General features: G+C 39.9%; 2 protein-coding genes across 4 annotated transcripts; both read left to right on the forward strand.

The window, feature by feature from the left end:
* The first annotated feature begins 19,621 nt into the window (after positions 1-19,621).
* Positions 19,622-36,655, forward strand: Prdx4 (peroxiredoxin 4). Of its 3 annotated transcripts, none has more exons than XM_048440733.3 (7): positions 19,622-19,959; positions 25,216-25,333; positions 27,697-27,813; positions 29,282-29,404; positions 31,057-31,187; positions 34,255-34,289; positions 36,545-36,655. In XM_048440733.3, exons 1-7 carry the CDS (start codon positions 19,758-19,760, stop codon positions 36,593-36,595), a joined length of 777 nt encoding a protein of 258 aa, XP_048296690.1. In that variant the 5' UTR covers positions 19,622-19,757; the 3' UTR covers positions 36,596-36,655. The 3 variants fall into 3 exon arrangements, with proteins under 3 accessions (XP_048296690.1, XP_048296691.1, XP_048296689.1); XM_048440732.2 differs by lacking the exon at positions 19,622-19,959 and adding an exon at positions 21,728-22,069; XM_048440734.3 differs by lacking the exons at positions 19,622-19,959; positions 34,255-34,289 and adding an exon at positions 21,727-22,069.
* An 18,086-nt stretch (positions 36,656-54,741) lies between these two features.
* On the forward strand, positions 54,742-57,839 carry LOC125404618 (E3 ubiquitin-protein ligase RNF168-like). Its single transcript, XM_048440615.3, has 2 exons — positions 54,742-56,183; positions 56,534-57,839. Exon 1 carries the CDS (start codon positions 54,813-54,815, stop codon positions 56,178-56,180), a length of 1,368 nt encoding a protein of 455 aa, XP_048296572.2. The 5' UTR covers positions 54,742-54,812; the 3' UTR covers positions 56,181-56,183; positions 56,534-57,839.
* Positions 57,840-61,902: the final 4,063 nt, after the last annotated feature.

Consider the following 61,902-nt stretch of genomic DNA (forward strand, 5'->3'; position numbering starts at 1 on the left):
TATACACATCCTCATCCCCCCAAAATGCTTGCAGTGTCTGCTTTCATTTTACTGATATTTTATAATACTGTTTTGTGAAAAGAAGCTGACAATATTTTTAACAGAGAGAAATTTGAGAAGCCTGAAAGTTTTCTAGAGATATAGAGTTTTAAACAGAGCAAGAGCAAGGTCAAGATTTGGTGGGGCATGCCTGTAATTCTTGCATTTAGGAGACAGAGTCAGAAGAATTACAAGCTCAAGGCCAATGTAGAAATGTACATGCCAACCTATGCCACATAACAAGACCTTACCCAACTACACACAAAAGGAGGAAAATGAAACAATTCACAAGATGTTTGCTTGCATGTATATAGAAATATATGCATATGTGTGTATAGGTGTGTGTGTGTGTGTGTTAGTATCTAACTCTGAAGAGGGCCAGGAATGGTGGTGAATGCCTTTGATTCCAGTACTTGGAAGGCAATGGTATACAGACACATGTGAGTTCAAGGCTATATTGGCTACATAGTGAATTTCAAACCAACCAAGATTACACAGTGAGACCCTGTTGTCGAAAACCAAAGAATGTTGAATAAATTTAATATGGAACAAGCTCTTAAAATGTTGCAATATAAGGCAAACTAAGCTAAGTGTGGTGGCTCGCACCTGTAATCTTATTACTTGGGAGGCTAAGGCCAGAGAATCATCAGGAGTTCCAAACTAGTGTGGGCTACAGAGGGACTTAAAAAAAAACAAAAATCACAAAAAGAAAAAGATAAGCCAGGGATGACAATATGGCTCAGCAGATAAAAGCACTTGCCGCTAAGCCTGATGAGCTGAGTTTGATCCTGGAAGATGGTAAAGAAGAAAACCAATTCCCCCAAATTTTTCAGCTAACCTTCATACATAATGCTATATAATGTGGCCCATGCACATAAACACATAAAATAAATAAATGTAATAAAAGATTTAAGGAGAACCCAATTTTACAATGGGCAAACGTAAAGAGGCATTTCTCCCAGAAAAAATTTATCATAACCAAAATCACTCAAAGAATACTTTACAATATTCCTAGTTATTAGGCAAGCAAATCAAGATCATAATGAGTTCCCTGTGTCACACCTAATAGGATGACTGTGGCCAGAAACAAAAACAATATTAACTGTTGGCAAAGATTAGGAGAAATGAAAGCTCTCAAATGTTTACAGGATTCAACAGGTATAACTGTGGAAAGCACTTCTGCAGACCCTCAAGAAGCCAGACATGACTAAAAGCCCAGCAATGCAAGAAAAAAATAACGTATCAGAGACCTGAAACATAAGTTCATGCAATTATCCTTGAGTGTTTGTGACAATATTATTCATGAGATTCAGAAAGTGGAAACAATGCAAATGTCCATCAGTTGATGAATTTGCAAACAAAATTGGAAATATATTTATAATAGAATAACATTCACCTTTTTAAAGACTGAAGTATTGGGCGTTGTGGTTACAACTCATTTGGTAAAACACTTACCAGGCAAGCAGGAAGAAGTCTTGAGTTCTATCCATAGCATAACATAAAACAGGCTCCCCATGCCTGTAATGCTACCCCTCTGAAGATGGAGGCTGAAGGGTAGGAAATTCAAGACTATTCTTGGCTATATAGAAAGTTCAAAGCCACCCTGGGATAAAGAGACCCTGTATTTAAAAAGCACTATATACATATATAAAAACATTTATGTATGCACACAGATATATAGTTGGCTAGTTACTTAGTTACCCGGAGAAAGTCTGTCAAAAAAAAAAAAGAAACAAAGAAAAGAAACTGAGTTAGTCAGGGATTGGCTGAGAGCCTCTAAGGATGAGCTCTTGCCCATCTCTGCTTACTGACTTGTTTTGAAGGTCATGTCCGGCTGCCTTTCTTATACAGCCTAGGCCCACCTGTTGGGAAATAGTGCTGTTCACAAAGGGTTGGGCCTTCCTACATTAATTAGCAACCGAGAAAATGTCCCATAGATAGATCAATCTTCTAGAGGCCTCAATTAAGGCTCCCCCTTACCATGTGTGCCAAATTGACAACTAAGATTAGCCATTACAACTAGTCTTGTGGAAGATGCCACATACTTAAGATGCAAGCAACCAGGACAGTCTCTTAACTACTGACTAGCATTCAAAATGCTGGAGGGTACTGCAGGAGGAGAAAATGCGTCATTAGTTGTGGTATTGAATGAAAATGGCCTCTAAAGGCTCATAGGAGCATGACTGAACGAGCATGTGATCCAACCAGATTCTCTGAATGTGGCCGGATTTTCTGAATGTGGCTGGCCTGCAGTCTTTCTGAAAAGCCATTGACAATGACACTGGGACTGGTTTCCTCTGCATATACTGGATTTTTGGGATCCAGTCTGTTTGGATGCTCACCTTCCTGGACCTGGAGGGAGGGGGGAGGAACTTGGACTTCCCACAGGGCAGGAGACCCTGACTGCCCTTGGGGACAAAGAGGGAGGAGGAGAGGGAGGGGGGAGTGGGAGGGCGTTGGGAGGAGGGGTGTAAATGGAAACTTTTTATAATTTAATAAAATTACTTTCAAAAAATGCATATGTCTGCAGGCCAGAAGAGGGCACCAAATCCCATTACAGATGATTAAACTCAGGACCTCTGGGAAAAAGCCAGTGCTCTTAATCACTGAGCCATCTCTCAAAGTGAAGTGTCAGACTTTGTTGATTCCCCATGAGAAGCCTTAGCTTTTCTGAGGAGTGGATGGGACGGGGCGGGGGGGGGGGGGAGAGCAGGAGGAGATGAGGGAGTGGGATTAGGGATAGCTATGTAAAATGAGGAAAAGATTGTATTTTTAAAAATCTTAATTAAAAAAGAAATTCATATACTTATTGGACCACATTATTTTGATGATTTATGAACACTGGAAGCAAAACTAATTCTCACATGCCACATTTAACTCCCATTTTCCAAAGGATTCAACATTTTATTATATATAGCCTTGGAAATGTATAAAACGGGACTCAAATTTGGGTCTTACTTCGGTCAGTAGTTCATCTGAATACCACCGATTTCTTTTATTGGTAAAGTTATTTTTGCCTCTGTTTAAAATTGGAGGCAGTAAAATACTATTTTTCTCTATCATCCTTTATACTAGTGCTTCCAACCTGTTGGTGGTGACTCTGGGGTGGTAGAATGGCTCTTTCACATGGGGTCACCCAAGACAATTGGAAAACACAGATATTTACACTGTTTTATAACAGTAGCAGAATTACAGTTATGAAGCAGCAACAATTTTTTTGTTGCTGTTTTTAGAGACAGGACTTCTCTGTGTGGAACTATATTAAAGGGTTTCAGCATTAGGAAGGCTGAAAATCACTGCTTTATACCATGCTTCACTTCCGATATGATTAACTAACCAGGAAAGAATATCACCAACAAAAAAAAATAGTGTGTATTAGTAAGTTCCTGGGGCCTTAAACAAACTTCATGTGAGTGGCAATAGCATTTCACCTCTGAACTTTGAGCCTGCTGGGCCTTGTATTTAACAGTTGGGAGGTTTGGGGATTTGTTTGTTTGGTTGGTTGGTTGATGTTTTGTTTTGCTTTGCTTTTGGTCATTTTGTCTTTTCTGAATTTGATTGGGTTATATTTGGAGAAGACTTATCAATGAAGGATTTAGGCCCTTATCTCTCCCCTTCCTCTCACCTCACAAAGCAAAGGTGAGTCTTAAGTACCCGAGTTTTAGTTGCTTTTCCAACCTGAATAAAAACTTTCAAACACAACTGGGAATTAGGCTTAATAAAAAATTTTTTTTGAATGTTGAAAGAGAAGAACTCTGATGAGTCCTTCCTTAGGAAGCTTTGACCTCATTTAGGATGTAGATTCCAAATTTCATTAAGAAACACATTATCCTTTGAAATCAAATGATTTTAAGTTGATAATTATTAAACTCATTTCAGAGTACAAGATATTTTCTACTTCTGCAAGATTCTCATATTTTAAGCTCTCTATCCCTTCCTTAACTCCAAAATTCTGTTTCAAACTGACCACATACTTTCAAAAGTAATGTATCACATAACAAATTATGTGCTTATTCTTTGATTATTATTATTTTCTTCCTTTTAAAAATATAACTCTTTGGCTGGGCAGTGGTGGTGCACAGCTTTAATCCCAGCATTTAGGAGGCAGAGGCAAGTGGATCTCTGTGCATCCAAGAACAACCTGACCTACAGATTGAATGCCTTGATAGCCAAGACTACACAGAAAAAAAAACCTCTCTTGAAAAAAAGAAGAAAAAAGAAAAAGAAAAAGTAGCTAATTCTTTGATAATGTCATATATATAATTTATCTCAATCATTGCTGTCTTCCCTGCAACTCCTCTTGGCATCCAAGACATCTCCCTTCCAACTTTATGTCTTCCTTTTTATGATTCCCCGAGTCGTATTAGTGCTACTCATGTCTGCAAAGGTGTTAAACCATCCAATGGGGCATGGGCAACCTATCAGTGGGTCACACCCCTGCAGAAAAGTGACTCTAAAGTGACTCCCTCCTCCAACAGTCATTAACTGCCCATTTTCCTCATCTAGAGGTCTGCTGTCAGTAGCCCCATCACTCCCACAGACTTCATGATTCTGAATGCTAAATATTAACATTTGTATTACCTACTGTCAAGCAAAGGGTTTTTCTACAACCTAGTCCTCATTTTTGCTGCTACCTGAAAGGGAAAAATTAAAGCTTACAGTTGGTAGGAAGGCTAGGCCTTTGATAGTAGAAGCAGAGCACATCAGTCTCGGTCTAGTTCTAGATAAAATAAATAATTTCTTACCATAAATCTTCTTTTCCTGTTTATTTTCTAATGTATGGTACATAAGTAAAAATACAATATGAATCTGAAGCTTATCTGCTTCTCTGAGTACTTTCTCCTGTAGGTTTTTGTATTTTAAAAATGCTAATTTAAAGGGAATATTTAGATGTAATATTATATAAATGATCAGAATAAGAAAAAATATATGTATTCCACAAAAATCATGAATAATGAAACATGTACATGAAAAACACCATTCTGAATTAAGTGTGGTGACTCTTGCCTGTTGTTCCATCACTTAGCAGAAGCAGGATTAGCTATGTTGTGGAGCGATGGTTCAGTGGTTAAGAGCACTTACTGCTCTTCCAGGGGACCCGGGTTCAATTTACAGCACAAACGTGTTAAGTTTAAATTCCTGGTTAATGGGAAACTGCTGCCACTGATGCAATAAGCCAATCAAACTGAATTAATAAATTCAGGTTTGTTCTGAGCACTACATTCCTGGGTGGCCCCAGGGGAAGTTGAGGAGACCTTGAGGTTAAACCATGAGGTAGAGGCTTTTAATTCCCTCAGGGGTGGAACTGCTGATTGCAGGCTTTCTCTGGGGCAGAGTCTGAACTGAGGAAATTTCAAGGGAGGGAATTTGGGGTGAAGCCACCACCCGAACATTCCAAATTTAGGTATATGGATGCCAGGGCTGGACTGACTTCTACCCAAACAACATGGAAGTTTAGAACAGCCTGTAACTCCAATTCCCGAGGATCTGGCACCCTCTTCTGGCTTCTTTGGGCACTAACCACATGTAGTACAAGACATACACACAGGCAAATCACCTATACACATAAAAATAAGCACTTTTTTAAATTAAAAAAATAGAAGATTAACATGAATTCAAGGCAATCCTGAGCTACATGCCATGTACCAGACCAAACAAAGCTACATAAAAAGACTCTTAAAAAGAAACCATTCTGAAAAGACCAGCTAGCATAAGGTTCTATCTCTAGGGAATATCTACAATAAGCAATTCTATACCATCAGTTGGTAGATTAGTGGTTGTTAGATTATAGAGAATAGGAGTCACTGAGATTGTTTGCTAAGTGGTAGGAAATGTCATTTTGAAGTGATGAAAATGTTCCCAATCAAGAATGTAATCATTAAGTAACAAAGAAAATAAAATCACTGAACTATACATTTTAAAACTTCAAAATATATGCATGTGTATACATATATATTGAATGAAGGAAGAACAAATCTGCTGCTTCCTCAAAGTGGTCACTTTTATGCACACACACACACACACACACACACACACACACACACACACACAGTATTTCAAAAAAAAACCTGCAATATAAAATAATGGTATAAATATTCCAAACTCCGTTTGTATAGACCACCAAATCAGAAATGGCTTAAGTGGTAACTATCTCATGAGGTTGCTATTGTTCTTTAAAAGGCGGGTGTGTTCCCTGGCAGGCTCGCAGAGCAGCCGCTAGTCCAACAAGGACAGCTGTGGGTCCCTGTCAGATCTCCAGGGTGGCAGGCTGATCCCGCCATGTGGCAGGCGAGTCACGTGGGTGGGTACAGTGGATAAAAGGCTCACAGGACATAGTATTATTTAAAGAAGAGGGAGACATTTATTACTTAAAGAAGAGGGAAACAGAGAGACATGGAGAGAAACATAGGGAGAGACAGAGACATGTATGCACACGCCAAGAGATGGGGGACACAAGAGAGAGAGTTAAGATGGCGGCGAGGGAGGTCAGAAGTGGCTGGGAGTGGGCATGGTTAGTCCTTAAAGGGACCAGAGCATAAGGAATAACATTCCCGGATCCTTTTTATAATTAAAAGTAGAAGGTTAGACATTACAGTGTGAAGGAATTGGGGCGGCGAATTCTCAAGACTGCTTTCGGCTGATTTGTGGGCGTCGTCTTTGAGGGGTGGGATCCGAGAGAAGGTTGGGTGCTGGTCACATTTTGGCACAGCTGGTCTCTGCTCCCGACAGGTGTCTGTGGCATGGAAATGTTTCGTGTCCCTTGTAACTGGTTAGGGTATTGGCAGAACAGAGGACAAAGTTAAATTAAGAAAAAAAAAATTTAGAACCAGGGAATTGAGGGGTTATGTAGCTGACCTGTTTATGGTGGGTTCTTTAATTTGGCTCCCTGGAACTCATAAGAAACATAGAAGTTTTAGACATGTATATTATATAATGGCTGTGACATATTTTTGTATAATGAAAGTATTTTTATTTGGTGAGGCAACCTGGCAAAACCTCTCAGCTATCAAACTTTCAGAGATCTTTGAGAAGGATAAGGTTTTACTTGAGTTACTGATTAAAAAATGACAGAGAACTTACTTGGTTGGCACCCAGAGCTACTCTTTTGGGTCCTCCCTGGTCGCTGAAGGTTGCATTTGACCTTTGCTGTTTAGTGCAGAGCCTGTCAGGCTTTAGAAGACCCTGTGGGCTAAGAAATCTGTAGGAAGACAGGCCTACCTTACCCTGGGCAGCTAAGCTGTCGATTCCAGTGATTCTGTCCACGTCTGGAGGTCTCCAGTTTAGGTAAAAGGCAGTTTTTGCCCAATGGTCAGCGCTTGGCAGTTGAAGCGAACTGCAGATGGATGTTGTTCTGTGACCGTTTGTCTTCTGTCTTCTTGGAGGAAACAGAGTGCTTGTTAGGAGCCAACCTGTCTCTTTTTGATATGAAAAGTTTTTTAAATAATTAAATACTTAAATATCACATTCCCCAGATCTTTGAGCAGTTGAGGCTGTTTATAAGGTATAGCTGCAGTATAGAATCTGTCTGGAAGGTTGGGTTTGAGGTTGACTGTACTGGCTCTTAACAGATAAGATCCACATTTGTAAAATGACAGAAAGAAAGAAAACAAAACTGTTTGTAACATTAAGATTAGTGGCAGAACTGACAGTGGTAGAGAATAGCTTAATTTTAAATATAAGAGAGGTAAAAGTACATACCAGTTTAAAATACAAGACTTATAATTTTGTAGTCTGAAACGAGATGAAATGAACAATCATTATAGATAGAAAGATTGAACAGGAATTAGGCAAAGTACACGCTTCTGATGGGCCCTATCAGAAGCGCATCACTATGCAAAACGCCTGTAATCAGAGTTAATGAGAGGATTTCAGTGAACACCGAGGAGCGGGAGGGGAAAGCAGGACATACATAAGAATGAGAGAGCTTGGTCGCGTGATCTGGCTCTCAGTGAATCTAGCAATAAAGTCACCTGACCCCAATGAACATGGTGGCGACCACGTGTTGCGGGGGGAAAAGTTACAATTTTTGAGTTGTAAGGATTTTAAGCTTAATAAAGAGTGACCTAAAGGCGTGATCTGCCCTGTTGCTGAGCCGCCATGCCAAACCATAAGCCACAGAGGGGAGCAAAAGGCTGGAACCGAACAAACTGCACCATTTCAAGGCAGGCAGGAATTTTAAAAGCCGGGGGCCGCCTGCCGTGAGCGGTTGTTATTTAGAATGTGAATCATGAAAACCCGCATAAACAGACAATTTAAAGACGGATAGGTGTGGAGGATTTTAAGTAAGGCATATTTAGGCTGGAACGACATGCTTTTCCAGGTCAAGACTGTAAAAAACCGGCAAAAACCGTGGCATCTCGAGCCTACAAGGAACGACTCCCCGTTTAGGTGAGATGCAAATGAATTGACCGCCCAGGACACGTGGGTGAGTGTCCCCAATCCACGTGTGGGGTGCTATAGGCCGAACCAGATCAACCCTTCCGTCCGTGAGAAAGATGAGAAAGAAGAAAAGAATGAAATAAGAGAGGAAGAAGACTGGAGGCTTCGGGCCCCAAGGTGCAGGAATGCTGGGGGCTGGCCAGGCCAGCTGTCCCAGGCACAGGCTTAACAGGATGCAAACCATAAGGAACGCCAGCAAAGGAGTGGAGAAGTACCCCCCAAGCCTAGAAATACCGGGAGGACCGGTCAATCCCGGGTTAAAAAGGCTCAGTTAAGCTGGCTGGAGTGGGGAAACTCACAATTAGAAGCCGGTGTTGTTTGTAGGAATGAGTCCAGGCAGTTGGAATACGTGGATCGGTGTTGAGAAGGCCCTAGGTCCCCATTCAATCCCGGAAATTGGGGCGGGTGAATCTCTCAAGTCCACGGCACCAATATTGTTCTTTAAAAGGCGGGTGTGTTCCCTGGCAGGCTTGCAGAGCAGCCGCTAGTCCAACAAGGATGGCTGTGGGTCCCTGTAAGATCTCCAGGGTGGCAGGCTGGTCCCGCCATGTGGCGGGCGAGTCACGCGGGCAGGTACAGCGGATAAAAGGCTCACAAAACATATTATTATTTAAAGAAGAGGGAGACATTTATTACTTAAAGAAGAGGGAAACAGAAAGACATGGAGAGAAACATAGGGAGAAACAGAGACATGTGTACACACGCCAAGAGACGGGGGACATAAGAGAGAGAGTTAAGATGGCGGCGAGGGAGGTCAGAAATGGCTGGGAGTGGGCGTGGTTAGTCCGTAAAGGGACCAGAGCATAAGGAATAACAGTTGCAGTCAAAATGCCATCTGCTGCCTAATGGCATGAGAATCAACTAGAGCTTGGATATCTGCTTTCAAAGTCACAAAGATAGAAAGGTGAAGAGTATAGTTCAATAGAGGTCTCCATTACTTCTTCTTTCTACATGTCCCTTTCCAGAAGATTCTGCAATATTTTTCCAACTCTGGAATGAAGGGAGAACAAACCTTCTGCTTCCTCAAAGTGGTCAATTAAATCAAAAAGAGAAAAAGCAACTTGAAAAAATCCAGTCATTTAAAAGGCCTTTGCTTAAAGGGTGGGAAAAGACTGTTAATGGAAGCCACACTTATGGTGAGTTCTGAATGCACCTAACATCTCAGAGAAGGATGGAATGAAAGGTGTCCTGATTGGTTTTGTTTGGTTGGTTGTGGGTTTTGTTGTTTTGTTTAATTTTGTTTTGTTTGTGAACTTGATAGAAGAAAGAGTTATTTGGCTAGAGGAAGCTCAGTTGAGAAAAGCCTCTATCAAATTGCCTTTAGGCAGGCCTGTAAAGCATTTTCTTAATTAGTAATCAATGGGGGAGGTCCCAGCCCATTGTGATTAGTACTACCCTGAGCCCGGTTGTTCTGGGTTCTGTAAGAAAGCAGGCTGAGCAAGCTAGTAAGCAGCACTTATCCATGGCCTCTACTTCAGCTCCTGCTTTATCTTCACCTAATGATGGAAGGTAACCTTTAGGTCAAATAAACCATTTCCTCCCCAGCTTGTTCTTGGCAATTGATTTTATTACATCAATAAAAAGCAAACCAAAACAGAGGGATTTCAAATTTTCCTTCTTTCTATTGCTGCTCACTCTCTAGCTCTCTGCCCAAGCATTCCTTTTCTCCCATTTTTCATTTTTTGTTTTGTTTTTTGTTTTTTGAGACAGGGTTTCTCTGCAGCTTTGAAGCCTGTCCTGGAACTAGCTCTTGTAGACCAGGCTGGCCTCGAACTCACAGAGATCTGCCTGCTTCTGCCTCCCAAGTGCTGGGATTAAAGGCCTGCACCACCACCGCCTGGCTCCCATTTTTCTTGATATCTTTCTGTATCTTTAGTTGTGCTCTCCAGCCTTGCCCTTCGTCTCCTCCTGCTCTTCCTCCTTCCTTTGCTCATCCTAGTCAACGTCTGTTGCATAAATAATAAAAACTCAGAGACAGATATTGGGTTCAACTTGAAAGATCAGAGAAGCAAAACAGCCAATCACTAGAGAGCTCTTACTTCTACAAAATCTTCAGACTGAAAAGAGAACTAATTCCTGTCTCATCCTGCCCTATATTCCTTTCTAGGGCTGATATTAAAAGCATGCACGACACCAGCCTCTATGGCTGACTAGTGTGGCTGCTGGGACTAAAGGTGTGTGCCACCACTGCCTGGCCTGTATGACTAACTAATGTGGCTAGTGTTGCAATCTGATCACCAGGCAAGCTTTATTAGTTAGATCATAAACAAAATAGCACTATACACTTTCTTCACCTCCTCCTTTTTCTTCTCTTCCTATTTTTCCACCTCTTTCTCCTCCTCTTTTATGATATGATGTTATGCTCTTTGGACTCTTTTGAGGGACCTTACACCCAGCTCCCACATAAATTACACATGGAGACTTATTCTTAGTTATGAATGCCCTGCTTTAGCTTGTCTTGTTGCTAGCCAACTGCTCTTAAATCACATTATCCCATCTACCTTTTCTCTCTGGGATTTTATCTTTCTTACTTTTATGTATCTTACTTTCTTTCTTATTCCGTGTCTGGCTGGGTAGCTGGCTAGCTGGTCCCTAGAGTCTTCTTCTGGTTCTCTTGCTGTTCCTCATTCTCTATTTATACTGTCTGCTAGTCCCACCTATCCTTGCTCCTGCCTCACTACTGGCCAATCATCTCATTATTAGGACCATCAGGTGTTTTAGACAGGCTTCTAAACTTTAACACATCTTCACAGAGTTAAACAAATGTAGTGGAAACAAAAGTCACACACCTGAAAATAATATTCTTCAACTTTTTCCGATTTTCTTTCTAAACAAAAACTAAAAGTTTTAACTTTAACATTGTAAGACTGTACACAATAAGAACAATTATCAAATAAATATTACATTCACAATGTACTGAATTCCAACTCATTTGTTTCTGGTAAATTTAAAGAAAATATTTCATAATCAATCCTATCTTATTAATTCCAAAATTTTGTACCTAACTTACTTGGTATCATATCTAAGAAAAACTGAAACTATAACTATCTAGTCTTCAACTCCATCAAAGGCACTCCATCAAAGTATAATGATATAATACTATTTAAGTAAACAAAAAGTGCATTGCAAATGACTTCTAAAAACCTCTAGAAATGACAGAGACATCTGACTGTCTTGACAGTCACTCAAAGTTCCTTTGCATAATTGGTGCATCCATCCTCAGCCTACAGGCCCATAGTATCTGGTAGAGATTTTAATGAAGCAGGATATTTGAAAAACTGTTGTGCCTATATTGTCTGTTTGTCAATCACTTCTGAAGAATGTCTGATGGGTTTGTTTGGTTTTTTTGTTTGTTTGCTTTTTGTTGTTGTTGTTTTTGTGAAGCAGGAACGCTGAAGGATCTTTTTCAATCAGGTTAAGTTCACTGTTCACTTCTCTGTGGGTCCTGCATGTCCAGTTTATACACCATACTGTCAAGCAGTTCAAGCAAGAGCAGCTTCTTGCCCAAATGACTTATCTTGCCACAATGGTAGCAAACTCCTTAAGACGTTTCTTCACTGTCCATCATCTCAGAAGTAAATTGGCACTGTCAGCAGTAGATGTATCTCATTGTCATGAAAACCTTTAAATTAACAAAACATTTAAAATGCCATATTCTATTGGTCTTTGAAGTATCTGAAGACCATCTATCTAAAATATATCTATTTAATATAGAAAGTATACCTAACATATCTACAAGTTTGTTTCTTGATTTTCCTTAATAGTACATAATAATAGTTCTCAAAAACTACAATTTTACCTTACATTTTTAAATGAACTGTATAGGTACAATACCTTAAACAGAAGCAAACACACACACACACACACACACACACACATATATATATATATGTAATAAAAATAACCTTAAATTAATATCAATATACAAAACATACAAAATCTTTTAAATAAGAGTAAAAACATTTATACAGTGTGTTATAACAAAAATTACCTTAAATTTGTATTAATATACACAAGTCCTTTAACAAGAGTAAAAACATATATACAGTATAACAAAATTGACTTTGAATTTGCAACCATATACTATGCCAATGAAAAATATCAGAGATTAATAGTTGTCTTTTTATCCCATATTCCTATATTTTCCTTTAGATAACAAACATCCATGACCCACAAAATAACCAAAGACTGTTGCGAGGGAGAGGGCTGCTTGTTTATCCTGGCCACCCAGCTAGCTTACACCTGAAATAACCACAGAATAAATTAATAACTGTATTAATTAAAACACTGCTTGACCATTAGCTCTAACTTCTTATTGGCTAACTCTTACATATTAGTTTAACCCATCTCCATTAATCTGTGTATCGTCATGTGGGAGTGACTTACTGGAGATTCTCACCGGAGTCCATCTCAGGCGGAGGATTCATGGTTTCTCTTGACTCTGCTTTCTTCCTTCCAGCATTCAATTCTGTTTTCTGTCTACCTTAGTTCCGCCCTATCAACTAGGCCAAGGCAGTTTCTTTATTCATTAACTAATGAAAGCAACACACAAACAGAAGAACTCCTACACCAAAAGACCACCTACACGCCCCCCCATTTTGGGAATGTGGATGTTGTATTCTCTAGACTGCTTTTTGCTGAATGTGGGTAAGGTATTTTTAGGGTCCCAGAGAGAAAATTTGAGATAACAGTGAAGTCCTGGAAAAAAACAGTTATAACCTTTGTTGATAACACCTGTCTAGTTTCAGAAGTTCTCCCCTGATGAAACCAGATTCAAATCAACCTGGAATGAATTCATAGTCTCTTGTAGAGAGAAAATTTGAGATAATGGCCAAGTCCTGAGAAAACCAGTTATAACCTTTGTGGAAGATATCACCTGTCAACTTTCAGGAGGTTTCCCCAGATCAAATCAGATGTGTTTTCCATCTTTACATGACTGTTTTTTCTTACATTGCTTTTACTGTCTCTTTAAAGACTTTATTATTGTTAATCAATTTCTTTCTTTCAATGACTACCTATACCTATTTTTCTTTCTTAAGCGTACATACATTGTAAAACACACTGGAACCTATTTAGAGGTTTTTTTTTATCTGAACTTCTTTTACTGCATATATATATATATATATATATATATATATATATATGAATGTAGAAGCAAACTTTAGACTGTTAAGATACTCATGGATCCTCCATGTGCTCTAGCAGCTGACTCTGCCCACTCTCGGGTTGGGTTGTGAAAGCCAAGTCCAAAGCTTTCCCCTTGGTAGCCAAGAACTACAGTAAATCTGCATTAAAAGTGCATTAAACCTGTGGAAGCCAGTACTTGCATTGTTACAAGAGGTTTTTACTTAGCCTGCCATTTCTAGTTTCTATTTAGTGCAGCCTTCTCAACATTAGCACCTCTTAAAGGAGCCGTATACCTTTTTAATTTTATTTTCCATATTTATCAGGCTCTAGATGGATATTCAAGCCTCATGCTGGAATGCCAAACTACTGTGTGATGTTTTATTCTTTGAACTCTTGAGGGGCCCTCCACCCAGCTCCCAAATAAGTTACACACAGATACTTATTCTTAGTTATGAATGTCCAGTTTAGCTTGGCTTGTTGCTAGTCTGCTTTTCTTCATTTATATTACCCCATCTACATTTTCTCTCTGGGCTTTTATCTTCTGTGTATCTTGCTTTCCTAGCTGGGTGACTGGTCCCTAGTGTCCTCTTCTCCTTGTTCTCTCCCTGCTCCTTATTTTCTCCCGTTTATACTCTCGATTTGTTAGCCCTACCTGTCCTTTCTCCAGCCTTGCTATTGACCATTCATCTCTTTATTCGAATCATCGGGTGTTTTAGACCAGCACAGTAACAGCTTCACAAAGTTAAACAAATGCAGCATAAATAAAAGTCACACACCTGAAAATAATATTTCCAAACACGTCTCCTTTTTCTTCTCAATTATTTTCTCAAGAAATACCTGGGAGGAATACAGTGGTTCTCTGATAAAAGTTGGGACTCCAGTGGCATAATGAGTCTTTCTTAGGAAAAACTTGGTTTTATAAGGTAATGTTGTCATTTACTTTTCTGCCTTCAGCCTTCTTAATTATGCTTTCATACAATTCATATACCTGTAAATGATCTAGGCCTCAACAATACACTCCTACCTGAGACCTTGTGGCCAGTTTCTTACCATTCCTAATAATAATTTATTGAAAATAAAAGATGGGACAAAACATGATTATTGCTAGAAATGATATTATAAAAAACATACATGTTTTAAATTTATTGCTTGATGGATATTTACCCCATAATCACAGGAACTGATAATACTGTTGAAATAGGACCCACTTGTTCTTCCAGCCACTTGGCTAGCTTAGACCCCACAAAATCACACAGAAAATGTATTAACTAAAACACTGCTTGGCCCATTAGCTCTAGCTTCTTATTGGCTAACTCCTACATCTTAATTTAACCCATCTCCATTAATCTGTGCATCACCACGAGGTCACGGCCTACCAGCAAAGTTCTCTGGCAGCTCCATGGCATCTCTCTCTCTCTCTCTCTCTCTCTCTCTCTCTCTCTCTCTCTCTCTCTCTCTGCCTTCCTTCTTCCAGCATTCAGTTCCATCTTCCCCACCTACCTAAGTTCTGTCCTATCAATAGGCCAAGGCAGATTCTTTATTCATTAACCAATAAAACAACACATAGACAGAAGGACTTCTCACATCATAATACTTCAAAGGAAAAAGACAGCCAAAACTGATTAAGTATTCAGGTCCATGAAGCTCCACATCTCCCAGAGTGACTATTGGCAATTAACAGTTGTTACCGAAGAGAATGTCATTTTTTAAATATTGGAGCCAGGGCAACATATCTGTGACTTTAAACAGCCTCCTACCCTAGCTCCAGCAAGTGGCTTTTATTACATTCAGTAAAACCACATCCAAAAAGGAGGCCAGAAAGTAGGAAAAGTAGGAGGGAGACTCAGTGAAAAGAAGTGTTCTAATGGGAGAGAGAGGAGTAAGAGGGTGGCATAGAAGCGTACAAATATCTAAACTTCATTGCATCAGCATATGAAGCTGGCAAAGGTTAAAACAACTAGACATTCACATTTTACCAAAGAAAAACAAATCCAATAAGGAATTGGAGGCTGAACATCTAAACTTCAAATCAACCTCTACCTGTTTCTCGCTCAATACCCTTTTCAGGGCTCAAGTTGTCTTCTCCCTGTTATCAAGAGTGTAATTCATGTTTTCCAGTCCTTTGACCTCACCCAGATGCTGAAGACCAGTTTAATCTTGTCAGGGTTAAGGCTTCTATCATATTGTCTGAACATCCGCTATATTCATCTTTTTTAAATCAGCCTACTCTACTCAGGACATGTCTTCACCTACTTATTCTCCCTCATGTTCAGGGGCCCAAGTATCACTTCTCAAGGAAGGATTTCCCTGATAGCCTACCCACTCTGGGTCACCCCAGCCCAACTCTCACATGTTACGCTATAGGTCTTCAGAAGTTTGAGCTTTCTGTCATTTTACTTATTAGTTCATATTGAAACATTTATGTACCACTGGCTCCACCTCTGTACCACTGGGCTTTTAGCTTGAATATTGCTGAGGTATGTCCATTTGTTTTATTATCTTTGCCTCCCAATCACAGTATCTAACATATAACAGATACTTAAAAAGAATTTCTGAAATAAGGTAATCTAGGGCATGTTTTAAAATTGACATCTCTGTGAGTTTGTACTATGAAATGATGATGCCTCAATCTGAGAACAAATAGAACCTTCAACCAGCAACTGATGGAGGCAGATACAGAGATCTACAGTGAAGCTCTGAGCTGAGCTGCCTGAGACCAGTCCAAGAGAGAGAGGAGTTATAATATGAGCAATTGGGTCAAGACCATGATGGTGATACCCACAGAAACAGCTAACCTGAGCTAGTGAGAGCTCACTGACTATGGACTGATAGCGGGTGAACCTACATAGGACCAAATTAGGCCCACTGAATGTGAGGGGTAGTTGCATGGCTTGAACAGTCTGTGGGGCCACAGGCAGTGGGACTAGGCTTTATCCCTAGTGCTCGAATTGGTATCTAGGAGCATATTCTTTTTGGAGGGATACCTTGCTCAGTCTAGATATAAGCAGGGGGTGGAGGGGTGGGAAGCTTGGTCTTTCCTAGAAGTGAAGTGTCAGATTTTGTTGACTTCCCATGAGAAGCTTTACCCTTTCTGAGGAGTGGATGGAAAAGAGGGATTGGGGGAAGGTAGAGGAAGCAGGACGGGGTGGGGGAACCATGAACAGGGATAGCTATGTAGAATGAGAAAAGATTGTATTAAAAAGAGAAATAACAAAAAGAAAAAAAAATTAATTAAGGTGAAAATCATGTTTGAAACTGGCCTTTCTCGTATCCTATCCCACTAATAAGCCTTGCCTGCCTGTACAAAAGATGAGCGTCAGAATTTGACCCTATTGGTCAAGGGACTGCTTTCAATGTGGTAATGGTGTAAGACAAAGAGCTGTGATTTCCTGCTCTATGAGCCTTTGCTGATGGCCTTATGCTATCCTCGCTGACTTGACCTCTTTTTAAACTTGTGTGCCTGCAAGCACGTGTATGTGTATGCATGTGTGTGTGTGTGTGTGTGTATGCATGTATGTGTGTATGCGTGTGTGTGTGTGTGAAGATCATAAACATGTGGAGATCAGAAAATAACTTCAGGAATTATTTCTTCACCTTCTATCTTGAGATAGGATAACTCTTGTCTTTACTGTGTACTTCAGGCTACCTGGCCTCCCATCTCGCTCTAAGAGCACTGTGTCACTGTAATTTGATTTTTTAATGTTGTTTCTGGGATGTGCTGTTTAGGTTTCTGTAAACTTGACACAAACTAGGGTCATCTGGTAACAGAAAACCTAAAAAAAAAAAAGAAAGAAAGAAAGAAAGAAAGAAACAGAAAAAAATGCTTCCCTCAGATGATCTGTAGTTCATTCTGTGTGTCATTTTCTTAATTAAGGATTGATGTGAGATGGCCTAAACAGCTGTGGGCAATACCACCTCCAGACCTGTGGTACTGTGCTCTATAAGTAAGCAGGCTGGGCAAGCCATGGGGAGTGATCCAGTAAGCAGTATTCTTACATGGTCTCTACTTCACTCCCTGCCTCCAGGTTCCTGCCTCCAGGTTAGGTTCCTACCCTGACTTCCCGTTATAGTGGACTATGATTAGACTGTGTAGGCCAAATGAACATTTCTTCCTCAAACTACTTTTGATTATGGTGTTTTACCACAGAAATAGAAAGCAAAATAGGACACAGGATCAGACTCGGTTGTTGGGTTAGCATAGAAAGCACCCTTACCCACTGAAACAACTCTCTGGCCCTTGAATGTTTCCTTTTTTAAACGGACTCTGATATTATTCAACATGAATATGAAGACTAGCAATACAGGAATCATATTGAGGCTTTGTTCTTTTAGTCTAAAACAGTAAAAAAATATTCATGAAACTCAGTTTATATGGGTCATAAATTCCAGGGACAGGTAAATTGCAGAGATTCTTGCCTAAGGTGTTTCGTGTGGCTGCAGTCGAGATGTCAAACAAGACTGCAGTCACCAGAATCAAACACGGTTATAACTGCTTTCAAGACTGTATGTTCACAAGGCTGGCAAGATGGTCATGGTACTGCAGGGGAGACCTTGGTTTCTTCCTCCATGGCCCTTTCAGATTTGTTGGGATGTGTTTAGGATGGTGTGGCCATAGACTACAAGGACCTTTCAAAAAGCTATCTCAGCATCCTCGCAACTGCTGTCTCAGCATGCTCACTACTTGGTAAATGCCTTCTAGAATGAGAGAGGGACAAATGCAACTTCCCTGATTTCCCCGACTTCCCCCTTGGTTAGGTCCCAAAGAAACCAGGAACACAATGAGGTTTCTATGAACATATCAAGACTTGCCACCAGGTTCTCTCAACATCACAAGGACCTGTTTCAGAGCCCTACCTCCTCTTAGCACTTCTTACCCACTCCCTACCCTAAACCTCTCCAACCCAAGGTTTGCTTCTCTTCCCCCATCTTCTGATCCTTATATAATACAACCATTTGGCCACATGCTATCTTGACCTCCTGGTTTTCTTGATTTTCTGCTCTCTTCTGGTCCTCTCTTGCTCCTCTCTGGCTCTTCCCCTGTCTCTCTTCTCTCATGACTAGTTCAGCCTGGACCCTTCCAAACACCTCTGACTTTTCTCTACCTCGTAGCTACAACAAAAAACTTCAACTCAACCATGCCATGGAGTGGACATGTCCTCGTTTTCATTCACCCATTAACTCCACAAAATGACAAAAAAAATTCACAAAGCATGGCCTCTGTTATCTATAAGCTAAGTATTACAGGAACGGGTATCTGACTACTAAAATCTAGAGGCTAAGGATGAAGCTCCCAACTATAAAGAACAATAAAATTTACAATTAAAGGGCAGCTGTGGGCACAACCTGAGCCACCAGCAAACAACAACAGTAACAACAAAACAATCGGTGTTTCCAGAAACAGAATTAAAAGGACTCCAGCACAGGTGTAGGCCACTAAAGGCCTGGTACAGTAACAGAGTATTTAAGTTACCAGGCAGAGGGAAGAAACCGGATATGATTAGAATCTGTACTCTGAGATCCATAGTGGAACCTGCAAAGGTCCCCATGACTATCAGATATGAATTCCACCAGGATATATTGCATCTTTGCCAATCATACAAGGGTGTATGCTTTTCTCACAGCATCTGTACTATGTAGGGACCTGTGAGAAGTAAAAAAGCTATGTGCAGGCCAATCAAGCTAATATATAGATACTTAGGTGACCTCTGATTAATATCTGTGATATCTAGGAACACCCCCTCATGTGTGATGTATTACACTTTTAGTGAGTAACTGACTCTAGCTGGATGGTGGGTGCCTTGAGGGCAAGGACCCCTCTTCAAGGTTCATGGTGGATGCTACTATGACAGCATAATGTCTGCTCAAATGTCATTGGCTGAACGGCCTCAGAGCAAGTGACACTCAGAATGCCAGCTAACAAGAGATTTCAGAGCAGCTGAGGGACAGAGTAGGTGCCAGGGAGGTGGCCAACCTGGTCACTCTCCCCAGTGGGCAAGGGGTTCACTGGGGCCCAGCTGGTGACCAGTCCCTGCTACCAACTGGGGCACCTCAGCTCAGTCTAGGGCAAAGCTGTGTAGGGATATATCACTCTCTCCCAACTCAGGGCCTAGAATTCACGAAGGCTAGTGACTGTTTCACAGTCGCCAGTCATCATGGATCACCGCAGCCGCCCGCGAGGGGGCATAAGCCTTAGTCGAGTCTCTGGGACTGAAATACGAGCCGCTAGGGTCTCACTTCCCTTCCACGTTGATCAGGAGGCTAGGGAAGGAGAAGAATGGGAACGAGAGCTACCACGTCCGAGGCCTGTCATCGATGAACCTTCAGAAAATGAAGAGCTACGGGAAAACGTTATGAGTAAGTATATTCTCCTCTCAGCGGGGACATGGAGGTGCTGGGAGCAAGTGGGGGGAGCCTTAGGGAAAGGGGGAGCAGGGAGCGGGACATGGTGAGCTGTGACGTTTCTGAGAACTGAACCCAGAATCTCCTGGACATGTGCTTTAAGATTGAGCTCTGCTGCACCCCTTACCCTGGTACCACATTTAATTTTAAAATATAATCACTTGGGACACACTTAAATCACCAAACTGTCTTTTTGCCCTCTAATTCCTGTTCGAAGAGAAAGGCTAGTCAGAACATATTGCTTTTTAGATTAGACCCTTTTATCTCTGAGTTTTAACCAAACTGGTGGGAAAAAAAGGCTAGGTCTAAAGAGGGAAATCATGGAACTACATTAATAGATCGCACTACAGGGAAAAGATTACTGGACTAATAGAGTGATATAATGCATGTCAATTGTGCTTTGGGAAAGTATGGTTTGAAGATTACTGGGTCAAACATGGGTAGAGGAACGGAGACCAGGCACAATAATGGCCCATATTCAAAATTTTTATATTAAAGATGGAATTAGAGGGCTGGAGAGATGGCAGTAGTTAAAAGCTCTGGCTGCTCTCCCAGAGGACAAGGGTTTCATTCCCAGCACCCTCATAGCAGCTCACAATTGTAACTCCAGTTCCAGGGGATCTTTCAATGCTGTCTTCTAGCTTCTATGAACCCCAGGCACACAAGCAATGCACAGACACCCCAGACAAAACACCCATTAAAATAAAATGTCAGGCGGATCTCTGTAAGTTCGATGTCAGCCTAGTCTATAGACTGAGTTTCAGGACAAGCCACAAGTCTGTTAAACAGAGAAACCCTCTCTCAAAAAAAATTATCATTAATAATAATAATTTTTTAAAAGATGTGAATAGAAGATGGTCAGGGTCTAAAATAGAGCTGTGGTTAGGAGTGCATGAAAGCAGCTCTGGGGCATGAGGGAGCTGACAGGTGATGTCACAATTCAGTCCTTGACAAGCTGACAGGTGACGTCACAATTCAGTCCTTGACAAGCTAAAACGGAGGGACTGCCTCTAGGCGCTGGGGCAGTCACTAAATGGTGGCAGGGCATGCAGCAGTGTGTCATGGGTAGAGGCAACGCAACAATGGATAAAGGGGTAAATTGCGCTTTTGTACCGAGCTAGGAGGGGTTTCAGGTCTTGACTGGAAAATAAGGAAGTGACTACATTCCACACTGTATTGTTCACACTGTCCCCAAGTGCACACAAGCATGATCTCTCAAAACCAAAACCAACAAAATGTATGAAGGTGACTTTAACTAGAAGTATTAATTGCAGCCAGGCCGTGGTGGTCCACACCTTTAATCCCAGCACCCAGGAGGTAGAGGCAGGCAGAGCTCTGTGAGTTCGAGGCCAGCCTGATATACAGTGAGTTCCAGGACAGCCATGGACACACAGAGAAACTGTGTCTTGAAATAACGAAAAGTATATATTGCCAGTCCTTCACAAGCATATAGGTTACTTTGAACTTCTGAAGAGATGGAGTGAGGGGTAGGGAAGCTCTGTTATAGTGATGGACATTGGAAGCACACGTGCAGGCACTTGGGTCGCCACCCACCCCCACCCTGGAAGACACCTTTGATAAGTTCGGAAAACACTTCAGCTTGGTTCGTCCAAGCTTGTTTGGCGCAGGCGCAGAAGCCCGCTGGGGGGGGCGGGGCGGGGCCTGCGCCCACGTGGCAGGGGGCGGAGTGGGGCGGAGCAAGTCTCGCGAGGCCGCGCCCTGGTTCGCGCGGTCTCTAGCGCGCCGTTTTAGCCGCTTGGCGGCGGGGGACCTCCGAGCTTTAGCAGAGGGACGTGTTTTCGCGCTCGCTCGGTCATGGAGGCGCGGTCCAAGCTGCTGGACACTACTACTCCGTCCCGTCGCTGGATCCGAAAGGTGGTGCTGATCCTGCCGCTGCTGCTGCTGTTTCTGTTGCGGACCCAAGCTCTGCAGGGCTCGGAGTCTGAGGAGCGGTTCCGGACCCGCGAAAATGAGTGCCACTTCTACGCTGGTGGACAAGTGTACCCCGGAGAGGTGTCCCGGGTTTCGGTCGCAGATCACTCCCTGCATCTAAGCAAAGCCAAGAGTAGGTGATGCCCTGCGGAGGTTGGGTGAATGGGAAAAAACTCGGGAATACTTAGACCCTTTTTGTGGATGCTACGGAAGGGTGGGGCTGGAGTTGGGCCGCTCCCCCAAGGCTGCCTCAGAGCTCTGGGTCCACCCCGTTGCCTTTGTGGGTGTGAGGATGGGTTCCTGGTGTGAAGAAAGATGGTTTCCTCTGATCAGATTTCGGGAGAGGTAGCGGTTACCCCTAAAGCCACAAATGGGGGTGTTCCTAGTCCCGGGCTTGCAGGCGTGGAGGATGTTGTGCAAACTAAAAGACTTTCTTAAATGTCCGAAAATGCCTGCAGCAGCCCTGTCTCTTCCAGGGAAGAGAGTTCATTGAGAAGTTGAATAATGATTCACAGAGAATTTGATTAAGCAGAGAAGTGGCTAAACAAAATGTTCAGAAGGTCAAACTTTTTTTGTAACATACAAAGACTCTTATTGAAAGTCATCTCCCCAAAATTTGTAGAATTAGTGGATATTGATATTTCTAAAAAAATGAAGACATTATTATAGGGTATTTTGGAGAGACACTGGGGTTGGGAGTGGAAGTGGCCCAATTGGGTTTACTGGGTTGATGGTACTGCCAACTGGGCTTTTCATTATTTGTCTTTCTGTCCAGTGTTTGAAGCTAGTGGCCACTCTCAGAAAAGACACGTCAGACTAAGTAGACACTGAGAAAATCGAGGCCTGCTGCATCTGGATATTAAGATTGCCAAAAAGAAGTGACCAGCGCATCCAGACAAAGCCCGTGTCTTACTGGCTTTTCCCTAACCCTCTTCTAGGGATTATTTGACATTCTGTAGGTGTATGTTTGAATTTTGGTTGTTGCAGCACATTATGTCCTAGTGTTCAGTGGAAAAAATAGTTAGACTTGACAGTCTGTGGCCTGCTTTTTGAGCATAGGATCCTGACAGATCTGACAGAATGGCTTCAAACTCCTGCTTCATTGCAGAGAGCCGGGTTTACAGATGTGCCCACTACACCTGGCTATTTCACAGTTCTGAACCTCCAGAGCTAATGCCATGTTACTACCACATACAATGAATGAGAAAGGCTGTTTTACCTCCTTCAACATTTGTAGTTTCATAGTAGAACTTCTTTGGGACTGTTTTAGAAAGCAAGTTTTTGCTTTAAAACAATAATATTCCCAAGTCCCATTGATTTCACTTGCCTGAGGAAGATATTCTGAAATGTGTTTACTCAAGTATGCTTCCTGTTGGAAACAAAGCCATTCCAAAGCTGTATTTGGAAGTAAAGAAGAAAAAAAACTAGTAGTTATAATAGCTTTCTGTTTACCAAAAATCTTTCAAATTTTTATGTAATTGTTGGATACCTGTGTCATATAGAGGCTGATCTAAAATTGGAGAAAATGAGAATTTTTATTCATAAAAGGGGATATTATAGAGCAATTAAGGCTATTCAATATTTCAAATATTTTAATAACATAAAAATGTCATAATTTACATTTTCAGTGAGAGGAAAAGATGTGCACCGTGACCCAGATTTCTGTTTGGAAAGTGGGAAAGATCAAAATGTTAACAGTAGTTAAACTGATAATAGACAGGGGATTTTAAATTGTCTTCGTTACACTGTTTACCAGAGTCATTATGCTAAGGCATTTAAGACATTGCTGTTTGTTTGGTTGAGACAGGATCTCTCTACATAGCCCTGCCTGTCCTGGAACTCATTTAGTAGACCAGGCTGGCTTCGAACTCAGAGACCCACCTGCCTATGCCTCCTGAATGCTGGGGTTAAAGATGTGCATCACTGTGGTTTTTGTTTTGTTTTTTAATAGGTAAAGAAGGCTGCTTTTGGAATTTTATTTAAAAATCTTACCAAAATAACTGCAGTTACTCAATCAAAGCCAAACATTTGCAAACATCAGTTTTCAAAGCAAGATTTATTTTCCTGACATGATTTTATGTCTGTGTAAAATCCTTAAGGAATGTTATAACAGGTCCTTACAATTATTATAACCTCTTTCTTAGTTAAGCATTTGAAGTAATGAATATAAAATATACAAACTTTAGCAGATTTCTGGTTATCTCTTCGGGCTTTTTTTAGTAAGACCAGGATTATTTATATTATGTAGTTCTGACTCAAGATAAGAAATCACATGTTATATATTAACTTCACAAAGAAATTCATTTTCATTTTGTCTCTGTGGAACAACTATTAATGCTGGCTTTTATACAGAATTATAAGGCTTGATTCTAAAAACTATAGTTCAACTTGGAAACAAGTATTGATCTCAGTATATATAATGGTTTTAAAAGTGTTATTTGAATGTGTCAACAGCCTGAAGGTACATATTATCAAAGGGTACTAGCTAGAGTGTCAGCATGCCCTTACACGTAGTACAGCAGCACTATTGAATTTGCATCAGGTCTCTTGAAACCTGTTCAAAGGGGTGAGGAGTGTCTCCTTTTTGAAAACTTTCTAGGAAAACTATCCCTCCCATGATCTGGGATAACTTGGAGGGGCTATAATTGAAATAGCCAGCAGGGTTTAGTACAAGGATAAAATGTAAGGCTTTGTGGTCATGGGCAGAAACATTTTTCTAATTTCATTCAGGGAATGTGTGTTAATAATTATAGTAACCAGGAAAAATTCTATATATACAAGTATTTTTTTTTCACTAGCATCCAGCTGAAACTTAGCATTTCCTCCTATCACAGTTATGGGTGACAACTCACTCTCACTCCTGAGGAAGTACTTGCTAGTACCTGTTGCTCGCTGGGACACAGAGACTTTCTCATGCTGTGTGATAGCTATTGCAGGAATAATCCCATCAAAAGTTATCTTACAGAATTATGGGCTCACCCCCACATCTTGCACCTTGAAGGTGTTGGGAATGAACACACAGCTGTTACAACATCACTAGCTTTTTAAATGCATATATGTTGCATTTCAGGGAAGTTGGTTTCCTTTATAATTCTATGCATCTTATATTGTCTAACAGTAAGTTATTGTTCCAAGTTCTCAGAAGTCTATGAGCTTCCAGACTGCCAGTGAAGTCTAAAGCTTTAGAAGCCTCAATCAATTTTCAGTGTTTTTCTAAAGCTGTCCTTTGCCATTCCAACAACTTTCTATGTTATAGAAGATTATGTTTTTCTTTCTTAGTTTCCAAGCCAGCACCTTATTGGGAAGGAACAGCTGTGATAAATGGAGAATTCAAGGAGCTCAAACTGACTGACTATCGTGGGAAATACTTGGTTTTTTTCTTCTACCCACTTGATTTGTAAGTAATACATGCAAGTAATCACTAGTTAAATGCCAGTCTTTGTCATTTGTTATCCAAAGACAACAAACAGAATTTGTTTTTTAACTGATGGTTCTTAAGGCAAGCTGAGAGAAAAAAGGTAATATCTACCACATATTTGAGTCACAAAGGCAAGAAAATAGACTGATAATATTTTAGCAAGTAGCTAATGCAAGAGTTATTACATAATTCTGTTTTCTTTAAAGGCTTTGCTATTTTTTATTTGCTGTATTATTTTCCTGAGATTTGTACATTGTAATATCTATTTAATATATATAGTAATACTTTTTGATTGTGGCAGTTCTGACAACATTTTTGGATGACCATAAAGTCAGTCATAAATTGTCTTGTAGCTATGCACATCAAAGAGTTTATTTTGAAACATACAATTCTGAGACTGCCTTATTCATGAAAAGAGTAAGAAGAAAGCAATAAAAAAGAATTAGTTATATCAACCTCTTATTTTTTTTCTATTTCAATTTTTTGGAGGTGTTACAAAAAACAGCTAAAAGATCCCTTTACATATGTCATTGTACCTTTCTTTGTCCAGTAAGATGAATCTAGAACGATATAGGTGAGAATTAAATTCATTTCTAAACACTATAAGCCAGGAGTTCGCATTTTCTCTATAGAACAAAGAAGAGTAAGAGATTTTAATCTTGTTATCTCTGTGCTGATGTCTCATATTCCTATAGGTAAAGTTTACATGCATGATTTTTGCTGTAGAGAAATTTTACCATTAAAGGGCGTAATATGACCAGTAGAACAAAGTTTGCCAATCTTTCAGTACTAAGCCAAGTGGGAAGAATTCTAATAAAATTAGGGCATTAAACCCAAAAGAAGTTATCTCTCTAATAAGCCTATGCTCTGGCTCTATTAACTAAAAGAATAAGTTGATTTCTAATGGAATTCAGAAGTAGATTTCTTGAGCTAATAAGAAAGAAGGTAGAGTCTACCATTAACCTTTTTAGAAAATACTGGATGAAAGTATGATTCGTCACCCAGTTCATCAGGGACAGTTAGAACTATTGGTTTGCACATGGCAGTGCTGTGTTTCAACAACTGAATTATTTTTAAATCCACTATTAGACTCAAGTAGAAACTTGTTCCCTAGATCTATGTTTTTCAAACTTTTGGGCCATAACCCATACATTAAGAATTACATATTTCATTGCCACCCAATACACATGACTATGTACACAGGGTAACATTCATTCTCAGCTCAAGCTCAGCTATGCTTGATGTCAAAGTACGGAAAAACTTCCGTACAAAGTGGTAAATAACCACTTTCCCAAATTCTTCTCCAATTTGGCTCTCCCAAGTGGTACCTTTCTGAAAATTCAAGCTAAACCTAGCTTCAAGTTAAGATTGAATATCACTACTGAAGAGAGACATGTGCACATATATATATATATATATATATATATATATATATATATATATATATATATACACAGATGTTTAATAACTATCCTCATTATGTATAATGTATTGGCATTTTTGTATTTTAACATTAGTTCTAGCTCACTAAATTAGTTTAACCATGGTTTGAAAAATTACTCTCCAGTTGGGCTGGAGAGATGGCTTAGCAGTCAAGAGCATGGGCTGCTCTTCAGATGATCCATGCTTAATTCCCAGCACCCACATAGCCTCTTACAACCCTCTGTAACTTCAGTTCCATGGGACCTCATACTCTCTTTTGACCTCTTCAGGTACCAAGCACATACATGTTACACAGACATACATGCAGGCAAGACACTCATAAAATGATAAGAAAACTTTTAAAAGAAATACAGCCTGGAATAATGTCTTCTCAATTGTTCTGCTAAAATTTTATATTATCCCAGGTGTATTTTACATGGGGCTGGAACACAAGGTGAAAGAGAAACTATCCAGAAGCAGGAGATAGGACTAAAGAGCATTGCCTTATCTGTAAATTACATGTAGAGGAGGCTAGTTCATAGGAATAAGAAAAACAAGCAAAATGATATAGACATTGCTTAGATCCCTTGAAATCTGTAACACACTAAACTACAAAATATTGAAAGCTTATGAAATGGGGATGCTGCTGGGAGGAATAAGGAAGCATTGCTCACACACTGATCAATTAAAATATAAAAAGAAAATTGGTTGGAAAGCAATTGAGAACTCAAAATGTGTTTAGAATACTTAATTAAATACTGTCTTAGAATTTCAGTTGGAGAAAACTCATTTATCTGCTGTCTCCTTAAGGTGTGTTTTTATATACTCAAAAGTGTTTATAATAAACAAACTCTGGTTTGAAAATACAGGTGTATGCTTATTTTGAGAATACTCACTTGTTTTCTTTTTTCAACTTTCAGCACCTTTGTATGTCCAACTGAAATCATCGCTTTTGGTGACCGAATTGAAGAATTCAGATCTATAAATACTGAAGTGGTGGCATGTTCTGTCGACTCTCAGTTTACCCACCTGGCCTGGTCAGTGTTCTGCTTTAAGTCTGGGATAAAATGAGTAGATTTATTTCTTAGTCATGTGCAGATGCTCTTAATATGTTAGTTATAATAATTTGGGTATCCTTAGTGTGAAGAAAATTCAAACACTTCTGTTACATAGTTACCAGTGTGTTAGCTCAGTCATTAGTTTTTATAGTTTTCAAAAAGCAGTCATTTTTGAAAATTAATTTTAGACTAATGTGGCTGAAAGAGAAGGATCTCTGAGATCAAGGTCAGTGCAGGCTACAAAGTAAAATCCTGTCTCAAAATCCAAAAACAAAAAATTAGTGCTGAAAGTAACTTGTAAAAATGTATTAGCATGAGAAGATATTTTACCTAACAAACTGTAAAGAACTGCTAATTAAAGTGACAAGACATGCCATTTCAACTTGTCTCATTGGCCTAGATTGAAAAAAAAAAAACCTCAGTGTGAAGAAATGGCACTCAGACATAGTTTAAGGTTCAGCATTCCTGGAGAGCAGCTGAGCAACATGTCTCAAAATCTGAAAAGTGTATGGATATATGAGTTTTGAATAATGTCAGTAGTGTTGGGCTGAAAATTTTTCACATGGTGAAGATTATTGAGAATTCTTTTGATTTTAAAATGTAATATTCAATTCATTGAACTCATAAATACATGCACAAGTGTTTTTCCTCACTGGCAATTTTTATAGACACATTAGAATGTTAAAGTATACAGGACAAAGTTCAATTGGTTGGAGAACTATAATTGTAAGTATCAAATATATCCTGATTACTAATAGAAGGATATTAAATCTTCTTGTTCATTTGCTTTATTATTTTTGTAATGATTTTGAATCTTTCTAAGATTAAAATGCATGTAAACTAAGGGAAAACTTCCAAATAATTTGGGTGTTTTTCTTTTTTTTTTAAGATTTATTTATTTATATGTGCATGCTCTATGTGCACATACACCTGCATGCCAGAAGAGGGTATCAGATCTCATTATAGGTGATTGTGAGCCAATATGTGGGTTCTGGGAATTAAACTAAGGACCTCTGGAAGAGCAAATAGTGCTCTTAACCACCAAGCCATTTTTCCAGGCCTCCAGTGTTGTTTTCTCTGGGAAATTGGGGCTCTGTTTTTAAACAGATTAGTTTTATACTAATACCAGCGAAGGTTTCTACAGACATGTCAGAACGAGTGAAGCAGACCTAAAGAAAAATACAGTCAGTTTTATGTCTGTCAATAGGGATCTATAAGACATGGTATTTCATACATTAAAAATGCTATGTGTATCAACATTTATTACTTAAAGGATGTGGATATACTACCCAGTGGAAAAAAAGGCCTGAAAATAGAAAGTACAGTAGCCTGTTATTTGTTACAAAGGGGGAATATGTATATACTTGTATTTATGTACTTTCATGTGTGGAAAGAGTTGATTTTTAATGTCATTTATATCTGAGGGCTGATGTTCTGTCTGTTGCAGGATTAATACTCCTCGAAGACAGGGAGGGCTGGGGCCAATAAGGATTCCACTTCTTTCGGACCTGAACCATCAGATCTCAAAGGACTACGGTGTATACCTCGAGGACTCAGGCCACACTCTTAGGTACCTGTGGTTAACATTTTGAAAAAACTCCAAGAACATTTATCATCTTCCAAGAAATAAGTGATACTTCAGAATTAAAAGATAGATACTTTGATCAAAAATATCTTTCCTCTATTTTCAGGAATGTTGTAAATAGTCTTTAAACGTCGATGCCCTATTTAAACTAGAATTGAACACTGTTAGAGCTAGAGGGCTTCAACAACCTCTCTGTTTCCAAATAAAAGAAGCAGATGTGTGGATGACTATAAATTGAGTCACAGTTAGAAAATAAGTGAATAACAGCAACCAGACTTGTATCTGGGTCTCCTGATCCCGTTATTCTTCCTGTTTTCCTTTTGTCTGAACCGGCTCTAGTAATGTTTTTCTAAGGAATACTTAGTACTTTGCACACCTCTATCTTTGGAAAGACTAAGGCAGTATCACACCTAGCAGCCTTTTCAGCTTTCTGAGTTTTGATTTTTGACATAGTGTAGTTCTGGCTATCCTGGAACTCACTCTATAAACCAGGCTGGTAGCTTTTACATAAACTAGTAAGTACAAATTGAATTCTTTGATAAAGGGGCAATTTGAGCATTAAAAAGTTAAAAGTTGTTGAACACTAAGTAATATTACCTAACACTGAATTTGCCCTTTGATTTTGACAGATAGCTTTTTTTGAGACAAGGTCTTATCCCAGGCTGGCCTTGTTTTGAACTACATAGTTAAGGATGACCTTGAACTCCTAATCTTCCTGCCTCTGCTCCCCCAAGAATTGGAATTATTTAAAGTCAGATTAAGTTGTGTTTTTTCCCTTAAAAAGGAGGGATTGTTTGTTTTTTGAAACAGACTTATGTAGCCTTGGCTAGCCTGTAATTGGCTGACTTCCAACTTACAAAGATCTATTTGCCTTTGCTTCCCCAGTCCTGGGAACAAAGATATGGGCTACCAGATAAAGATTTTTTAAAACATACATTAATAATATATATACATAATACTGTATTTCATTATAATATTTTTATACATGTAGATAGTGACAGTATCTTGATCATACTCAAGTCCCCATTATATTCTTTTGTCCCATTCCTGCTGATCCTCTCCTAATCATCCATCCATCTTCATGTCTTTATTGACATGTGTGTGTTCCAATGAATTTGAATAGGGTGGTTTATAGGACCATGGACACCTTACCAGTGGCAGAAAAAAACAACCATTAACTGCCTAGAGACTCACAAGGAAGGATTAAGCACCTCCATTACCTGCTTATAAATCTTAAAAAAGATGGAAGGAACCCCTCATCCAAAAACAGATTTTTAAAATTAATGTATGTATGTATGTCTCTGTATAGGTATGTACCTTCAGAGAAAGTTATCCGATACCTGAAAGTGGAGTTGAAGGCAGTTATGAGCACCCTAAGGAGGGGGTTGGGAATTACACTTGGGTCTTCTGTAAGACCAGTATATTCTTTTAACTGCTGAGCTATCTCTCCAGTTCCTCAACACTGAAATTTCAAACTATGATTTAACAATGATAATCCAAAAGTGTCTACTATGGGGGACAGGAGTGTATGTGGCAATAGAGTGGTACTGCTGACTCTGTATAGCACAATACTTACCTTACCTTCTAACAATACTGAGAAGAAATGGCATCACCTTTACCATCCCTGTATTTTACAGAGGCCTCTTTATTATTGATGATAAAGGAGTCCTAAGGCAGATTACTCTGAATGACCTTCCTGTGGGTAGATCAGTGGACGAGACACTGCGTTTGGTTCAAGCCTTCCAGTACACTGACAAGCATGGAGAAGGTACCTTTCTAGTCGAAAACCTTATATCTTATTTGACAGTATCTTGCATGTTTATAGTGAATTTTGGTCTTTTTTCACCCCCTCATTACCCTATTATCCACTTCTCCCACCAAAACTCTTCTCCTTTCTACCAAAATGCCTCCTAAGTTTGGGTTTTTGTTTGTCATCCATGGAGTTAATTAGGGTTGTTTGCATGAGTATGAGTAGAGGTGGGGTTATTTTCTGGACCACAGGCAACTGATGTAGTAGCTATACCACTGAAGAAATTGATACTCCCTCCCCCATCAAATGCCCCAGTGAGGAGTGGGGCCTATGTTGCCCTCCCCTTACCCCTGCTAGAATGTCGATAGGCCAGTCTTGTGCAGGTAAACCCAACTGCTGGAATCATGAGTACAAGTGCATGTCCAGAAGACATAGTTTCCTAACATCCCTCCTCATCCTCTGGCTCTTAACACTGTTTCTTTCCGTCTTCCAACATGTTCCCTGATTCTTGGAGATACATGTCTTCTTTAGGGCTCAGTCCTTAACAGTCACTTATTCTCAGCACTTTGACAAGTTATGAATCTATGCATTAACTGCATCAACTATAAAAAGTAGTTTTCAGATGAAGACTGAGAGCAGCACTACCTATGTGTGTAAACATGAGACATTGTTAGAAGGCAGTTTGACATCGTGTCCATGGAGCAAAGCAACAGTAATAGGGCCCCTAGTAGGGCCTACAACTTCCTGCGCAACTTTTTTTTTTTTAATTTTTATGTGTGCTTGTGTGTAATGGGCAGAGGCATAATTTAATTTCTTATCCTTAATATAATTTGAATGTTTTTCACATACTCTGATTATGGTTTTCAATTTAGTAGATTTCTTTGACCAAGCAAAATTGTTAATTTAAATGATATATCCAAATATCACTACTATCTTCTGCTAACTATAACGAGATACAAATAAATACCTTATTTGCATAGTCCCTTTAGGTAAACGTAAAAGAATTTCTCCTAGAATTTTAAAAATTATAGGTAATTAAAATGTAGTACCAATCTGACAATAGTTAATAATGTAGATTTTATTATATATTTCATTCTTATATTTAGCTACTTAGTTGTTTTATTATTGTTTTGTAATGAACTCACTTGAGAAAGTGCCTCCATCATGTTGACCTGTAGGTGAGTCTGTGGGATATTGTCTTGATTAATGATTGGTGTGGGAGGACCCAAGCAAATGTTAGCAGTGGCGCCCTTGAGCAGGTAGTCCTGGGTGCTGTTTTAAAAGGCAAGTTGAGCAAGCCATAGGAACAAGCCAGTGCAGCACTCCTCCATGGCCGCTGCTTTCGTTCCTGCCTTGACTTCTTCAAAGATGGACTGTGATGTGAAAGAGGAAGTGGAAAAATCCCTTCCTTCCCAAGTTGCTTATGATCATGCCATTTCTTTTTGTCTTCCTTTTAATTATATTTATTGATTTTTTTATTGAGCACTACATTTTTCTGTGGTCCCCTCCCTTCCTCTGTCCTCCCCTTCAACCTCTTCCCATTGTCCCCATGCTCCCAATTTACTCAGGAGTTCTTGTCTTTTTCTACTTCCCATGCAGATTTAATCCATATATGTCTCTCTTAGGGTCCTCATTGTTGTCTAGGTTCTCTGGGATTGTGATTTGTAGGCTGGTTTTCTTTACTTTATGTGTAAAAGCCACTTATGAGTGAGTACATGTGATAATTGTCTTTCTGATCTGGGTTACCTCACTCAATATGATGTTTTCTAGCTCCATCCATTTGCCTGCAAAATTCAAGATGTCATTGTTTTTTTCTGCTGTGTAGTACTCCACTGTGTAAATGTACCACATTTTCCTTACCCATTCTTCAGTTGAGGGGCATTTAGGTTGTTTCCAGGTTCTGGCTATGACAAACAAAGCTACTATTCTGATTTAGCTCAATAAATTAATGTAATCCTTGGGATTATTCAGCATCACACCAATAATCTATCAGTCTATCCTTCACAAGTTTCAGCAGTAACTAAATAGAAAACAAGTCATGTTTTGCTAAAATAAAGCATGTTGTATATACTTTTAAAATGTGATTGCTGAGCTGAGTGTGGTGGGTCTCACTTTTACCCCAACACACAGAAGGCAGAGATAGGTGGATCTCTGTAAACACAAGACCAGTCAGACTTACATGGTGAGTTCCAAGCCAGTGACAACTACACAGTGAGATACTGTCTTAGAAAAAAAATGTAAAACTGAAATTGCTGAGAGTAGATCTTTTTAAAATATGCATTTGTGTCAGTATATGTCTCTGTGAGTGTATGTCCAGATGCCTGCAGAGGCCAGAAATTACATCTCCTGACGTCAAAGTTATAGGTGGTTGTGAACCACCTGGTATTAGATGCTGGGAACCAAACTCAGATTCTCTGATGAGCAGTGTGCACTCAGCTACTGGGACAGCTCTCCAGCAACAGAGAGAAGATTTTAAGTGACCTTACTTTAAAAACAATGAGTTATGTGAGGTGAGAGACAGGTTAATTAGTTTGATCTAATAATCCCACAATGTGTGCATACATCAACCTTACCCTGAACCCAGAAATGTATAATTTGACTAAATTTGGGAGTATAGAAAATATAGCTAAGTCCATGACTCAGCACATACTAAAGTCTGTTGATAAACAGCACACATTGGCAGGAGCATACAATATAATGGGGTATAAACCAGATAATCTTATTGGTCGCATATATAAACTCAAGAGGATCCCTCACCTAGGCTTTCTAGTTCAGCAGATTCCATGATCTTCCAATTTTAGTACACGTATGTAGTTTGATTTTCATATTTTAACTGCAAATGCATAAAATTCGTAAAATTATATTAATTAAAATTTATATATATTCTATATATAGATAAGCTGTCTGCTAATAAAGTCCGTGAATAAAATTCTTTAGTACTAGCAGACAAGCTAACAGGAGCCAAGAGCTTGGTAGCCTGGACATATTTAATATAATTTTTCTTTCATATAGAAACAGGTTCAGGAGTTGTTAAAGGAAATTAAACTGTTTTTAACTGTCTCTTTCTTATTTTTATTCCTTGTAGTCTGCCCTGCTGGCTGGAAACCTGGTAGTGAAACAGTAAGTCATGGTGATTTTGTTGTTGTTAAAGGCTTGGCCAGAGTCAAAAATGTATGCCAGCTTTAATGTAATCTGTCCTTATATTCGGACTGTCTTGATTCCCAAAACGAAGTTATCATGGTTAGGCACAAATGATGCTGCAGACATACCCTGGGCTGGTGGGAGAGCAGATAACGTAGAGAAGTCATAATATGGATTATATGGTGACTTTTAAGGCTAACTGTCCAGAGAAGTACACTGTTTTAAAAATGGAGAAACCCAAAGGGCAATGTAGATATGTAGGAGAAAAAACTTAGAGATGCATATGGAATTTCTTGCTATATTGTGAGCCAAGGAAACTATCCCAAGCAAACCTCTGCATAGGAGAAACGTTTGAAGAAAATCTGGTTTTAATGAACACTGATGCTAATGGTGTTAAAGAAAAGATTCAAACACATACACTTCCTCTCTTAGAGATACTGGTACACCTTATGAACAGTCCTTGAAGTAACCTTTGACTAGAATGACTTGGAAACTTGCATGTACCTTTTCTTAAATAATATCTAAAATCTTTCAGATTTTTATCTTCTGAGAATCAAACGGTAGTTAGGAAACGAATATTAGAGGAAGGAAGGAAGAAATTTTCTCAAAAGTACCATTTGCCAGAGAAAGTCTTCAGATGTACTCTTCTCTTTTTTTAACGTGCATCATGCCTTAGGACTTTGCATGTTAAGGGCTTTTCCCCACTGAGCCATTTTGCCAACCCCTTTGATGCTCTTTCTGTATTGGCCTCTGTGTAGTTGACTGGCTCTTCCTCTTCACTCATATTTCAGCCAGATGTCATCTTCAGAGGCTTTGCACTGTGCTCCATACCAGCCCTGTTCACTATCCATTCCATCAACCTGTTTTTCAGAACCCTAACAGTCTAAAATGCCAGAATACACAGAGTCTTAAGACAAGGGACATTAGATACCTAGTTCATTTATGCATACTGTCTGAAATTGTTTAAATAATTGTCATAAAGCAGGTGCTCAGTAAGTGCCTGTTGAAAGAAGGAACAAACCCAGAAATATGGAATTATTTTTGTCAATTAAAATTAAATACAGTATATGCTATCACATGCACATTTTTCCTGGAAATCCACGGTTTCCACCAAATTCTTAAAGAAATTTATGGTCTCTAAAAGTTAATATCATAGATAGCATATTTTCTGAAATGTATAATATTTATCCTATCATACTTCTAGTGGATCTGTTTTTGGGAGCTTTTGCTGATCATTTAGGAGCTGAATACTCAGAATGTACCTGCAATGTTATTTTTGTCACAGGTGGTTTGCTATACACCTGCATACAAAATTGCCTACTATCTTAAAGGAGAAATGCTTTTTAAACCAGGAGCTTCTGATTCATAGTTATATGTGTAAGCCTGTACAATCAACCAAATATAAAGTACCTTATGCAAATTTATCATTTAATATATCTAGTGCTCAAGGTAGCATGAATGTACATCATCTTAAGATTCTTTTTTGTAGGAATTTCTTTTCCTTTCAGAGTGTTCATTCACTGAATTATTTACAATCTTGTCTGTGCTGGTATCTTTTGTTCCACTTTGCAGTTTGAGATTATAAAACATTGCATTCTGATCCAGGCTCTGTGATATAAAACTGTAATCCCAGCTACTTTGGAGGCTAAGGGAGGAGGAGCAGACATTCATGAGTTTAAAACTAAGATAGGAAAATACAGTAAGGTCCTATCTCAAAAAAGCAAAACTTTAAACAGAGCTTTAGATACAGCTCAGTGATAATGTTCTTGTTTAACAGTTGAAGGGCCTAGGATAAACCCCCAGTACTCGAAATACCTCTAAAAGTTCATTTGATAAACCCTTAGTGTACGTACTGCCCCGTTTTCAGGTTATTTTATAATATCATCTAATAACCAAAGACATTTTAAAGTACATCCCCTGTGGCTATGCTTTCAGTGTGTTTAATTTGATCAGGCTCAAATGCACCATGAATGTTTGGCTGCCAAAAGAAGAGCTTTAAGCAAAATTTGGGTTGCTTGGGTACAGATACTGTTACTTCATAGAGAGATATTTTATTTGTTTCTGAGATTGTACACAGGACAAGTCTGGTTTTCATAAACATAATATATAATCTGATTTGGAATACAAAATGAATGGTTACATCTTCTTTAGTCAAGAGGAGGGTAATTAAGGTCAAACTATTTATAATGTACTTTGGCTTTTTTAAATGAATGATTTCCTTTTTTTTTAAACAGATAATCCCAGATCCAGCTGGAAAACTGAAGTATTTCGACAAACAGAACTGAAAAATACTTCAGTTGTGATGTTTGGACCTTCTCAATAAAGGTCACTGTGTTGTTACCGTGTTGGCTTGCCATTGTAATTTCTTAGTTACTATGAAAATCTATGTCATAGTCCAATTTTATTTATTGTTGAATGTAGACATTAAACATAAAAAAAGCATTCCCTTTCCTTCTTTTGGTTTTTCAAGACAGGGTTTCTCTGTAGCTTTGGAGCCTGTCCTGGAACTAGCTCTTGTAGACCAGGCTGGTCTCAAACTCACAGATCCACCTGCTTCTGCCTCCAGAGTGCTGGAATTAAAGGTGTGCCCCACTGCTGTCAGGCTAACATTTCCTTTCAAAAGTAAGAAATAATGAATTGAGCAAAAATCATAATCAATGTAACTGCCATTTATGATGTCCATACCATGTGGCAGGCATTGAATTAAGTAGCCTGACACATTTTCATTTTATTATCACAACTGTTTATTGTAAGATGAAGAAAGAAACTTGGGTAAATTATCCAATGTTAACATATCTAGCTAGCATAGGTAGCATCAGACTTGAACCCAGAACAGTTAGACCTAACTTCTTCATCAGTAGTTTCTGTGAAATTTTACACATTCTTGTTCGTTTTAGGTCGGAAACAGCATTTTTTGAATCTATTCAACAAAGCTAGTTATTAATGTACATGTCAACATTTAACAACTTTTGATCATCAAAACACCTGGCATAAAAATGACCAGATGACAAATTTCTGCTTTGTAGGAGTCTAGTATCTGATTACTGAAGCAGAGTTGATCCAAATAAAAATAGTTATGCTCATGAATTTTCATAGAAACTGATACAAATATCCTATTAATTAAATATGATTCCCTTTCTTGTCCGTTCTAAACTAATTAGTGTAAGTCCACAGGCCCATATGACACACTAAACAAAACCCAGGGAGAAAGTGATTCAAAAGGATGGTCATTGCTGTACTGGAAAGGACAGACCCTGGACACTGTCCAGAGACTGTTTCCAGGAGATGCTAACCTCCCATCACCTCGAGAAGGGCTGCTTAGTGAAGTGAGGGTGGTGTTTCACCCTCGGTCACAGCAGTGACTTAGAGACACTTTTTAAAGCTAAAATGTGCTTGGTCTGCTTCTCAAATGATTTCAGGATTGCCTTGTCAGAGAACTGTTAACAGGAGCATAAAGGGTCCATAAAGAGAACGATTTTGCCATTTAGCTAAAAATGGAACCTAAGCAAAAGAAGAGGTGTGTTGGAGGGATTGTAGAGAGGAAATGGAAGGGGAATATAATGTCATATGAAAAACCAAGAGAAAGTATACTTATAAAAGAAATGAAACCCATCTCCAGGTAAAATTGTGTCATTGACTCCTCATAAATTAATCTAAGGGGCTGGAGAGATGGTTCAGGAGTTAGAAACATTTACTGTTCTTGCAGAGGACCAGACTTCATTTCCCAGGACGCATGTCAAGTGGCTCAACCACCTGTAACTCCAGCTGCAGGAGACATAATGCATTTGACCCCTGATGCACCTGTGCTTATGTGTACACACACGTGCACAATCAGAATCACAAAAAAAAATTCTTTAAACACTCCAGTTTGGCAGGCCAGTTACCTGGCCAAAGAAATACCCAACAGAACGGCTGCCTCACCTTAAGCGATGCTACTGAAATGGGAGGAATAATTAGCCCTTTAATGAGTCACTGGACTTCTTCCAGAATTCCTGCCCCCTAGAACAGTCCCTAACAGCCATCTGAGGTTCTTCTGTTGGAGCTTCTCACCTTGCTAAAGACAGGTACAACGTTTTCCACTGTGGTTTCTCTCGGGTAGTGGCCAGAGCTTCACCGTCCTTTCTGTAGTGCTTCAGGGTTTGGCACACTTTTTATACAGCTCCTCTTCTCTGCCTGGTCACCGTTTGTTCATCCTGTGGTAGGCATGGCTTCTTGTCGTTTTCTGTCTCCTTTGGGCAGGTACTAAGATTTTTCTGCCCAGAGATTATTCTTTGAAATCCTAAGAATTGTCCTTGAGTTTAAAAACTAATTGGGGAAGAGCTGGGTCGCAGAAGGCTGAGGTGTAGAACACATTCTTAGAATGCATGGAGCCCTGCATTCAATCCCCAGCACCCATAAAGAAGAGCTGTTAGCATCAAGTGGATAGAAGCCAGGGATGCCGCTAAACATCCTGCCAAGGAAGCAACATGACCTACCCCTCCATGAGCACAGTAAACAGGTGCTTTCGGGGAGTAGCTCATGAGCCCCCTCCCTAAATAGCTCTAGGTAGTTAATGATTGCCAGGGAGGTGCGGTGGAGACAATTTATGTCAACAGGCTTTCAGGTTATGATATCCTTTCTCAAACACATTCACCACTCTTTTCTGAAAGATTGTTTTCTATCTTAACCCCAACTCTGCAACACAGAGGGCATCAATGTTTTGTTAACCTGTAAAATTTATGACTATTTCTCTAAAATGTCTTTTTTTAAACAGTGCTTGTGTTTAAACTCAGGACCGCGTACATGCCACCATGATTTTTGTACCACTGAGTCTTATGCTCAGTCCTCCAGGCCTATAAAATGTCCTTGCATACAGTGTTTTTAACACATAAAATATAAAAAATTTAAAAATAAAATATATCAAGATACAGTCTTTAGGAGATGGGGCCAAAATAGTGTCTTTGTGAAAGAACACATGAAGCACAATTAATAAAATCTCAGTGAAAGAAATTGAGGTTCAACCTGAAGATCCAAAAAGCAAAGCAGCCAGCCACTGGCTCTTACTAGACCTCAGTTCAAAATGGCAATCCTGCCTCCAGGAACCTCAGAATGGGAATGATACTGAGAACTATTTCCTCCCGTTTTATAATCCTCTTTAAACCTGGGATTAAAGGTTTGTACTGCCCAGTTTCTATGGCAACTAGAGTGGCTACTTGGATTAAAGGTGCATGTTGCCACTGCCTCATCTCTCAGACTGAGCAGTGGGACAGTTCTACTCTCTTCCTTAGGCAAGTTTTATTAAATACAAGTGAGATGCCACTGCGATACACACATACTCATATATGTGTGCATGCATATATGTATATATTTATGTTTCATACATTTATATATAGAAACACTTGTGTAAACTCAAGTTGCTTATCCAGCTTTTAAAAAAGAAAAAGCAATAACTATGCTTACTCTGTCTGTGCATGGATGTGAATGTCTATAACTACAGCACTAGAAATGCTGAGGCAGGAGGATCACAGTATGAGGCCATTCTGATGAATATAGCAAAACCCTTTCCCACTAAACATCAATGGCCAAGATGAGTAGCTCAGTAGTACAAAGCTTACCTAACATGTCCATGGTCCTGACCGCCACTGCCAGATCTGAGCAATAAAGGAAATGGAAGAGAGAAAAGGAGGGAAGGAAGGGCAAGAGGGGAGAAGCGAGGGAGGAGAATTCCCAAGTTTTCAGTTAAAGGAAGTGCATTGTGCTATAAGTCAGGACCACTAGATGGCAGTTAGCACAAGGAAACTGAACAAGGGAGGGAAGAGAATTCCCAAGTTTTCAGTTAAAGGAAGTGCATTGTGCTATAAGTCAGGGCCACTAGATGGCAGTTAGCACAAGGAAAATGATCCACGATTTAACAAGTCGTGGGGCCTATCCAGGCTAGGTTTGAAGAGCAGCCTCAAATGTTTTTTTGTTTTTGTTTTGACTTGTGAAACTGGGTCTCATGCCGCCCTGGCTGACCTCAGACTCATGTAGGTGGAGCTAGCCTTGGACTCCTGATATTTGTGTCTCTACTTCCTACAAAAACTCTCTACTTCTACTAAGATTGCAGGTATAGGTCACCACACCCAACACCAGATTTTATTCAAATAAAGAACTTACATGAGATCAATTCAAAAGTAAGTACAACTCAATGAAGCATCTTAACTTGTACTGAACTGAAGAAGGATGCTTAAAAGAAATCCCACACGAGCTCAGAATTGAGTATAAGAGAGAGTTATTTATTTAGGAGTATACTCACAAATTACAGTACTCTGCTCGAACAGGAAACAGCAACAGAATCCCGCACCCGGAAGAGAGGCTAGAGGAGGAATTTCATTTTCATATATAGTATAAGAGGCCACACCCAAGTGGGTGGGTAACTTAAAGGCTACTGGTGTGGGAACTCCTACAGCATTGAACACATATTTCCCGTGGCAGATTGATACATACAAATGCACACAAGTACTATCATGCATGATACATTCTGTTGTTTTTAAATTCATAGATTATTTACCAAACTTTTACCCAGTAATTTCTTTTTTTGTTTTAGAGACAGGGTTTCTCTGTAGCTTTGCAGTTTGTCCTGGAACTAGCTTTTGTCGACCAGGCTGGCCTCGAGTGCACAGAGATCTGCCTGTCTCTGCCTCCCGAGTGCTTCGATTAAAGGCGTGCACCACCACCGATCGGCAATCCAGTAATTTCTAATTCAATTTGAAGAAAACATGTTTTACAAATATATGGGTATAGTAAACAGGCATCAAGACAGAACGCAGCAATGCCTACTATATCAATACTTTAGCAATTATAATTTTTCTTCTAATGATCAATATGATTTTGATAATTTGTCTTATCTTCAAAGATTTTCACACTTTTATGCATACATGTGTTCATATGAGTGTGTATACATGTATGGCCATGCAGACACATGTGTCTGCGGACAATGCACAAGAAGCCAGAATCAGTCATCAGGTGCCTCCTCTAGTATTCTCTATCTGATCCTTCGAGGCAGTCTCTTTCTTTGAACATGGGGCTTCCATTTTCTCAGCTAGGTTAAAAGGCAGATAGCCCCAGAAATCCTTCTGTCTCCTTCCTTCCCAGAACTGGACTTATAGGTATATATATGACTTCCAATTTGTTTGGGGCCCAATTGGATCCTCATGGTTGCACAGCAAGCACCTTTACCATTCTCTAGCCTGCTTATTAGCTTTAGCCATATTATTCCCTCTATTGAAATCATTCAATTTTTGTAACACACACACAAACACACACGAACACCGTCCTTTTTCATATAATCCTTTCTCATTAAAGCCTTTAATGATTTTCAGAGAGACTGAATTTTAATGTAAGAGGGAAAGGATGCAGAAGTGTTCTGAAATGCTTTCTTCTGAACATGACATGGTTGTCGCACCCAAGAAGTCACAGCAAACTCTGCTTAGCTGTACAAGACCTGCACAAGACTGAGTCTGAGCCCATTAATATTCCAACATGTATGGGGAGGGCCTCATAAGGTTCCACACTTAGATGAGAAGCTAAAGGCTTGCCTAATGGAGGAGGGGGTCATAGTCCTCAGTGGTATAGTCACTGATAATGGAGGAGGGAGTCCTCCATTTTTACTCAACTAAATAACCCACACTAATTCTCATGCAGGCAACTCTAATTAAAAGTTGTAGGGTCAAAAAGGATACATGAACCTAGCAGGTAGACTTGTTGGAAAGAAATGGTTCAGTTGAGAGGGAAATGAGTATGAGACAGTAATGGACCACATTAGATATATCATGAAACTGTTAAGAAATTTACACATTTAAAAATTAATTTTTTTATGAATTGTGTTTTCATCTTCTTTCCTCACCCCCAAGTTCGCAAATATCTACCCACTTAATTATTATACTAAGTTCATGTGCTGACTCTCTCAAAATGAAAACAAAAAAAATGAAAATTAAGACAAACTAAAAGTAATTGCTGTGTGGTAGTGGCATGGGCCTCTTATCTCAGCACTCAGGAGGTACAGGCAGTTGGATCTCTGAGTTCAAGGTCAGCCTAGTCTACAGAGTAAGTTCTAGGACAGTCAGAAGTGTTACACAAAGACACCCTATATGAAAAAAAAGAAAAAAGTAATAATTAAAAGTGCAAACAACTCAAAACAAAATATATACACAACAATAACAAAAATAAAGCAATGTGTCTGCTTTGTGTTGGCCAGCTACTCCTCGATATGGGGCATGCCATGGACCGTGGTTGATATACTCAATGACATTCTATGAGAAAGCTCTGATGTTTGCCTTACCCAGGAGGTATCAACTGCAAATAGACTTTGTATCTATTTCCCCATCTCAGTGCTGGGATTTCATTTCATTGGTACCTGTGCAGGTTTTGTGTGTGCTGTTAGTTAGTGTAGCAGTCACAGTCCCCAGCTGGATTAAGGCTGTTGATTGTTGCATTGTGGCACTGCAATATTCTGAAAACCTTTAGCTGAACCTCACAGACAAAGCTAATAGTACACTTTGAGGTCACTTGGGGCTTCAAAGTGCTATCCTATTGTGTACTCAGCTTGTTTGTTTAACCTGTCTTTAAGAAAACAGAGTCACACTGGGGAGCCTGCCTGGAACCTAACTAGGCCATCTGTATGTGGGTGTCAGTTGTGTGGCTTTGTCTGTTTGTGGGGTCCCTGGCAGTAGGACCAGGATTTATTCCTGGCGATACAACTGACTTTTGGAGTCCATTCTCTATGGTGGGATGCCTTGCTCAGACTTGATGCAGGGGTGAGAGCCTTGGTCCTGCCTCAACTTGATTGCCAGGCTTTGTTGACTCCCATGGGAGGCCTTACCCTCTCCGAGGAGAAGATGGGGTAAAAAAGAAGTGGAGAGAGCTGGAGGGAAGGAGGGAGAGGGAACTGTGGTTAGTGTGTAAGATGAATTACAAATTGTAACAAAAAAATAAACAACTCACAAAAATGAAAGCAATGTCACAATGTACCTTACTTGTCTTGTACGTCCCACATAAATCAACTTTTACAACCTAAGGTAATGCATAGCTCTAATCTTGTTATGTACTCTTCCATGCCCCTGATTCCCAGTAAGGTATGTGTGTTCTGATGATCACCTTCCAAAGGCAGGAAAATAAAGTTTGAAATCAATCTTATAAAATGAATGTCCACCATAAATGTTGAATATAACCTCTAGATAGTACTTGGTAAACAATGGTGTTTGTAACACTGTTACTTGTGTCTTTTGGAGTCATTGATATAAACCCTTGCAAAACTCAAAGATTTCTGTATCCTGTTCCTTTCTCATGTGATGTTTTCTGTACTGTCCAATAAAGATAGAGCAAAACCCTTTGTGAAGGACAGACACACACAGAGTCTAATCAAACATGGACAGGGCAGAGGAAAGAGGAGGAGGGAATTATAACAACTACAGATGTTTGAGATATCCATACTAAAACTTACTATTTTATAAACTTCCATTTACACAGCTGAACATTTCGTTCGTCTGTCTATCTCTTTCTCTCTCTGGCACACCCACACATGTTGCGGGATATCTGTACACTGGGAAGGTTACTGCTCTGACTGGTGTAATATAAAGTAATTAGGCCAGTAGTTAGGCCAACACAAAGAGACCATGGATGCAAACCCAGACTACTATACCCAGCAAAGCTTTCATTCACTATCTATGGCGAAAACAAGATATTCCATGACAAAAACAGATATAAAGCTGAATGGCAAATAGTTAGGCAGGAGATATAGGCAGGACTTATGGGAAGCGAAAGGAAGAGACGGAATCTAGGCATGCCAGAGATGTATGAGACACATTCTAATGTTTTAGAAGAGTCGAACACCTATACCCCCAAAGAAAACTAATTAGAAAGTCACCTGGTCTTGTTGTGGACCAGCCTCGATAAAAAAAAAAAAAAAAAAAAAAAAAAAAAAAAAAAAAAAAAAAAAAAAATTTCTGACCAGCGGAGAGGCATGCGAAAAATAAAGAGAAAATTTTCACAACATTATCAGGGGGGAGTTTTAGGGCTTATTTAGATCTTGATAATCACCCCTGTTTCATAGATAGATAGACAGACAGACAGACAGACAGATAGATAGATAGATATTCACATATACTGGGGGAGAAAGTAACAAAACACTTTATTTCAGATGTCACAAAATCTTTCCATCGGTTTGTTCACAAACCAAAGACACTGCAAAGGGGGTATTAATCTAAACTTTGAGGCAATTTAAGCAACACACTTGTCCAAATGGTTGAACCCTGTAGCTACAGGATGACCCACCTGTATAAGCCCTGTGGTGATTACTGATAGTTTTTAAAAGATCAACAACAACAAACAAACCAACAAAAACAAAGCACAAGTTGACACTGGGTTAAGATCTTATACACACTGTACCCCTATGATGTGGCCGAGGCCCTCCTCTGAGGCACACCAGAATGCTGGCTGTCTAATTTGTCTAACGATTGTGTGCCCCAGTACTATACCCTACTCCTGGACCATACTCGAACCAGTCTGAGAAACCCACCATCATCAATACAACTACCTTCTTGCCTGATGGAGCAGGTGCTTGTCCATGACTGTCACAGGATGAAAGATGACAACTGGTACATGAAAGCTGCAATAGTTTATTAAACTGAAACAATTTGGATCCAAGTCTTGTACTACAGTCCAGAGTGCAGAAATGGTGGATTTGATCCAAGCTTTCAAATGGGGATAAGGAAAGTCCACCACTATATACATGGACAGTCAGTATATTTTAGTACTTCACATGCCTATGGTATGATCAATAGTGGAAGAGGGCCTCTAACCCCTGAGGGATAGGACATTAAAAACAAAGAGAAAATCTTGACCCTCCTAGGAGCTATTTGTTTTCCCCTACAAATTACTGTCCTTCAATATCAGGCCACTGACCTTGGTACCTGACAAATGACCCTAAAACCAGTGGGGACTATTGATATTCTGATGATATACCCCCAAACCCATGCTGCCTGAGACTCCAAGCTAAAGAAGAAACAGACAATTTAAACCCACATATTGATAATAGACACCAGAGGGAAAAATCATTCTCCTAGAAACAACTAGGAGGACTCTGGTAACTGACCTTCACCAGGCTTTTCATCTGGAGTCCACAAAACTTTGTGAGTTGCTCAGCCTAAGGTATGTTATATCTAGAATGGACAGCCTAGTGCAAAATGTATCATCAGATGCCAGGTTTGTGCTCAAGTAAATCCCAAACAGAAAGCCTTTACCCAGGAAGGGGTCTGAATGAAAGACAAGAACCCCAGTGAACTCTTGGAAAACTAACTTTACCAAGATGTGGGAGTTTATCTTTTGAGGTAGGAATACTGAGTTTAAAATTACATGTTCTACAGCTGTGCCTCTTAGTTGCCAGAAACCAAGGAGTGACCACTGCAAAAACACAGGCTTCCTGAAAATACAAGGGTGAATATATAGAAAGAGAGATCCATCCAAAGAAATGCAAAATAGGAAGATGTAATCTAATGGCCAAAAAATGAAAAATCTGGAAATTCCTTTAAACACTTCTGGCCATTGGGAAACAGGGAAATCCAGAATTAAAAGTTAATCGTTCCCAGCCAGAAATTGGCAAGGGTTGTGGTTATGCTTAGACAACTAGTCCCTGTACTACACAGGGATAGGAACTAACCAGTTTGTCAGCCCATTGACTGACAAAACTCAATGTGACTTGTATAAATCCCGGTCTCTGGCCTCCATCTTTGGAGGTCCTGCTCCTGTGCCTGCCAAACCTTGACCCCTCCCCCAAGGCAACCTGCCAAATCTTGGCCACTCCCTGGAGAAGGTTCAAGGTAACCTACCAAGCCTTGGCTCTTCCCCCTCCCTGCCAAGGAGGGTTAAGGCAGCTTGAGGAGGGTAAAGGCAGCCTGACAAACCTTGACCCCTCCCCAGAAGAGATCAGGACCACTCCCCCAGTCTATTTAAACTGCTCCCCAGAAAGTCCCTTTGTGGTCTTCCCTCTTTCCTCCTGGCAGTCTCAATGGTGGCTTACTGGTTCCCTTGGGACCACCCGAGAGTGCAGGAATCCTATTAAACCTGGATATCCTTTAATTCAGCTTGTTGTGATTTGTCTTAAATGGGATTTTTGCATCTGCAGAGAGCTCACATTAGGAAATATTCCTAACATCTGGAGGTTCTTCCACTGAGATAGGGTGGCCTTTTCCCTCAGCCTATGTCCACGCACCAAAAGCGCCCTTGTCCACAACCTGAGCTCTCCATGCCAGGCTAAATCTGGCTCCTGAACTACAGCAGCTGCGTCTTGGCGAGTCCTTTTTTCTTGTCTATGCCATAGTGTTTTGGGGAACCCATTTGTATTTACTTTTACTTTTGTGATTATCAGACTCTTGTGGAAGACACGGGTCATGCCAAGAGTTCCATCTCAGAGGCTAGGCCGGGCCTATCTGAGGTGAATTTTATTTGTTTAGGGATGCCTACCATTTAAGTTACACATCCCCATTTAGGCCTAAGAGCTATTTTGGTGGATGCACTGTAATAGACTTAGGCCCCACAGCTGGGCATAGACTTTAAAATGGGTGCTTGCAGTTCAAAGCCAGATCCGCTGTCGCCCCTGGGTTGCCTCTTACAAAATCTTTATAAATTGGGCCTGTCCTACAAAATCTTTATAAATTGTGGCTGTCCGATACAATCTGTCCTGAATGGCTAATTTCCCTATGCACTAAGATTTGACCTCAATTTATCTTGAAAATGGGACGCATTGACCACCAGAAGGAAGCCTTGAGCTTACTGTCCTCCAGGACCTACAAAATTTTCTTTGCCATAGGGACAAATGGACAGAGCTTATATATGTTCATGGTTTTTGGTCTCTGCACTCTCACCCTTCCCTCAGTAGCCATTGCCTTGCAGCACTGGTCTTGGTCACTATGGCTGTGACACCCCCAAATTCCTGGTCATCTGGGAATTGGGACCCTGACAATTCCAGCTGGACCATGCAGCCAGAGGCACTGGCACCTCCCCTACTCCCTCAAACCCACACTACCCACCCCCTTCCTGTGGAGCAACTTTCTCCACATTCCTCTCCTTCCCTGTCCTTGATTACCTCCCTTGCCAATCCAGAAATTCAAGGTCAACTTTCACCTTACCCACCTTCCTCCCCTCATCACTCTCCTACCTCATCTTCCCAACTTTTGACCCCCTCAGTGCACTGCCCTAGCCCCTCCCAATCCTCCCCAGTCAACTTCCATACCAGATCCCACCATAACTCCGCCATTCTTTTCCCTCTCTGGAAAGTGGCAGGATGGCATTATCAAAGTCCATGTTCCCTTTTCTCTTCCAGATCTCTCTCAGATAAAAAAAGGGCTAAGTTCCTTTTCTACTCATCCTTCTTTCTGCTTATAGTAAAGAGTTTCATTACAGAGGTGAAACCATATGGCTTGTTGCCTCCTTCAGGGTATGGAAATGGTCTCGGAAAAAAGTAGTCAATTTTGAAAATCCAGCCATTTTTTTTTAAATCGGTTACAGGAGAACATGGTCCAATATACCAGGCTAGTTCCAGCCTCCCAAGCAGGCAGGAGTCACAGTCTTGGCTACCCATTTTATTTCTCAGTCAGCACCAGATATTAGAAAAAAGTTGAGAGGCTGAGGAGGGTCCCCAAACAGCTATACAGGAATTGATGAAAATGGCCTTTAAAGTTTTAATGCCCGAGAAGAAACAGCTGAATCTTGCCGTCAGACAAGGCTACAACAGACAGCTAATCTACAGGCCCAGGCTTTAGCAGCTGCCCTAAGATTACAGGAAGGGGGATAAGGGAAGCCAAACACAAGGCTCTACCCTGGTGGAGCCCAGCCTAAGTCAGCCTCACAGGCAAGCTGTTCCAAGTGTGGCCTAAATGGTCATATGGCACGATATTGCACTAAACCTCCTCCGACGTTATGTTCTATCTGCCAGCAATCTGGACAATGGAAATCACAATGCCCCCATATGGGCTTGTCCTCTATGCCACACAACAGAGATCTGGTCTCACCAACATTGACAAATGAAACTGTGCCAGCCTTCGAACTCTTCAGCCTTGCAGAGGATTGACACTGCCCCGACTTGACATAAGCCATAACCCTATCCAAGCCTAAGGTAAAGCTGCAGGTAGTGGGTAAGTCCATTACTTTTCTTTTGGAATTGGGAGCTACCTATACTGTTCTAACATCTCACTCGGGCCTTACGTTCCCCTCACCAATTTCATTTATGGGGGTAGACAGGACTTGTTCCTCCCCACTTAAAACTTTGTTACTGCCCTGCATTCTTGCAGGACAATTTTGTTCTCATCCTTTCTTAGTGATACCTGCTTGCCCAGCACCTTTACTGGGTCGAGATATCTTTAGCAAACTCCTAGGTCTCTCAAACTTCAATGGATAGAACCTCACACAGTAATCCTCACCACCCACTAAGCAGCCAAGTTCCTAGGACACCCATGCTGGTACCATCTCTCCAGGCTCAAGCAGGCACCTACTCAGGACACTTGGTCTGTCCAGCAGACAGGACCTTCCAACGTCTGGTTTTCCAAGATGCCACAAAGAAGGGCCTACCTGCTCCTCATACTGGCATACACATCTTTGGTGATACAAACAACATGGGTAATAACAGTATTTTTTTCCTAGACACCTGCCTTTTTACCTCCCCCAAGGAACAGATGCCTGGCATCTCCAGGATGAGAGTACACAGGATCCCTTCATGAGAGTGCAGGAATCCTATTAAATCTGGATATCCTTTAATTCGGCTTGTTGTGATTTGGCTTGAATGGGATTTCTGCATCGGCAGAGTGCTCACATTAGAAAATATTCCTAACAACTGGGGCAGACCAAAGTAACCTTACAGGACTGAAACTTTTCTAATATCCAAACCTTTGAAACTAAGCATTTTGCCTTATTCTGGTACTTACTACTCTTCCTTATGTGTTAATTCATCTGGATAACAGTAACATTAGTAAAGGCCTGAGACTATTTGGTGGGCACTTATGAATGTTTTGACTAAATGTGCCATGTCTAATCCTGTCCAAACTAAGTAGAAAGGTTGATGAGGACATAGAGTTATTAAGACAACAGATTCCTTGAAGAATTGGCTCTATAAAATTGGAGGGGCTTAGACTTACTTTTCATGAGATAAAGGTATAAATGTGTGGCTTTTGAAGAAACCTATTGTTTCTATTCTAATTAATCGGGGTAATTAAAAAATATTGCCATAGTTGGGAAAAGAACAAAAACCTCAAAAAGAGAGAGAAAATAAAAGACTGTTAATCAGAGTTACCTTGGTTTGATTCCAGCAAATCAACACTTTTTACAACACTTCTTTAACCACAATTACAGAGGTATGACACCCTCTCTAGTGTCCACAGGCACTGGGCAGGTATAAGGTGCATAAACATAATGTTCAGGAAAATTAGTAACATATATATGATTTTAAAAATAAAATAAATAGAGGGTAATGTTCCTCTAGGAGCCACAGGGCTTTAATTTTTAAGATATGTAATGGGCTGGAAAGATGACTCAGATGGTTGCAAAGTCTAGCTTCACAACCAAAATGCCAGGATATGTAACATACTCATAAAATGGTGAAGCATCCTGGGAAGGAGGGGATGCATCAGAGAACCCTGAAACAAGAAAGATGCCTTTCATTTATGGTGGAGGGAACAATATCAGAAGAGGTTAAGCCTCACACAAGTTTCAGAACTAGAAAGTTAGGAGGTGGAGGAGGTCTTGCTATGATGAACATTTAGACTAGCACCCTTTCCCACATTTCATACCATCTGCCTGTATGTATCTGACTTGCTGGTCTAAAGGACAACCAGATCTACCTCAGACTGGTCCCTTCAGCTCACAATAGTCCTATGACAGAACAGCTCAACCTATAAGCAAGACAAATAGTTAAAGATACTTTGCTGGGAGCATTTTCCCTTGGGGTGGCAGGACTATGCAATATCTACCTTCTCGTCACGAGGTTCAGTGGCAAGCCAAAGTTTGATTCCACCTATGTTCATTCTGAGGAAGCAAAGAATTTATTAATCTTACTTACACAGCTGCTGTTGGTGCCTCTCTCAATTAACCTCAAGTTTAAATAATATAGCCTCCCCCGAAGACCCTGAATCCACTTAAGTCATGCAGAACTGCATACACGTAGCTGGGAGAGTGGCTGGATACTCAGGTGAGGGTCCAATGACTTCCCCACCCGTCTATAAGGGAATGTCAATAGTCTGCAAGCAGAGCTGTACTGAGCTTTGGAAAGCAGACACGATGTCTTATGAAGTTGGCAGCTGCTGTGCTCCAATGATAGTGCTGTACAAGACTCTGAAACCCACCTTTTAACTGACCAAATCCCCACTGTTTATTTACTTGCTCTTGAGACAGTCTCCTTATGGAGCCCAGGCAGGCTGTTAACTTGAAATCCTCCAGTTCCACCACAGACTGTTTAAATCCTTATTTTAGTGTGTGTGTGTGTGTGTGTGTGTGTGTGTGTGTGTATGAGTGTGTGTTTGTGTGTATATGGGCTCACGTGTAGTATAAGCATGTGGTTGAAGGAGCATTCAAAGAGGACAGAGGTTAACAACAGGCGTTTTCTTCTATCACTTCACCTTCTTTTTGAGACAGAGACTCTTCACTGAACCTGGATCTCACTCACTAGCTAGACTAGCTAGCTGGCCAGTAAGCCCCAGGGATCACCCTGCCTTGCTTCTTACAGACAAGTGCTACCATGCTCAGCTTTTTAAAATGAAGATACTGGGAATCAAAAGCAGGTTTTCAACCTTGCAAGCAAGTAGTTTACTACCTACTTTATCATTTCCTCAGCCCCTAAATCCATACTTTTTAAAAGAATTTATTACTTTATGTGTATGTGTGTTTATATAAGCAATTATGTACAAATGTCCTCTGATGTCAGAAGTGAGCATTGGATCCTCTTGCACTGGAGACAGATAGGCGGTTGTGAGCAACCCAAGAAGGGTATTGTGAAACAGATCTTCTGAAAGGGCAGTCAGTGATCTTAGCTGATGAGCCATCTCTCCGGGCCAAGATGCAGCACATTTTGTTACTAGAAAAATAATTGACAGACAACAAAAACCTAATATTTGTCAACCAACCATACATAAAATTTATTTCATTATTATAACCTGACTTTAATCAAAATTGCACCACATTTTGGTACCATAGGAATTATTTTGTGGTTTGTAAACAAAATGTAAGATTTTCAATTAAATTAGTCAATGTTTCCACACTAAAGTACAAATCATTATTATATATTAGTTTGAAAGGTCAGTGAGATGAAAGTAAAGTAAAGGCACTTGCTGCCTGTAGATTCAAGCCAAATAATCTGAGTTCAATCCTTGGAACCCACATAAACATGGAAGGAAAACTGACCGCATCCACAAAGATGCCCTTTGATCCTCACCCACACGCTATAATTCAGTCATATAATTAAACAATAATTGAATTATATATATAAGTCAATAATAAATCTTTTATTTTAAAAAATTAGCTTAAAGCTGGGCATGGTCACATCCAACTTTAATCCCAGCACTTGGGAGGCTGAGATAGGTGAATTTCTGTGAATTCAAAGTCAGTCTGGTGTACATAGTGAGTTCCAGGACAGCCAGTGCTACATAGTGAGACCCTATCTCAACAAAATTGACTGTAAGCTATTGGTTTGAAGTAGAAGTAGTAATAAATTAAACTTATCAAAAACAGGCAGATAAAGGTGTTAGTGCCAATCCTGATGGCCTGAGTGTAATCTCCAGGATTCAGGCTTCATATGCTAAAAGTTAAGAACTGATTCCTACAAGTTGTCTGTCTGCTCCATATTCAGACCATGATACATACACATGCACACATACACAAATTAATGCCACAAAAATATCTTAAATATGTAGGAAAATGAATTGTAAACTAACCATTACCATCCTCCAGAACTAATTCTTTGAACTTTTCTTATACAGAGATTGTATGATTGTGAATGAGTGAATCATCATGTTAAAAGATTATTTAAGATATTTTATTGTAAAGTTGATGTCTTGTAAAATATCAGCAACAACCGCAAGCAATTACACTCCTGGTGCCTTTTGTATTTATTTTTAGAGACTGATAGCCTTTAAAAGTTGGAAAAGTCAGCTGTACCTAAACAGCTCTTCTAAAATTGGTTTAAAAGAGAATAGAAAGCAGTGCAGCTTTTATGGTACTACCAACAGTCCTCCAAATCACAGAAATAGACCTGCCATATGATCAAGCAACCCCCTGCTAGGTTTATAGCCAAAGGAAATGAAAGCAGTGCCTGAAAGAGACATCTGCTTATGAATATGTTCTACAGAATTCTTTACAACAGTCAGATGAGTGGATAAGGAAAATGGGATATGTACTGGAATATTATTTGGCCATAAAAAGGACAAACTTATATTCTTTGCACATGGAAACAACCAGCGGATATTATGTTAAGCAAAATCAGCCAGGCACAGGAACAGCAAATAACACGTGTTCTCTTTCTGTTATATGTGGAGGCTAAAAAGCAGATCTTATTCATGGAATGAATTGTGGGTATGAGGACTTTAGAAGTGGAGATTGCAGGGAGGATGGTTAGCTGGATAAGAAGACTAATGCTCATGCACCACAACATAACAGGTTAGCTATTTTGAATGTTCCCAGCACAGAAAGAATAGCTTTGGGAGGAGGCTGATATGCCAGTTGTTGTCACTTCACTGCTGTACACTGTATACATGTATTGAAATATTAAGCTTTTATGAAACTCATGTATCATAATCTCACAACTAAAAGAGGATATATTTAGAATGAAACAAAACTAATAATTGGTTCCAAAGAAGATGCCAACATGTTTCTTGGATAATGCTTTTCTTGCTACAAAAGAGTATGATCTCAAGCCTCCTAGCCACTACAGACTTTCCTAGTTTGCTCAATGTGCTTACAAATACTTTTGAAAAAATGTGTCTGTGATGAGGCAGGTTTTACAAGAGCTGGTACTAGAGAGTGAAGGAGGGTTTTTAAATTGTATATTATTAATTTATATGAATGTTTGACTTAAGTTTATGTGCACCATGTGCATGCAACGCCATGGATGACCATAAGAGGGCACTGGATCTCCTGGAAAAACAGACAGACAGTTCTGAACAGTCACATGGGTGCTGTGGATCAAACCTCAGTTCTCTGAAAGAGCAGCTCACGCTCTCAAACCCTGATCCATAGATCCACAGCAGTGAAGAAGGGTTTTACTGATGCTAGTTCCAATTTTTTGTATCTTAAAACACATTACAATACACCCAAGGAGGAAACTGCCAGATCAAGCTGTGTTTCTCAATGTGGCTTGTTAATAAAGCTCAGCTAATATTCAAAGTTGATTTCCCAATTTCTGCCCACACTATTGATTTTATGTGGGTAATAATTTACTTCATGTGCTTAAAAAGAAAAGAAAGAAAGAAAAAAAGAAAAAGAAAACAGAGCCTCCATTCCTCTTATTATTCAGCTACCAGATCTGTTTCCAAAGTCCTGGTGTTTTGACTTGTGATTCGTAGGTATAATACGATTCATGTTCCTATTTTTTTTACCGTTTTGTTTTTCAAACCATCATACCACAGATATTCTGAAAAATCAGGTCGACTTGAAGAGGCATTCCAAAACTGACCAATCAAATGACATCAAAAAACTCTGAAAATGTATTTGTGCTAAATGCTAGCAGCAAAATTTCTTGCTTTTATTTAAGCTTTGCTTGTTTACAAACGTCATGGAAGACCTACATAAGATCCTCTCTACTGTGACTAAGCGCTGCTTATATTCTCCTACTCCCAGGAGGGGACTTTAAATTAGGCCTGGCTGGGAATAAATTTTACCGTGCAATATATTGCTGTTAGCTCCTGGTTTCCAACACCGCATCACGTAGCAAGATTTCACTCGGGAAAAAGACAGGTGCTTGAAAGGAATCCAGTCACTTGCCATCTAGCACAAGATACCTGAACTTTTGAAAAATCAATAATTCTCCATCATCCCCAGAGACTGTATATTGAAGGTAAACCTAAATAAAAACTAAGAATTTAAAGCTCAGGAATTTGCAGAGGCAGCATTCCTATAGTCCCAGAATGTACAAGGCTGAGATACGAGAATCACAAGCTCAAGACTGCTCTGGACCACGAAGTCAGACCCTGTCTTATATAAAACAATATAGAATGACAATTCCACATCTCCTCAGAGGGATACATTAAGTTAGGTAGTAGGAAAACTGGCTAAAAGCTCTCACTTAGGGCTGACACACGCAAAAGAAGTTCTAAAACATTCCAGGAAGCAACGGGGACGGGGACGGGAGGGGGGGGGCAGGGAGGGGTAGGGCGGCCTGTAACCGGATATCAACCACACACACCGGAAGTGCCCAGCTAGCTCTCTCGGCGCCATCGCTGTTGCCGCTAAGAAGGGAACATCTAGTCAGGTCGCTGAGGTACTGGTGTAAATTGGGACTTCTTTGTTAAAATGGCCTTATCTAAAGCCAGCACCTTGTGTTTTGATGACTATCAGTGTCTCCTTTGTATGGAATTCCTCATAGAGCCCATAACTCTGCCTTGTAACCACACAATGTGCAAGTCGTGTTTTAAGGCACTTCTCCGAAAGCCATTTTCATCGTGCCCCTTCTGCCGCACCGAGGTCTCTTCGTGGACTTTTAGCCATACACATATAAATAGTCTTATCAATGAGGAACTGTGGGAGAGAATTCAAGTACAATATCCAGAGGAATGCAGACGGAGGGACCCTGAGGAGGAACAGCCATTGTTGGTCTTCAGGGATGATCTGCCAGTTCTGGTGCTAAGTAAACCTGGGGAATTGAGGAAAGAATATGAAGAGGAGATGATGAAGATGGAGGCTGAGCGCCAGGCCACCATGGAAAGACAAACCAGAGCTTCTGAGGAATACATAAGACAGTTATTGGCAAAGGACACGGAGGAGCAAAAATTACTGGCAGAAAAGCGCAGACTGGAAGAACAAAGGCAAAGGAAGGAGGAGGAGGAGAAGGAGGAGGAGGCTAAAAAGCACAGCATGAGTGATACAGCAACATCCCCAAGAAAGAAAAAACGCAAACTAAAGCATTGTGACAGTGTTCCAAAGCTTTCCCCTTTTCAGTCTCGGCTTGAGTCAGCATCACAGTATGATGCTGTACAAGATGGCAAGAAAATACCTGTGAAAACTGACAGTGATGGGAAGAGCCGTATGGGACAGAAAATGAAAACTAAAGAAAATATGCCAGCAGCTACTGGATCAAGAGGTCCTGAGATCCCAAACCAAGGTACTATAAATGCACTTCGTGCTTCATTTTATAGCTATGATGTGAAAGTGGGCACTTCGGAATATGACGGAGCAAAACCAAGCTGCTCTAAGCACTTCTTTGATGTCCTACTTAAGAACATTAAATCAGAAGAAGCTACTGTTCACTCTTCTGCCGAAACAGAGAATGGAAGCAGTGTATCAAGCAAAAGCGAAGAAATTGGAAACAGCACAACTGAGGCAAAATATAAAATGTCTCACCCTTCGAGCTGTAAACATACTAATGAAAGAAAGCATCAGGAATCTTCATCTGAGGCAGCTGGTGAGCCTGGCACTTATCTTGAAATGCCCCCCAAACCTTCCTTAGATGGAGAGGAAACACCAGACTTTATCACCAAAAAGCTGATAGAGTTGGAGCATCTGTATTTTGAGAAGCATCAACAAGAAGAACAAGATAGAAAATTTGCATTGGAGCTTCAAAAAGTATTTGATGAAGAATGGAGAGAAATGTGGGGTGACTACAATGCCTTCCCTCGAGACATTTCAGCAAAAGAAGAGGTTCCCAAAGATAAGGATATCTGAAAGGTAAAGTAACACAAAGTATTTAAGATTTAAATTAATCACCTACCTAAAAGATGCAGTTGAAGCATTTAGCTAATGTTAGTGGAGAAAAGATGCCAAACTCTGCTAGAGAGGATGAGAATTATAAACAATGTTTTCTTTGCCCATTGCCAAGGGATTCCCAGAATAGTGATTTTCAAATATTTTGTTAGGTAAACAAAATAATGTCAGGGTCAATGTTTTGACCCCCTCACACTGCACTATGAGTTGTCTTTTCTATGACAGAACCTATTAATGTATCATTAAATATTTAAAATTGTCATTTGATGGGCACACCCTCACTGTCTTTGTTGTCTTGTTGTTTTTTGAAACAGGGTCTCCTGAGATCCTCCTGCCAGCCTTCTGAGTGCTGTATTTACAGATATGCACGACTACGTCAACTTGCATTCATCTTTAGTGGCCCTTATAATAAGAGAGAATAGAAATGTGGTTCTGTAAAACTCAAGTCATAAGCAAGGGTGCCTAACCTTTGTGTTATGAATAACTCTTTGGTTGTTTGTAGGGGTGATAACTAAGTTTGATAGTTCTTGTGGATATAAAAAGCCTTGCGAACGAACACTAGAACTCTTGAGGTCTTATATTCCCAACTCAATTGCTTGCTAATCAAACAAGCTTGTTAACAGTTTTCTGTTTGCTTGTTTTGTTTTTGTTTTGAGTGCAATAAAGAGTCAGGTAGATCTCAGTTGAGTTTGAGGCCAGTCTGGTCTACAAAGTTAAAAGTTCCAGAGAACTGCATGATAAGACCTTTTATTGCTCAAACCAGACCAAAGAAAGCAATAAACTTAAAATAGGATACAGGGACTAGAGGTATAAGTCAGTAGAAATATAAGTTAGTAGTAACATGCTCTGAGTTCAATCATTGGTCTGGGGGAAAAAAGATAGAAAAAAAGAAAAGAATAGAAAGATAGGCATTTGCTCCAAGACAGTAACAGCAAAAGATTTTATGGTAAGGAACCTGAAATAATAACATTTAATTCCACATAGTATCTCTTCTATTGATACTAAGTTTTATATGTATTGTGATAATAGTAACGTATCTAGGGCCTGTGCTTGTAATTTCAGCACCTGGGAGAGGGAGAGAGGAGATTCACAAGGTGAAGGCCAACCTGGGCTCCACTGAAAGACCCGGTCTCAAAAAAGTTCTAAAAAATAGGAGTTGGGAGTTTAGTTAAGAAGTAGCTAGCATACTTGACTATAAAGCATTCAAACCCTGGGTTTGGCTCCCAGTGCTAAAACATAGAAAAATTAAATGTGATCATTGGTTTTGAGTTAGTGAAGAATACTTCTAAGTGTTTCCAGAGAGGATTAGGATGTGGGACAGCGAGTGAAGGAAAAGACCTGCCCAACTAGACTAGTGGCCCAGATGAAAAACGTTGAAGAAGCCGGAAGAGATGGGATTCCAGTCTCCATCTGTCCACAGGAACCTGACAGTAGCAACTCTTCAATGAACATCTAGATCTTCAGCAACTGATGGGACTACCAGAGGCTTCTAGAAGACACCTTTCTGTCTATTGGTCATGTTTACTTAATATGAAATTTAGCAAGTCTAACAGTTCTAAGTTATTTGTTCTTTGTGCTTTGCACTTAACATTTTAATAAATTTCAATTAGCTTACAAACATTGTAGGTTTACTTATATTTTCTTTTTCTTTCTTGAATATGAAGGCATTTATTACAGATCCTTTTTCTGAGGACTCTGGGATTTCCCAAATGTATGGCAGAGTCCATGGTGGTGGCTGACTTTAGATAGATCATTAACTGTCCTTGAAATTCTCCAAAGATCTCAATTGTCTATACAGTATTTGGTAAAAATAGTTGGGTATGCTCCTGGATTAAAGCACATGGCTTCTTCTTTCCTTTTTCTTTTAAAGAAAGAAACATACTATCTTTTTTCATTTAACATACCAATCCAAGTTCCTACTACTTCCCCTCCTCCCAGCCCTTCCATATACACCCTATGCTATACCCCATCCACTCCTCAGAGAGGGTATGGCTCATTGCTTTGGGAAAGGTCCAAGGCCCTCCCTACTATTCCTTATATTTTCATACACAGTTTTGGCTGACTCCACTTCCACCCTTTTCTCTCCCTCATCTCCCTGACTCCTACCCATCTTCTCTTCTCCTCCATCTCTCTGATCTTTACCCCCCAACACATACACACTTAATCTCACCCTCAATATTATCACTTCCACTTTCATATCAGCTGTTCTGGTGCCCTCCCTGCCTTAAAGGTTCAGTTCCCTCCAATGAGCCCCTTTCTAGTTTCCAGGCCTGTATAGGCCAAATGGTTTATAATTAATATAAACCTCTATGTTTATTTGGAACTGAATGCTTGCAGGACCATGTGGGACAGAAATTTCTGCCTACAAATGGCATCCAAATGTTTGGCAAGAATTTCCACATGAAGCCTGAGAAAGCTTTACTAAAGAAAGGATTCTACACAGACAAGAACAGAGTCAAGCACCCTTTCTTTGTAACCATCTTTACTCAGGGAGACTGTTCTCTGACAGCAAGCAGAGTAGTGTCTCCTTTAAGAGAGGCTTCCTAACTCAACATTATTGGCAAAAACATTGCAGCTCTTTTAAGAGTCTGACATGAAACACTTAAATATTGTTTATGAACAGCCTGCATCAGGCTTCTTGGTGGTGTCATGAACCTATAAAGTCTGCAGAGTTGTGGCAATAAATCTGGCTCCCACTAGTACCTCTGCCATGAAGCTAGACTCTCAGAAAACTAAGGAATGGGCTGGAGCCAGGCCCCAAAACCGCAGCTTTAATCCTGGCCATATTGCTTAGCAGATTAAATACTCATATAGTCAGAAAAAGATAGAGATATACAGAAAAGACAGATTCAGACCAAAAAAAACCCTCTAAATGGTTTACAGTGTGTTAAAAAAATATATGTAGACCTGGGAAAGTAAATAAAAACGATAGAGGAAGTCCTTTAAAAAAGCGATAGTGTAGCTGGGCATGGTGGTACACGCCTTTAATCTGAGCACTTGGGAGACAAAGACAGGCAGATCTCTGTGAGTTTGAGGCCATCCTGGTCTACAGAGTGAGTTCCAGGACAGCCAAAGATACACAGAAAACCCCCTTTTAAAAACAACAAAAAAATTAAAAATAAAATAGAGTAAAAAAAAGACACATAAAGATGGAAAATACACAGAGAATCTGGGTACAGTATATTATTGTATTGTTTTTGAATTGTTTGGCTGCTGAGGAAGGAACAAGAATGCTAAAAGACATTTGATTATAAATGCTGCTGGATTAATCCAAACTATTTGGAAAAGGCCTTGACTTCAAACTTTAAGTCAAGATATGTTACTTTGGAGAAGAGGTTTTGATTTTGTTTCTACAGGAAATGAGAGGCTGTGGATACATTCTGCATTAAGAAAAATAAGGTTTGGGGGGCTGGAGAGATAGCTCAGCAGTTAAGAGCTTTGCTCTTCCAAAGGTCCTGAGTTTAATTCCCGGCAACCACAAGGTGGTTCATAACCATCTGTAATGAGGTCTGGTGCCCTCTTCTGGTCTGCAGACAGAATATTGTATACATAATAAATAAATAAATATTTTTTAAAAAAGAAAAAAAAAGAAAAAGAAGATTTGATCAAGGAAGACCTCCGAAAAATCTCCAATAGGAATGGTTGGCCCAGATGAGCCCACATTTTAAAGCACTTCTGTTGCAATTTCCTCTGAGTTCTACATCCAGAACAGCTTCAAGACTATTGGCTGAGATGACCCGTTCTTACAAACTACTCCAGTTAGGACTTGACCATAATCCTAAATTTTCTTTGGGTCCTCATAAGATTATTGGCACCCTCAATCAGCAGAAAGTAGCCTAGAAAACTACACCTATATTCCCAAAAATGCATTATGGATGTTTGTCTTTGTTTAGACTGTTGGTTACATGTTGTTATGGATAATGGTCAGAAGAAAAGCTAAACAAAGGAGATTGGATTCAGAGTTCTTGTTTTGAAATGAAAAAAAGAGGAAGTTTTATGGGAGAATGCTCTTGTACCCTATAAAGACTTATCACTCTTCTTGGTTTAATAAAATGCTGATTGGCCAGTAGCCAGGCAGGAAGTATGGGGGGGGGGACACAACAAGACTAGGAGAATTCTGGGAATAGGAAAGGCAGAGACACAGTCACCAGCCAGATGCAGAGGAAGCAAAAGGAGAATGCCTCACTGAGAAAAGGTACCAAGCCACATGCCTAAACATAGATAAGAATTATGGGTTAATTTATTTTAGTTAATAATACGCCTGAGGATTGGGCAAACAGTTTATAATTAATATGAACCTCTGTGTGTTTCTTTGAGACTGAATGGTTGCAGGGCTGGGTGGGACATAAATTCTGTCTATACCACTGAACTATGGCAGCCTCAGCCCAGAACCTCAATACCTGTATTGGTAAATGAAAACAAAACTTGTGTTACTTCTGACTTGAAAAGTTTAAATAAAGACAAAATAAGCTATTTATTTGTTTGATTTCAGCAGGATTCAAAGAAAAACAATTAACAAATGTCATTTTATCTATCAAATACTCAAGAGATTTTTACAACAAAAGACAAAAATTTGGCAAAGTCCGAAGAAATTGTGGATATCTATATGTGCTTAACTGTTCTGGAATTTCTCTAACTCCACTGTTTGCAGACTTCTTGGTCTAGATAGCTTGCTATCTTGCTTCTTCATACTTTTCCCGAGGAAAGAATTTAGGGGCCAAATGTCTTAGGTGTTTAGGATATTTCTTATAACACTGTGTTTAGAATAGAAATAAAATCCAGAAAAAGTTTTAGTGTACAGACACAAATGGCCAGTCGCATGATGCATAATGTATAAAAAGATATGTAGTCAATCTCCTAAATGAATTCAGTTCAATGGGGATCATCTCCATTTAACCATCTAGCTAAGTCATAGGTATCCATGTCATACATAGCTCTCCAAAACACAGGACCAAATGGCCAGGCGAATCACCAGGTGGTTCAATTTGATCCCATTCAATTAAACCACATGCCACAGCGTGAGCTGTTTTTTTTCCCATGACTCTTCATGCAAAATACTTTATACTGACTATGATTTTAATAAATATCACATAAACAAATTTTAAAGTAGTCTAGATTATTCCAAGGCAGAGCTGTGTCTGTTTTCACTGATCTAGAACCCTTGCTAAAGAACACTGCCAGAAATTCCTTTTATCATCTATGCAGTCTCCATTTTGCTCCCTCCTCTTCTAAACTTTGATCAAGTTTCCCTCCCACCATGGAACAAAGTATCTTGGGTGCAAATTAATGGCATTGCTGGTTAGAGTCTAACACTGTGGTGGAACACATACAAGTCTCTGGGTTTAATTTATGATACCAAAAAGAAAAAAGGAATGCGTGAGGGGAAGGAGAAAAGAATAAGAGATGAAGAATGGGGCATACAGGAGGTAAGCACAAAAGAAATAGAATAATTCCCTTTGAGTTCCCAGTGGGTATGACACCTCCTGTTCTATTCCTTGAATGTAGCACACTGTAGTTCTCAAGAATACCCTCCGTTTAAACTGCAAGCAGGCTACTTCTGAGCTGCTAGACCTTGAGCAAGGCACTTAACCAGGATGTACTTCATTTTCCCGAGTGGCTAACCCTATGGGGAGTAGCAGATCCTGCCTCGCCATGATACCTGAAAGAAATATGATTCATACAG

Source organism: Myodes glareolus, chromosome X (assembly GCF_982192425.1).
Source record: "Myodes glareolus chromosome X, mMyoGla1.1, whole genome shotgun sequence".
NCBI lineage: Eukaryota > Metazoa > Chordata > Mammalia > Rodentia > Cricetidae > Myodes > Myodes glareolus.

What these genes read in the sequence shown, in the direction of transcription:
- Prdx4 (XM_048440734.3), top strand. Translation starts at nt 21,820, where the DNA reads ATGGAGGCGCGGTCCAAGCTGCTGGACACTACTACTCCGTCCCGTCGC. An exon ending in GCATCTAAGCAAAGCCAAGA is followed by an intron (nt 22,070 to 25,215) that starts GTAGGTGATGCC and finishes TTTCTTTCTTAG; the next exon opens with TTTCCAAGCCAGCACCTTAT. An exon ending in CACTGACAAGCATGGAGAAG is followed by an intron (nt 31,188 to 36,544) that starts GTACCTTTCTAG and finishes TTTTTTAAACAG; the next exon opens with ATAATCCCAGATCCAGCTGG.
- LOC125404618 (XM_048440615.3), top strand. Translation starts at nt 54,813, where the DNA reads ATGGCCTTATCTAAAGCCAGCACCTTGTGTTTTGATGACTATCAGTGT.